We start from the raw sequence: 72089 nt of genomic DNA on the forward strand, positions 1-72089 counted from the left end.
TTTGAATATTCAAGCGAAGATATTATAAACATCACATTCACTATCACGTTCTCATACCCTACCATTCATATCTCACTTGTCAGCAACAGCTTCACACATGAACACTTTGAATTCCAAGAACATACGCCCTAATAATAGTCAACAACCGTATTTAAAAACAATAGATTTCATTACCTCACAACATTATTGCTTAAAATAACCCGAAATTTTCAAAATACCTTCACCCGATTTTCGTCGACCTTTCTACAACTCGTAACCTCTGAAATATGAAAAATTCTGTTACCAAAATTTTACATACACTATTTTACTGTGCGATCCTCTCGAAATTCTATAAAATAAATTTATTTACTACCATTCGTGCAAATTCTATAAATTGTAAAATAAAGTAAGCAAAATTTACCTTTATTTATTTATACTAGTGCATATAAAATTATACTTTCACTCTTTCAAATCAATTCTTTTATCCAAAAGATATTTTACCATGTTGCATAATTCTAGTTTTACTAAGAACTTCGCTCCTTTCTACATTGTCACCTTAAACGACTCGAACATCTATAAAATTTTCATTACTCATTTATATAAAATTTTTCGTATTATTTACAATCATAATTCCTCTCGCCCTCCGAAACTTATCATTAAGTTCATCAATCAAAACTCTCTATTCTCATCAACTTTTCCCTTTTGAGGTTGACCGTTGAGAGGATTATACTTCTAATATCTCACGGTTAAACCACAACACCCTCGTGAACATCAAATCTATAATTCTATATTTTGTGGTACGAGAAATTATTTTGGAGATTTTCTCACCTAGTGAAAACTATTCTTATACCCAATGATTCCCATTTCTTCTCATCCACACTTAAACTCATAAGTGAGTGATAGATCGACTCGCCATAGGTGCGAGAACGTCTTTCTCACTAAGAGATCACACTTTTCGTGTGGTTTCCTATCAGAAATATAATTTAAAATCCTCGATATCCTCTATAAAAGATATACCTTAAACGTTTATGACATTTCTTCGTGGGTTGCAACTGGACATTATCCTAGTCAAGTTTCGATCCCCGATTTGACATGTAACTGAAATCATGATCATAAAGTTACATTCCACAACGTACTGTCAAAAACTATTTCCAAGGATAAGTTCGCATGTATTATAATATGTTGAACGATATCTTTCATTAATCACTCGTACCATTCTGTGGGCATTTTAGTAATTATGGCTTGCTTTGCATATAAACCTAATTAGTGACTCCTCAGCTGGAATCTCGTTTCCTCTATTCACAATAGATATTTCTTGAAAACCAAAGGTATCATGTCTATGGTTACCTTCCGGAATTTGAAGTTGATACCATATCTAACAAACACAAGCCATGCATCAAATTACATGGTTGTGATCCCCAAGTACTTCTCTCTGATTTTCTGCCCTAATGGCGACATAAACGCTCAAGGTTTTAAATAAACTTAGTAATGTTCGTTACACATTTCAGGTATCCAACTTACCGAAATGCTTGTACGACTAAAATATCACAATCCCTTTTAAGGAAACCTAGTCCGATGACACTCATGTTATTCCCTTGAATGACCTTCACATTAATTTCACTTCATCGAAAAACCTATAGAAGTCATGGATCGTGAGGTTAAACGTTTGAAACAAAGCTCTATTCCTGTTGTTAAGAATCGTTGGAATTCACGAAAAGGCCCCGAGCATACCTGGGAACGTGAAGACCAGATGAAGCGGAAATAACCTCACATTTTCTTAAACATTGGTGCATCCGAGAAGTCTTCCTGAAACTTCGGGATGAAGTTTAAATTAACGGGGAGGTACTATAACAACCCTCACTTTTTCCTTCTGAATTTACCAAGTTGTCCTTAGGGTTTCAATGTCATATTCTGTGCATCATCATTAGGGTTGTTATCCATTTCGATAAACGAACATTTATGCTTTCATTAAATGATCGCGTGTATTGTTAAAACCCTAATATTATATTAAACCCTAAACCTAACCCTATACATTAAGTTCTAAACCCTAATACCATTTCATATTAAATATTAAACCCTAACCCTAATACTAAAATTAATAATATAAACTAGATGTAATAAATTAATTGTGACAATTTATATACATCTAAACCTAATGAGAACTAAATAAAAACTTAATAAAAGATATGGGAAAATAATGTAAATAAATAAATAACGCTTATATTAGATAAAAGTAACATTTTTATAAAAAAAAATATTAATAAACATATAAAAAAACGGCCAAGGTGTTTAAAAAAAACGGCTAGGACTAATAAAAATAGGATTAAAGGAATAAAAATTATAAACTTGATCATTAAGCAATTTATCCTAGTTTAATTCCTAAGTCAAGAATCATAATTAATCTCAAACTCTCTTATCCTAATCTTGATCCAATACTTGTTCATCCCTATATAAAGCTCATGATAATTCCTTAAGTGCATCATAAAATAACCCACGAATTTCCATTCATTAGTCTGCTTAGTTGACAGGTTTTGGCAGTCTTTTCCTTCACCTGCAACGACTAAAAACAGTCCCTCAAACAGCCCTTTTAGTCGACTAAATACCCTCCAAAAACCTGCTGCAAATTCGATATCCATCATCACCAAAATAGCCTGCAACTTGCCTGCTATTCAGCTCCTGCAACAGCCTGTTTACAGCATCTATTCAGCCCTTTTTATTGCTGAATTCATGACCCACAAATAGTCCAAAAACCTGCTGCTACAGTCTCCTGTTTCTGCTGAAAAGTCGCTATCAAACAAACTCATTGTTGCTGTAGTGACCCGAACTTTTCCATGTATATATATATTAATTGAGATTGATATTTACATGATTAAATGTTTCCAACATGTTAAGCAATCAAACTTGTTAAGACTTGATTAATTGAAATATGTTTCATATAGACAATTGACCACCCAAGTTGACCGGTGATTCACGAACGTTAAAACTTGTAAAAACTATATGATGACATATATATGGATATATATATAGTTAAAATGATACTATGATAAGTAAACATATCATTAAGTATATTAACAATGAACTACATATGTAAAAACAAGACTACTAACTTAATGATTTTTAAACGAGACATATATGTAACGATTATCGTTGTAAAGACATTTAATGTATATATATCATATTAAGAGATATTCATACATGATAATATCATGATAATATAATAATTTAAAATCTCATTTGATATTATAAACATTGGGTTAACAACATTTAACAAGATCGTTAACCTAAAGGTTTCAAAACAACACTTACATGTAACGACTAACGATGACTTAACGACTCAGTTAAAATGTATATACATGTAGTGTTTTAATATGTATTTATACACTTTTGAAAGACTTCAATACACTTATCAAAATACTTCTACTTAACAAAAATGCTTACAATTACATCCTCGTTCAGTTTCATCAACAATTCTACTCGTATGCACCCGTATTCGTACTCGTACAATACACAGTTTTTAGATGTATGTACTATTGGTATATACACTCCAATGATCAGCTCTTAGCAGCCCATGTGAGTCACCTAACACATGTGGGAACCATCATTTGGCAACTAGCATGAAATATCTCATAAAATTACAAAAATATGAGTAATCATTCATGACTTATTTACATGAAAAAAAAATTTACATATCCTTTATATCTAATCCATACACCAATGACCAAAAACACCTACAAACACTTTCATTCTTCAATTTTCTTCATCTAATTTATCTCTCTCAAGTTCTATCTTCAAGTTCTAAGTGTTCTTCATATATTCTACAAGTTCTAGTTACATAAAATCAAGAATACTTTCAAGTTTGCTAGCTCACTTCCAATCTTGTAAGGTGATCCTCCAACCTCAAGAAATCTTTGTTTCTTACAGTAGGTTATCATTTTAATACAAGGTAATAATCATATTCAAACTTTGGTTTAATTTCTATAACTATAACAATCTTATTTCAAGTGATGATCTTACTTGAACTTGTTTTCGTGTCATGATTCTGCTTCAAGAACTTCGAGCCATCCAAGGATCCGTTGAAGCTAGATCCATTTTTCACTTTTCCAGTAGGTTTATCCAAATAACTTAAGGTAGTAATGATGTTCATAACATCATTCGATTCATACATATAAAGCTATCTTATTCGAAGGTTTAAACTTGTAATCACTAGAACATAGTTTAGTTAATTCTAAACTTGTTCGCAAACAAAAGTTAATCCTTCTAACTTGACTTTTAAAATCAACTAAACACATGTTCTATATCTATAAGATATGCTAACTTAATGATTTAAAACCTGGAAACACGAAAAACACCGTAAAACCGGATTTACGCCGTCGTAGTAACACTGCGGGCTGTTTTGGGTTAGTTAATTAAAAACTATGATAAACTTTGATTTAAAAGTTGTTATTCTGAGAAAATGATTTTTATTATGAACATGAAACTATATCCAAAAATTATGGTTAAACTCAAAGTGGAAGTATGTTTTCTAAAATGGTCATCTAGACGTCGTTCTTTCGACTGAAATGACTACCTTTACAAAAATAACTTGTAACTTATTTTTCCGACTATAAACCTATACTTTTTCTGTTTAGATTCATAAAATAGAGTTCAATATGAAACCATAGCAATTTGATTCACTCAAAACGGATTTAAAATGAAGAAGTTATGGGTAAAACAAGATTGGATAATTTTTCTCATTTTAGCTACGTGAAAATTGGTAACAAATCTATTCCAACCATAACTTAATCAACTTGTATTGTATATTATGTAATCTTGAGATACCATAGACACGTATACAATGTTTCGACCTATCATGTCGACACATCTATATATATTTCAGAACAACCATAGACACTCTATATGTGAATGTTGGAGTTAGCTATACAGGGTTGAGGTTGATTCCAAAATATATATAGTTTGAGTTGTGATCAATACTGAGATATGTATACACTGGGTCGTGAATTGATTCAAGATAATATTTATCGATTTATTTCTGTACATCTAACTGTGGACAACTAGTTGTAGGTTACTAATGAGGACAGCTGACTTAATAAACTTAAAACATCAAAATATATTAAAAGTGTTGTAAATATATTTTGAACATACTTTGATATATATGTATATATTGTTATAGGTTCGTGAATCAACCAGTGGCCAAGTCTTACTTCCCGACGAAGTAAAAATCTGTGAAAGTGAGTTATAGTCCCACTTTTAAAATCTAATATTTTTGGGATGAGAATACATGCAGGTTTTATAAATGATTTACAAAATAGACACAAGTACGTGAAACTACATTCTATGGTTGAATTATCGAAATCGAATATGCCCCTTTTTTATTAAGTCTGGTAATCTAAGAATTAGGGAACAGACACCCTAATTGATGCGAATCCTAAAGATAGATCTATTGGGCCTAACAAACCCCATCCAAAGTACCGGATGCTTTAGTACTTCGAAATTTATATCATATCCGAAAGGTGTCCCGGAATGATGGGGATATTCTTATATATGCATTTTGTTAATGTCGGTTACCAGGTGTTCACCATATGAATGATTTTTATCTCTATGTATGGGATGTGTATTGAAATATGAAATCTTGTGGTCTATTATTATGATTTGATATATATAGGTTAAACCTATAACTCACCAACATTTTTGTTGACGTTTTAAGCATGTTTATTCTCAGGTGATTATTAAGAGCTTCCGCAGTCGCATACTTAAATAAGGACAAGATATGGAGTCCATGCTTGTATGATATTGTGTAAAAACTGCATTCAAGAAACTTATTTTGTTGTAACATATTTGTATTGTAAACCATTATGTAATGGTCGTGTGTAAACAGGATATTTTAGATTATCATTATTTGATAATCTACGTAAAGTTTTTTTAAAACCTTTATCTATGAAATAAAGGTTATGGTTTGTTTTAAAAATGAATGCAGTCTTTGAAAAACGTCTCATATAGAGGTCAAAACCTCGCAACGAAATCAATTAATATGGAACGTTTTTAATCAATAAGAACGGGACATTTCAGTTGGTATCCGAGCGTTGGTCTTAGAGAATAAGAATTCTGCATTAGTGTGTCTTATCGAGTTTGTTAGGATGCATTAGTGAGTCTGGACTTCAACCGTGTTTACTTGAAAAATGATTGCTTAACAAATTTTGTTGGAAACTATATATTTTTAACATGTGAATATTAGGTGATATATTAATCTCTTAACGCGTTTGATATTATGTGATAGATGTCTACCTCTAGAACAAGTCCCATTGACTCACCTAATAATAATGAAGAGTCAAATGTAAATTGGAATGATTCGTGGACTGATTCACAAGTTCCCGAAGAGGAACCGGAAGAAGAGTCGGAACCGGAAGAAGAATCGGAACCAGAAGAAGAATCGGAACCGGATGAAGAAATAGAACCGGTGGGGGAAATAATAAAACGGTTAAGTAAAAGAAAATCCTCAACCAACCGACCAAGGTTAATTATGGTCAATGGTGTTTCCGCCAAGGAAGCAAAATATTGGGAGGATTACCAATTCTCTGATGAATCGGATTCCGACGAGAATTCCGATGATGTTATAGAAATTACCCCAACTGAATTTAATAAGGCAAAATAAAATAATAAGGGAAAGGGCATAAAAATAGAGAAATCTAATTCCAACCCCGATGAACTTTATATGTATCGTCAACCCCCGAAGTCCTTAAGTTGTAACAATGACCCGGGAACCTCTAAACCACCAGGTTTTTCTAAACCAATGTGGAAAACGACGGCTCGTATTTGGGGAACATCATACATCCCTAGAAACTTGGCAAAACGAACCAAAACCGAAGAAGAAGAAACAAGCGAGTCAGAATAAGATAGTTGTATTTGTGTGGTGTAATATATGTAATATAGTGTGCTTATGCTTTATGATATATGTAAAAATTGCTTGTATTAATAAGTATTTTTTTTATGAATCTAACTCTTGTCTATTTTACAGTATAAAAACACAAAATGGATAGACAACCCAATATTTTAAGAGACCTACCCGGAGACATGATTGATGAAATCTTGTCTAGAGTCGGTCAGAATTCTTCGGCACAACTATTTAAGGCGAGATCAGTTTGTAAGACATTCGAAGAACGTTCCAAGAATGCCTTGGTTTATAAAAGGCTTTCGTTCGAAAGATGGGGGATATCACATTGGGAAATCCATAAGTTACGATGTGTTTACTTTGACGCATATATTGCGGGGAACCCAAATGCTATTTTACGCAATGGGTTAAGAAATTATTTTGACTCAATATATCCGAATATTGGACTTCGTGATTTAGAAAAAGCGGCTAACATGCAACATAAAGAAGCATGTTATGCTTACGGATTAGTAATGTTCGCTTCTCACCAAAGTGAGAACAAGAACATCGGGCTACAACTATTAAACAAAACGTTTCCACAAGTGACGGAGTCGGTAATTAGGGTAAGAAAAGAGGTTTTTAGATTGTTACGGGACTGTTGGACATTACGTAACCCTCGTCCCTTTGACGACGTTACAACACGCTGTCTTATCAACGGCCATAACGGTTATGTTCCACAAGACCAAGGATGGGAAGTAATCCTAGTAAAACCAGAATGCATGACTTGTTTCTGGACGTATGAATTACGTGTCTTTATTGCCTTTGCTGAACGACTTGTGTACTAGCTAGAATTAACTTCACAACCATCTTGTATCAAATTTATTGTGTGCTATATTTCATGCTATATGTAAAATAAGCGGTATTGTAAGTTTGTAAAATATTGTGTAAAAGTTTGAACGCGAAATATTATTATAATCAGTTTTTCATATAGAATTGTAGTAGTTCAATTGTATATTAGCTACTAAGTATGAACTTAACGGGTAGGTACTACCCGAATTTAAACTTATAAAACACTAATATGAAGAAAAAGCTTTTATAAATGAGTTCATATTATGCTACAAAATACTATTAACTACTCTTAATATTCTGTATGATTAACTTGTTCCATTTGACTATTTTGAAGGAAATGGCACCGACTACTCGACACACCGTGAATATGAATGAAGAGGAATTCCGTACTTTTCTAGCTTCAAACATAGCCGCAGTACAGGCTGCGCTACATACCAACAATAACCTTGGATCTAGCAGTACAGGAAATCGTGTAGGATGCACCTACAAAGAATTCACTGCCTGCAAACCTTTGGAATTTGATGGAACCGAAGGACAGATCGGATTGAAACGGTGGACCGAGAAGGTCGAATCGGTGTTTGCCATAAGTAAGTGTACTGAAGAGGACAAAGTGAAGTACGCTACGCATACCTTCACAGGTTCTGCGTTAACATGGTGGAATACCTATCTAGAGCAAGTGGGACAAGACGATGCGTACGCACTACCGTGGTCAGCATTCAAGCACTTGATGAACGAGAAGTACCGTCCCAGAACCGAGGTCAATAAGCTCAAGACAGAACTTAGAGGGTTACGAACCCAAGGATTTGATATTACCACGTACGAAAGACGATTCACAGAATTGTGCCTATTGTGTCCGGGAGCATTCGAAGATGAGGAAGAGAAGATCGACGCGTCTGTGAAAGATTACCGGAAAGAATCCAAGAAGATATAAGTTCACACGAGCCCGCCTCCATACAACAGGCATGTAGAATGGCTCACAAACTAGTGGACCAGATTGAAGAAAGAATTAAAGAACAGACTGCCGAAGAGGCCAATGTGAAGCAAGTCAAAAGAAAGTGGGAGGAAAACGGTGATAAGAATCACCAATACAACAACAACAGCAATTACAACAATAATCGCAACAATTATCCCAACAATCGCAACATCAATCGCAACTACAACAAACGGCCCAACAACAACAACAACAACTACAATAATCATCCCAACAACAATAATAACCGCAACAACAACAACAATCAGAAGCAGCTATGCCAAAGGTGTGAAAAGTATCACTCGGGGTTCTGCACCAAATTTTGCAACAAGTGTAAAAGAACTGGTCATAGCACGGCGAAGTGTGAGGTCTACGGACCCGGGGTTAATAGAACAAAAGGAACAAATAGTGTCGGAACGAGTAATGGCGGAGCAAGTAGTGTCGGAGCAAGTTATGCCAATGTAGTTTGTTATAAATGTGGAAAACCGGGCCACATTATTAGAAATTGCCCGAACCAGGAGAACACGAATGGACAAGGCCGCGGAAGAGTTTTCAATATTAATGCGGCAGAGGCACAGGAAGACCCGGAGCTTGTTACGGGTACGTTTCTTATTGACAATAAATCTGCTTACGTTTTATTTGATTCGGGTGCGGATAGAAGCTATATGAGTAGAGATTTTTGTGCTAAATTAAGTTGTCCATTGACGCCTTTGGATAGTAAATTTTTACTCGAATTAGAAAATGGTAAATTAATTTCAGCAGATAATATATGTCGGAATCGAGAAATTAAACTGGTTAGCGAAACATTTAAGATTGATTTGATACCAGTAGAATTAGGGAGTTTTGATGTGATAATCGGTATGGACTGGTTGAAAGAAGTGAAAGCAGAGATCGTTTGTTACAAAAATGCAATTCGCATTATACGAGAAAAAGGAAAACCCTTAATGGTGTACGGAGAAAAGGGCAACACGAAGCTACATCTTATTAGTAATTTGAAGGCACAAAAACTAATAAGAAAAGGTTGCTATGCTGTTCTAGCACACGTCGAGAAAGTACAAAATGAAGAAAAGAGCATCAATGATGTTCCCATTGCAAAAGAATTTCCCGATGTATTTCCGAAAGAATTACCGGGATTACCCCCACATCGATCCGTTGAATTTCAAATAGATCTTGTACCAGGAGCTGCACCAATAGCTCGTGCTCCTTACAGACTCGCACCCAGCGAGATGAAAGAACTGCAAAGCCAATTACAAGAACTTTTAGAGCGTGGTTTCATTCGACCAAGCACATCACCGTGGGGAGCTCCTGTTTTGTTTGTCAAGAAGAAAGATGGTACATTCAGGTTGTGTATCGACTACCGAGAGTTGAACAAACTTACCATCAAGAACCGCTACCCACTACCGAGAATCGACGACTTATTTGATCAACTACAAGGCTCGTCTGTTTATTCAAAGATTGACTTACGTTCCGGGTATCATCAAATGCGGGTGAAAGAAGGTGATATTCCAAAGACTGCTTTCAGAACACGTTACGGTCATTACGAGTTTATGGTCATGCCGTTTGGTTTAACTAATGCACCAGCTGTGTTCATGGACCTTATGAACCGAGTGTGTGGACCATACCTTGACAAGTTTGTCATTGTTTTCATTGATGACATACTTATTTACTCAAAGAATGAACCAAGAACACGGTGAACATTTGAGAAAGGTGTTAGAAGTATTGAGAAAGGAAGAATTGTACGCTAAGTTTTCAAACTGTGCATTTTGGTTGGAAGAAGTTCAATTCCTCGGTCACATAGTGAACAAAGAAGGTATTAAGGTGGATCCGGCAAAGATAGAAACTGTTGAAAAGTGGGAAACCCCGAAAACTCCGAAACACATACGCCAGTTTTTAGGACTAGCTGGTTACTACAGAAGGTTCATCCAAGACTTTTCCAGAATAGCAAAACCCTTGACTGCATTAACGCATAAAGGGAAGAAATTTGAATGGAATGATGAACAAGAGAAAGCGTTTCAGTTATTGAAGAAAAAGCTAACTACGGCACCTATATTGTCATTGCCTGAAGGGAATGATGATTTTGTGATTTATTGTGACGCATCAAAGCAAGGTCTCGGTTGTGTATTAATGCAACGAACGAAGGTGATTGCTTATGCGTCTAGACAATTGAAGATTCACAAACAAAATTATACGACGCATGATTTGGAATTAGGCGCGGTTGTTTTTGCATTAAAGACTTGGAGGCACTACTTATATGGGGTCAAAAGTATTATATATACTGACCACAAAAGTCTTCAACACATATTTAATCAGAAACAACAGAATATGAGGCAGCGTAGGTGGATTGAATTATTGAATGATTACGACTTTGAGATTCGTTACCACCCGGGGAAGGCAAATGTGGTAGCCGATGCCTTGAGCAGGAAGGACAGAGAACCCATTCGAGTAAAATCTATGAATATAATGATTCATAATAACCTTACTACTCAAATAAAGGAGGCGCAACAAGGAGTTTTAAAAAAGGGAAATTTAAAGGATGAAATACCCAAAGGATCGGAGAAGCATCTTAATATTCAGGAAGACGGAACCCGGTATAGGGCTGAAAGGATTTGGGTACCAAAATTTGGAGATATGAGAGAAATGGTACTTAGAGAAGCTCATAAAACCAGATACTCAATACATCCTGGAACGGGGAAGATGTACAAGGATCTCAAGAAACATTTTTGGTGGCCGGGTATGAAAGCCGATGTTGCTAAATACGTAGGAGAATGTTTGACGTGTTCTAAGGTCAAAGCTGAGCATCAGAAACCATCAGGTCTACTTCAACAACCCGAAATCCCGGAATGGAAATGGGAAAACATTACCATAGATTTCATCACTAAATTGCCAAGGACTGCAAGTGGTTTTGATACTATTTGGGTAATAGTTGATCGTCTCACCAAATCAGCACACTTCCTGCCAATAAGAGAAGATGACAAGATGGAGAAGTTAGCACGACTGTATTTAAAGGAAGTCGTCTCCAGACATGGAATACCAATCTCTATTATCTCTGATAGGGATGGAAGATTTATTTCAAGATTCTGGCAGACATTACAGCAAGCATTAGGAACTCGTCTAGACATGAGTACTGCCTATCATCCACAAACTGATGGGCAGAGCGAAAGGACGATACAAACGCTTGAAGACATGCTACGAGCATGTGTTATTGATTTCGGAAACAGTTGGGATCGACATCTACCGTTAGCAGAATTTTCCTACAACAACAGCTATCATTCAAGCATTGAGATGGCGCCGTTTGAAGCACTTTATGGTAAAAAGTGCAGGTCTCCGATTTGTTGGAGTGAAGTGGGGGATAGACAGATTACGGGTCCGGAGATTATACAAGAAACTACCGAGAAGATCATCCAAATTCAACAACGGTTGAAAACCGCCCAAAGTCGACAAAAGAGCTACGCTGACATTAAGAAAAGATATAGAATTTGAAATTGGAGAGATGGTCATGCTTAAAGTTGCACCTTGGAAAGGCGTTGTTCGATTTGGTAAACGAGGGAAATTAAATCCAAGGTATATTGGACCATTCAAGATTATTGATCGTGTCGGACCAGTAGCTTACCGACTTGAGTTACCTCAACAACTCGCGGCTGTACATAACACTTTCCACGTCTCGAATTTGAAGAAATGTTTTGCTAAAGAAGATCTCACTATTCCGTTAGATGAAATCCAAATCAACGAAAAACTTCAATTCATCGAAGAACCCGTCGAAATAATGGATCGTGAGGTTAAAAGACTTAAGCAAAACAAGATACCAATTGTTAAGGTTCGATGGAATGCTCGTAGAGGACCCGAGTTCACCTGGGAGCGTGAAGATCAGATGAAGAAGAAATACCCGCATCTATTTCCAGAAGATTCGTCAACACCTTCAACAGCTTAAAATTTCGGGACGAAATTTATTTAACGGGTAGGTACTGTAGTGACCCGAACTTTTCCATGTATATATATATTAATTGAGATTGATATTTACATGATTAAATGTTTCCAACATGTTAAGCAATCAAACTTGTTAAGACTTGATTAATTGAAATATGTTTCATATAGACAATTGACCACCCAAGTTGACCGGTGATTCACGAACGTTAAAACTTGTAAAAACTATATGATGAAATATATATATGGATATATATATAGTTAAAATGATACTATGATAAGTAAACATATCATTAAGTATATTAACAATGAACTACATATGTAAAAACAAGACTACTAACTTAATGATTTTTAAACGAGACATATATGTAACGATTATCGTTGTAAAGACATTTAATGTATATATCATATTAAGAGATATTCATACATGATAATATCATGATAATATAATAATTTAAAATATCATTTGATATTATAAACATTGGGTTAACAACATTTACCAAGATCGTTAACCTAATGGTTTCAAAACAACACTTACATGTAACGACTAACGATGACTTAACGACTCAGTTAAAATGTATATACATGTAGTGTTTTAATATGTATTTATACACTTTTGAAAGACTTCAATATACTTATCAAAATACTTCTACTTAACAAAAATGCTTACAATTACATCCTCGTTCAGTTTCATCAACAATTCTACTCGTATGCACCCGTATTCGTACTCGTACAATACACAGTTTTTAGATGTATGTACTATTGGTATATACACTCCAATTATCAGCTCTTAGCAGCCCATGTGAGTCACCTAACACATGTGGGAACCATCATTTGGCAACTAGCATGAAATATCTCATAAAATTACAAAAATATGAGTAATCATTCATGACTTATTTACATGAAAAAAAAATTTACATATCCTTTATATCTAATCCATACACCAATGACCAAAAAAACCTACAAACACTTTCATTCTTCAATTTTCTTCATCTAATTTATCTCTCTCAAGTTCTATCTTCAAGTTCTAAGTGTTCTTCATATATTCTACAAGTTCTAGTTACATAAAATCAAGAATACTTTCAAGTTTGCTAGCTCACTTCCAATCTTGTAAGGTGATCCTCCAACCTCAAGAAATCTTTGTTTCTTACAGTAGGTTATCATTTTAATACAAGGTAATAATCATATTCAAACTTTGGTTTAATTTCTATAACTATAACAATCTTATTTCAAGTGATGATCTTACTTGAACTTGTTTTCGTGTCATGATTCTGCTTCAAGAACTTCGAGCCATCCAAGGATCCGTTGAAGCTAGATCCATTTTTTTCTTTTCCAGTAGGTTTATCCAAGGAACTTAAGGTAGTAATGATGTTCATAACATCATTCGATTCATACATATAAAGCTATCTTATTCGAAGGTTTAAACTTGTAATCACTAGAACATAGTTTAGTTAATTCTAAACTTGTTCGCAAACAAAAGTTAATCCTTCTAACTTGACTTTTAAAATCAACTAAACACATGTTCTATATCTATATGATATGCTAACTTAATGATTTAAAACCTGGAAACACGAAAAACACCGTAAAACCGGATTTACGCCGTCGTAGTAACACCGCGGGCTGTTTTGGGTTAGTTAATTAAAAAATATGATAAACTTTGATTTAAAAGTTGTTATTCTGAGAAAATGATTTTTATTATGAACATGAAACTATATCCAAAAATTATAGTTAAACTCAAAGTGGAAGTATGTTTTCTAAAATGGTCATCTAGACGTCGTTCTTTCGACTGAAATGACTACCTTTACAAAAACGACTTGTAACTTATTTTTCCGACTATAAACCTATACTTTTTATGTTTAGATTCATAAAATAGAGTTCAATATGAAACCATAGCAATTTGATTCACTCAAAACGGATTTAAAATGAAGAAGTTATGGGTAAAACAAGATTGGATAATTTTTCTCATTTTAGCTACGTGAAAATTGGTAACAAATCTATTCCAACCATAACTTAATCAACTTGTATTGTATATTATGTAATCTTGAGATACCATAGACACGTATACAATGTTTCGACCTATCATGTCGACACATCTATATATATTTCGGAACAACCATAAACACTCTATATGTGAATGTTGGAGTTAGCTATACAGGTTTGAGGTTGATTCCAAAATATATATAGTTTGAGTTGTGATCAATACTGAGATATGTATACACTGGGTCGTGGATTGATTCAAAATAATATTTATCGATTTATTTCTGTACATCTAACTGTGGACAACTAGTTGTAGGTTACTAACGAGGACAGCTGACTTAATAAACTTAAAACATCAAAATATATTAAAAGTGTTGTAAATATATTTTGAACATACTTTGATATATATGTATATATTGTTATAGGTTCATGAATCAACCAGTGGCCAAGTCTTACTTCCCGATGAAGTAAAAATCTGTGAAAGTGAGTTATAGTCCCACTTTTAAAATCTAATATTTTTGGGATGAGAATACATGCAAGTTTTATAAATGATTTACAAAATAGACACAAGTACGTGAAACAACATTCTATGGTTGAATTATCGAAATCGAATATGCCCCTTTTTATTAAGTCTGGTAATCTAAGAATTAGGAAACAGACACCCTAATTGACGCAAATACTAAAGATAGATCTATTGGGCCTAACAAACCCCATCCAAAGTACCGGATGCTTTAGTACTTCGAAATTTATATCATATCCGAAGGGTGTCCCGGAATGATGGGGATATTCTTATATATGCATCTTGTTAATGTCGGTTACCAGGTGTTCACCATATGAATGATTTTTATCTCTATGTATGGGATGTGTATTGAAATATGAAATCTTGTGGTCTATTGTTACGATTTGATATATATAGGTTAAACCTATAACTCACCAACATTTTTGTTGACGTTTAAAGCATGTTTATTCTGAGGTGAATACTAAGAGCTTCCGCTGTTGCATACTAAAATAAGGACAAGATTTGGAGTTCATGTTTGTATGATATTGTGTAAAAACTGCATTCAAGAAACTGATTTCGATGTAACATATTTGTATTGTAAACCATTATGTAATGGTCGTGTGTAAACATGATATTTTAGAATATCATTATTTGATAATCTACGTAAAGCTTTTTAAACCTTTATTTATGAAATAAAGGTTATGGTTTGTTTTAAAAATGAATGCAGTCTTTGAAAAACGTCTCATATAGAGGTCAAAACCTCGCAACGAAATCAATTAATATGGAACATTTTTAATCAATAAGAACGGGACATTTCAGAAATATATGTAACGGTTATGGTTTGTTTTAATGATTTCGAAACGAGACATATATGTAACGATTATCGTTGTAACGACATTTAACTGTATATATATCATACTAAGATATATTATATATCATAATATCATGATAATATAACAATTTAACATCTCATTTGTTATAATAAATAATGGGTTAACAACATTCAACAAGATCGTTAATCTAAAGGTTTCAAAACAACATTTACATGTAACGACTAACGATGACTTAACGACTCAGTTAAAATGTATATACATGTAGTGTTTTAATATGTATTCATACACTTTTGAAAGACTTCAAGACACTTATCAAAATACTTCTACTTAACAAAAATGCTTACAAATACATCCTCGTTCAGTTTCATCAACAATTCTACTCGTATGCACCCGTATTCGTACTCGTACAATACATAGCTTTTAGATGTATGTACTATTGGTATATACACTCCAATTATCAGCTCTTAGTAGCCCATGTGAGTCACCTAACACATGTGGGAACCATCATTTGGCAACTAGCATGAAATATCTCATAAAATTACAAAAATATGAGTAATCATTCATGACTTATTTACATGAAAACAAAATTACATATCCTTTATATCTAATCCATACACCAACGATCAAAAACACTTACAAACACTTTCATTCTTCAATTTTCTTCATCTAATTGATCTCTCTCAAGTTCTATCTTCAAGTTCTAAGTGTTCTTCATAAATTCCAAAAGTTCTAGTTTCATAAAATCAAGAATACTTCCAAGATTGCAAGTTTACTTCCAAGTTTTCTAAATCCATTCCAAGTAATCATCCAAGATTAAGAAATCTTTGTTACTTACAGTAGGTTATCTTTCTAATACAAGGTAATAATCATATTCAAACTTTAATTCAATTTCTATAACTATAACAATCTTATTTCGTGTGGAAATCTTACTTGAAATTGTTTTCGTGTCATGATTCTGCTTCAAGAACTTTCAAGCCATCCAAGGATCCTTTGAAGCTAGATCTATTTTTCTCATTTTCAGTAGGTTTATCCAAGGAACTTGAGGTAGTAATGATGTTCATAACATCATTCTATTCATACATATAAAGCTATCTTATTCGAAGGTTTAAACTTGTAATCACTAGAACATAGTTTAGTTAATTCTAAACTTGTTCGCAAATAAAAGTTAATCCTTCTAACTTGACTTTTAAAATTAACTAAACACATGTTCTATATCTATATGATATGCTAACTTAATGATTTAAAACCTGGAAACACGAAAAACACCGTAAAACCGGATTTACGCCGTCGTAGTAACACCGCGGGCTGTTTTGGGTTAGTTAATTAAAAATTATGATAAAATTTGATTTAAAAGTTGTTATTCTGGGAAAATGATTTTTATTATGAACATGAAACTATATCCAAAAATTATGGTTAAACTCAAAGTGGAAGTATGTTTTCTAAAATAGTCATCTAGACGTCGTTCATTCGACTGAAATGACTACCTTTACAAAAACGACTTGTAACTTATTTTTACGACTATAAACCTATACTTTTTCTGTTTAGATTCATAAAATAGAGTTCAATATGAAATCATAGCAATTTGATTAACTCAAAACGGATTTAAAATGAAGAAGTTATGGGTAAAACAAGATTGGATAATTTTTCTCATTTTAGCTACGTGAAAATTGGTAACAAATCTATTCCAACCATAACTTAATCAACTTGTATTGTATATTATGTAATCTTGAGATACCATAGACACGTATACAATGTTTCGACCTATCATGTCGACACATCTATATATATTTCGGAACAACCATAGACACTCTATATGTGAATGTTGGAGTTAGCTATACAGGGTTGAGGTTGCTTCCAAAATATATATAGTTTGAGTTGTGATCAATACTGAGATACGTATACACTGGGTCGTGGATTGATTCAAGATAATATTTATCGATTTATTTCTGTACATCTAACTGTGGACAACTAGTTGTAGGTTACTAACGAGGACAGCTGACTTAATAATCTTACAACATCAAAATATATTAAGAGTGTTGTAAATATATTTTGAACATACTTTGATATATATGTATATATTGTTATAGGTTCGTGAATCAACCAGTGGCCAAGTCTTACTTCCCGACGAAGTAAAAATCTGTGAAAGTGAGTTATAGTCCCACTTTTAAAATCTAATATTTTTGGGATGAGAATACATGCAGGTTTTATAAATGATTTACAAAATAGACACAAGTACGTGAAAGTACATTCTACGGCTGAATTATCGAAATCGAATATGCCCCTTTTTTATTAAGTCTGGTAATCTAAGAATTAGGGAACAGACACCCTAATTGACGCGAATCCTAAAGATAGATCTATTGGGCCTAACAAACCCCATCCAAAGTACCGGATGCTTTAGTACTTCGAAATCTATATCATATCCGAAGGGTGTCCCGGAATGATGGGGATATTCTTATATATGCATTTTGTTAATGTCGGTTACCAGGTGTTCACCATATGAATGATTTTTATCTCTATGTATGGGATGTGTATTGAAATATGAAATCTTGTGGTCTATTATTATGATTTGATATATATAGGTTAAACCTATGACTCACCAACATTTTTGTTGACGTTTTAAGCATGTTTATTCTCAGGTGATTATTAAGAGCTTCCGCTGTCGCATACTTAAATAAGGACAAGATTTGGAGTCCATGCTTGTATGATATTGTGTAAAAACTGCATTCAAGAAACTTATTTTGTTGTAACATATTTGTATTGTAAACCATTATGTAATGGTCGTGTGTAAACATGATATTTTAGATTATCATTATTTGATAATCTACGTAAAGCTTTTTTAAAACCTTTATCTATGAAATAAAGGTTATGGTTTGTTTTAAAAATGAATGCAGTCTTTGAAAAACATCTCATATAGAGGTTAAAACCTCGCAACGAAATCAATTAATATGGAACGTTTTTAATCAATAAGAACGGGACATTTCAGTTGCTGCATCTGTTGCTGCTATTCCTGCTGTGTATTTGCTGATTTCTGGCGAGTCAATCAGACCCAAATAGACCCTCAATTGGGTCGTTGCTGCAGCTGCTAGGTTTCTGTTTCTGCGTTGCTTCATCATTACCAAATCCTTGATCTTTAAACCCTAAGGTAGTCTAAACCCTAGTTAATCTTATTCTTAATTTAATTACTTATAAGTACTATGTTTATGTATTGTTAATGAACATGAAATAAGTATAATTATGGTGATTAGAAGAGATTAAAGGATTATGAATAAAAATAAGGTATTGACTATGTTTATGATTAAAAAGGTTAATTATTATGAGTAATGGTAAAGATTATGATCAAGTATTATAAATAATTGTTAATAAGAAGATTATGAATTTATGTGTTAAAAGATGATTATGAATAAGGATTTCAAGTTCATTAATAAGTTTGTAATTAAAAGAAATTAAGTTATGTATATGAAAAAGATTAAAAGTGTTATGATTGTGAAGTATTAGTAAATTGGTAATTAATAAGTATAAGGTTATGATCATGAACTAGTTATGAATATGATTATGGCATAAGATATGAGTATGAATCGAATAGATTAAGAAGTTACTAGGTTATGAATATGATTAATTATTATGTTGTGATTAGGTTAAGATTATGATCAAAGTTATGATTATGGATTAGTAACGTAGTTATGAACATGGTATACGTGCATGCATGCATGCATACGTACGTGTGAGCATGTATACATTGTAGGTATATGTGTGTGTGTATATGTAAATATATACATACGTGTATATGTATATGTATATATGTATGTATATGTACGTGTGTATGAATGAATGAATGTGCATTATGTAAGTTATATGCGATTAGTAAACATAATAATAAAAGTAATAAGTATATATATACGTATCATCTTACACTTATGTATATGTAACACCTACACCTAATATATATATATATATATATATATATATATATATATATATATATATATATATATATATATATGAACACATACATGTATAATAATAAATAAAGAATATATATGTATGTATCACATAGATATAATTATACACGTAACAGATTATGATAAGATACATAATAGTTTATTAAAGTAAATAATAATATTATTATTAGTATAACCTAGACACCTAATTATGTAGTAACACTTAATAACACTAAGTATAATATCACTTATATAAATATAATTTTTCTCGAGAACGGTCACTGTTAATATAGTTTGCTATATTAATAAACAAACATTACGTCTATTAGACATTAACTAATCGAACATAATATCTCTAGGTTGAGATCTCCGTGTTCAACACTCCGATCATATAACTTGCATGGAATATCTATCTGCTATTAAGGTGAACTTCATAGCCCCACTTTTTAACTTTCTTTATATACTTATTTTAAATTTTGGGGTGAGACACATGCTTGCTTTTAAACTGTTTTACGCTTAGACACAAGTACTCAAACTTTATTTTGATCAGTTCAAATTGTTTGCTAACATGCTTTGATTCATGCTTAATCCCTACCATGATATCGTTAATTACTGGAATTTGGTGAGCTTAGTTATTGTGATAGAGCTATTGAGGGTGACGTCTCTATCGGGATGACCGCTGGTCAATGGATACATAATAACGATGAACGACACGAACGTGATGTGTTTAGGGTAACTTATGGTTAGTATCTATATCATATACACCAGCACTACTACCGAACTGATTAAACCGCTTATTTAAATCTTGTGGTCTAAAACTTGTTATAATTATTAAACCTATGTTGTTCACTCAACCATTTTGGTTGACACTTTAAGCATGTTTTGTCTCAGGTACTTAGATATATTGCTTCCGCTGTAGAACTCTGCTGTTACTTAGAAGTCAAGCCGAGCACTGGGACCAGAGTTAACATCCGCGTCAATGGCGATTTTGGCGGGGTGTTACAGGGCGTAGGTGTCGAACTCCGATTTGTTGGGGTGAAGTGGGTCAAAGAGAAATCGGGAGTACCGATTTGGTTTTAGAGATGAATAGTAAGATTGAGATGATTCGGACTCCAAGAAGGTGACATGGTGATGCTTAAGGTTTCGCCATGGAAGGGCATTATTCGGTTTCGAAAACGGGGAAAGTTAGCTCCTCGGTTTATTGGGCCATTTAAGATTTTAGCTCGTGTTGGTGAAGTTGCGTATCGCTTGGAATTACCCGAAGAGCATGCGGGGATCCATAATACATTTCATGTTTCTCATCTCCGTAAGTGTCTTGCGGATGATTCTTCATGGGTGCCTTTAGACGAGATTGAGCTAAACAATAAGTTAGAGTATATTGAGGAGCCGATTGCTATTCTCGATGAGAAGGTCAAAAGGTTGAGAAATAAAGAGGTGAGAACTTTTAAAGTTCAATGGCTTCGTAGTAAAGGTTCCGAGTTTACTTGGGAGCCCGAAGAGTTTGTGTTAGTTTATCTTCCCGCTTGTCATGCGGCTTGGATCGCGAGGACGCGCTCCGATTCAAGTGAGGGAGAGTTGTAAGACCCGAATAATTATTGTACAGAGTGTAAATAGGGTGCTTAAAGTGTGGATAACAGTGGGTAAATAAACAGAGACCCGAACCTGTTCAGACCATAGGTGCGCACCGCGCACTGTTAAGTGTGCGCGTGGCGCACTTCTCCAGCTGGCAGATTCTGTTTCTTTTAATTAGATATTTTAGAAGGGCTTTTTGGTAAATTCACTTGGGGACGAGTTAAAGGCCACAAGATCAGTTAGTAGAGTGTCATAACTCCATTATCACCTACCTTTATCCATTCCACTTGAATTCTAGAGAGATATGAGAGTTCTTGAGTGAGAAAGCTCAAATCAAAGAGGGAGAAGTTGATTTCGGGCCAAAGCGCGTGTGTAAATTTGTTCATCTAGTCACTAGCTACGTTGTGATTGTGGTGGTAAGCCCTAACTTTGATTTCCTTATTTTAATTTGTTTAAGGGTTAGGGTTAGGGTTTGGGTTAGTGATGAACATAAAACCCATATTTAGTGATTTTGGGTGTTCTTGGGTAAGATTGAGTCATGAGGACTCAAAGATGACTAACCTAGGGTTTTGAAATGATAAATGGGCTTATGAGTCATAATTGGTTAGTTAATTACTAGCACACCTAGTTGTTAAGTAAATGGGTGTTATGTGGGTTAGTGGATGACTCGAAATGGGTGTGTTGACTTTGAAATGGTCAAATGGGTAACAATTGACCTAGTTGGGAAAGATGGGTATGAAATACCCTAATTGTGTATTAGTTAGTGTGGTTGGACATTAATCACTAGCTTTTAGTGATTTGTGATGGTCTTGACATTAAATGAACGGTTTTGGTGTAAATGGGGCATTTAATGCATTTAAGTTATTAAATGCACATGAGTAAATTGTTGGTGTTTAGTCCAACTAGTTTGGGTGTTGATTGAGTACTTATTATATTAGGTACTTTGCTTTGAAGCTTTCGAAAGTATAAAACTGTCACCGAATCGTTAAGGTGAGTGGAATAATTATATATGTATGTATATGATTTATTTTCTTGTGGGGTATGGGTTAAAGTTCGATGTTGACGATACCATATCCTAGAGTATATTGTTTGTTCATTTTAATGAGGGTTTAAGTTCGATGTTGACGATACCTCATGTATGGATTTTAAGTTCGATGTTGACGAAGCCATACCACTATTGTAGTGTTGTTTGTTTGATAAGGGTTTAAGTTCGATGTTGACGATACCTCATATGTGGGTTTAAGTTCGATGTTGACGATACCACATTTATTAGGACGAATGGGGATTAAGTTCGATGTTGACGATACCATTCGTAGGGCTAGCCTTGGGATTTGAATACTAATGGATGTTGTGAACATCAATGATGTGTATTGTGTTGTAGCATGTTGTATTGTTTACGTTATATGCTATTGTTATACTAGCTTGTGTTATCGAGGATTTAGCGTTATACATTATGAAGGTATGCTAATTATATTGCTAGTATGTATGCGGATTTGGTATAAGTGTTTGCAAGTAAGTAAGTAAGTTATATATGTATATGTATATGTATAATTATTGCATTCACTAAGCGTTTTGCTTACCCTCTCGTTGTTTACCTTTTTATAGGCTCCGGCGTGGACAAGGGTAAGGGCGTTCGTTTGGATTAGTGATCCCGCTTTGTTTTGATAGGGAACGCTTTTTGGATGTGTTAGCTTTTGAAGTTTGACCGAGATTTGGGTAGTTTAACCCCCAAACATCATGCTCTAGTGTCGTTTGGAATTTAAAGTAGTGTGGTCGAAACTTACATTTTGTATGAAACTCGTATTTCGGCCATATGTGGGCCCGGTTTGTAAAACTTGTTTTATTATTGAAAAGTGTTAGTTTTACATATTAGAACATGTTGTGAAAAGCGTTTCGTCTAAATATGTCGGAAAGTGGGAGATCTTTAAACGAAAAATGCAAATTTCGGACAGAAGCTGAATTGGCTTGTGCGCGCCGCGCACATAGAGGGGGTGCGCGCCGCGCACTCCTCTGTTAAATTTTTTTTTATTGCACGTATTCAGTTGGTTAACGGGTTGGGTTGTTACATCTCGTACATCCCATGGGGTATGGATCCTGGGTATTGATTATGATTCAACATGACGAGGACGTCAAGAATTTAAGTGGGGGAGTTTGTAATACCTCATCGCACATTGGATAGAGAAAAGAAATATTGGTCATTTATAAGCATAAATTGGTGGCTAACTAATATCTCCCACAATGGTTTTTCGTTGAAACCTGAATATACCCGATTAATCCACTGTTTTAACTTATGAGGGGCGATTTTCTCTCGGGTTGTGACGGGCACTCGGTTCGTGCATCTCTTAGGGTCGATTAGAGGGTCGTTTCATCATATGCTCTCACCACTTCAGTGATCGATCATGAATTCAACAATTAAAGCTTCTAGATTGGTACCACGAATGGCGCCAAATGATCGAGACTATTTTTCTCTTAGCAGATTGAATTGAATTAAATTCGAGTGCAAAAGAGTGGAGATTGGAGGTGTTTTGATGTTTTAAGGACCTTATGATCAATATTTGAAGATTATTCATCTTCAAGTAAGTAACCACCACGACCCAAACATGAAGATCCACATGATCATAATCATGCTCCTTAAAAGCGTTTTACCTTTGATGTAAAGATGGAGCGTATCACAAATGACAATGGCTAATCTCCAAATGAGGTGATGACATCCCTATTTATAGTACTATGGAAGTCAAGTCCCGCATGTTTATTGGCATATGCGTTTAAATTGACAATCATGCACATCTTTATTGTGCGCAGAGATGTTGCGAATATGGATATGCGCAGGCGCATATAGAATCACTTATTAAATACAATGTCTAATAGTTTCAGAACTTATAACATTGTTTGTCATTCAGTGACATTCTTTTACCAACGATGTACATCTATTTCTATTGATACCCAAATTTCTCGTTTCAACTTAAAAACCCTTATGATGCAGCCACTAATTAGGCTCAAGAAAACTATGGGGTGGTGGTGATAAGGTAAGATTCTGACCTTCCAATGTGGAGTTCAAGAGTTTGATTCCATGGAACTACAAAGTTATTCTCTTTCATGATTACGAAGGTTCGCCTGCAATGACTCCGGGTTGCTCACAAAGCGGATAGTCGCCATAGGATTGGTCAGCTCAAAAAAAAGTTAAATACCCCTGTTAATAAAAAAATTAGGCTCACGAAAAAATAGGGCTCATTAATTATTTGAGCTTAGTATTCATTCAAATTTTGTGATATCCAAATGCGTTGAAAATACTCACGGTTTGCATTCAAAACTTCGTATACACTAACTAGAACTTCGGTTTGGTGCGGTTACAGACGATGTACCCATAACCAAAACTTCGATAAATCTACAACCGTTCGATTTGGTTAATAACGAATCGACTAAACCGGTTAGATTGATTAAGTAAGGATGTATAACGGTTAACTCAGGTAAAGCGTTTGCGGTAGAATAAAGATTTTCAATTGTTTCGTGCACACTATACATTAATAACTAAACATAAGAGTATATAGATTACTCTAGATTTTACACTATAAATTTGTATAGCAAATCATCAATAAACTAAAAGGTAAGCAATCATATGACATCACCAACTTAACACGTTTCATTTTTAGATATTTACATCATGCACTAATTATATTTTATATGTATATTAAAGTGAATAAAAATAATATATATACAACATGCACATATAATACGTCATTACGACATGAACATCAAAGATCAAACGATAATAAATTTGTAAATCTACTTTAATGAACATGCAATCGTGATGAACACGGAATCGTGAACCGACAGTGAATTCTATATGAAGAAAAGGATATGTTAGATTTTAATCAAAGAATATTTATTATTTATGATGAATAATGTGAAATAAAAGAGTAATGAACATGCAATCGTGATGAACACGGAATCGTGAACCGACAGTGAATTCTATATGAAGAGAAGATTATGTTAGATTTAATCAAAGAATATTTATTATTTTTGATGAATAATGTGAAAATTATTTGATATAATATTAGCATATATAAGTCGGGCTATATCAATAATATTAGTAATACTCTTTTATTTCATAACAAAATATGTGATTCTAAATATAATTTTATTATTTACAAAAAAATATATTATGGTGAAGTGCAGTTAAATTGGTGTAGTTATTCTTTATTTTCATAACAAAACCACATATTTTGATAATTCAAAAATGTTAGTCACATCCACTGATCTACTAATATACGTTCGGTCTAGTTATAATGATACCGCAACCCGCATGCGCACCTCATATGCATGCGGGCGCTTAATAGTGTGCGTATGCGTGTGCTTGTGTGCGCTATGCGGTATGCGGATTGTATCTGATTCCTTTGTTCCCGGTACGGCGGTTGCTTAGCTGTCAAGTAAATATCTTTTCCATAATTATATCCGTGATTCGGGGGAGTCAGTTATGGATGAGATTAACGTGATCTGGGACGGTTCTAGAATTAGGGTTTGCCTATAAATACAACCCTAATCATCATTTACCAGACACGGCATATTACGTAACTATCACACACGGGATATATTACGCAAAACAGCATCATTCAGCATCTCTTCAAGGTTAACAGGTTAGTCTTTCGTAAGCTAGTACCTACGATCTTATTTGGGGCCTCTTGATCGACGAACGTTATCAGAGGTGGACTTAATCACTTGGCCACCCCGCCGACATCATCATGTCGGCCAGGGTTATTCACGGTAGCCGGACCGGAGAGCCACGTTCTAAGATCATTAAACCCCTCCTTATGTATTGAGCAGGCATATTAAACCCCACGGTTAAAATATGCATGATCAAGTGGTGCTTTCAGTTCGATTTTAATAATTAATTCGATTATGATTTGATTAATTAGGTTTTTCTTCTGTCCCAACTAAAATAAGATAAGAAGAATAAAGAACTTTGGCCAAAAGAGGAACAAATAAAAGTAGGAGGATCATTTTAATATTATCCAAATAAACAAAGGTCTCAAACGTCACAACAAAAAACAAACACCAATACACATCTCCGACTATCTCCCGCCGGAAATTTAATTTTTCACAATCGGACCACCATTCAATGACGGAATCCGACCACCCGCGTCTCATCCTTAACAACTTTCTATCTCCTGATCTCTGTAAGGTTCGTTAACATTCACCAAACACTAATTCATAATCATCTTCATCATTTCATGTTTATATAATTAACCTAGGGTTTCGTATACAAACTACAGGAACTTGAATTTATACATAAAAGTAGCAGCACAATTGGATACAGACAAAATGTGTTTTCCACTACACTTTCTCATCTCATTGCAACTAACTCTCCTCATTTAATCCTCCCATTCATTCCTATACGTGGTAAATCAGTTCAATTAGGGATTATATATACATACATTATTGTATCTATGTTATGATTTTTCGGTAGCTTTGTAATATTAATCATAGTTAGCTAAATATTGTGTTTGGTGAATGATAGAGAAGCTTAAAGAGAAAGTCGAAGAATTTTTCGGTTGTGAATTCGAGCTTGTAATTGAGTTCACCGGTTTAATCAGGTTCGACGATACCTAATTTATTACTGTGGTTACAGACTTGGTGTCCCCTGTTTTAGGATGAACTTGCTAAAGTGATTACAAATATGTTGAATTTCAGCTGGACTAAAGGTGCAAGTATCGGCTGGCATAGTGATGATAACAGACCGTATCTCAAGCAACGTGATTATGCAGTGCGTACTTCACCATTCTAGATATGCAGTTCACTCAAAAGATCAAAACTTTCATTTTTCGGATTGTCTATCCAATAATTATGTGAAAACTGTTTATTTTTGATTGTTTTAATTTTTATTTTTTTTTTTTTTTTCTCTCAAACGAATCTTTTAACTTGTTTGTTTTCTTTATGTTTAAGGCAGTGTGTTATTTGAATAGTTACGGTGTGGATTTTGGTGGTGGTCTCTTTCACTTCCAAGATGGCGAACCTTCAACGTTTGTCCCCATGGCTGGTGTAAGTTTTCGTGCTGTACTATTTTCCAGTTCATACCCTGCATATTATATCGAACATAACTGTTTTCTGATAGGTATTTGTACAACTTTTGTCCCTATTTCATCACTAATATTTTTCTATATATCATTTTATACTAAATAAGGATGTTCTGATCTACACTGCTGACAGTCGAAATGTTCATTCTGTTGAGGAGGTATATATCTCCTGTATCTTATTAATCGTGAACAGATGAACAGGAAAAAACTCATTTTTGAACTATGGAACTTTTTTTTTTTTTTTGTTGATTACAGATTACAGATGGACAAAGAATCACTCTTACATTGTGGTTTAGTCGGGATAAATCTCATGATGAAGATATAAAACTCATTTCATTTCTAACTAACCGTTCATACGATATTAATGACACCAGTTTAAGTCGATACCTTCCATTGCCAGCCTCACAGAACATGTATTGGTTTCCACCTGAACAATCTTCGACTTACCATTCAGGGTTTGATATACGTTGTGCTAGACTACACGTTTTAGGATATGAACTTTATCCTTCAAATTCAAGCTCCCTTGTCGATGTACGTTCGTCGCGGGATTTCTCAGACATTCTTCTTGAACCATTACGTTTGGCAAGAGAAAATGAGTTAGTTGACAGAGAATTCGCCAACATATTACATCTGCTTCAGGTACCTAGTCATTTTAAAGTTTATAATCCTTTTGTCTCTTTTGTGTTGTAGTTGCGAGATGGAGACGAGTCAGTCAGGACCTTGAAAGGTCGATTCGGTCGAGACGGGGGTTGACCAACGTTGACTATTAAATATAAGTATATGAAATAGAGATATAATAAAGATAAATGATTTATAAATAAGATGACGTGGTGTTAGTTTAAACACAATGGTATAGTTTTTTTTTTTTTTTTGTTTTTTTTGTTTTTTTTAAGATTTTTACTAATAGTGTATTTATTAATTTATCTATAAGGGATACTATGTATGTCGGTGTTTTTCCCAAGTCTCACTAATTTTTAAATGAGCTTAGGATTTTCGTTTACACTTTTTTTTTTATAGCAGTTTAGGATCACCCAGGGGGACTAAATCACCCACGCGATCATGCAGTTGCATAACCTGCCCCTAACTACTGCCCCGGAGGAAACCTGGACCAATCCGAGGGAAACCCGGATCAACCCTAGGGCATGACCAGCCAAAAAGTTGACTTTTGACCGACTTTGACCTGACTTTTTAGCATTAGCCGACTAATTAGACGTTTTTGGGCGAAATGAGACAGGCTTGTCACCAAACCACCGCAATGGCCACCACAACCACCGTTTGCAACCATGGTTACCATCGGCATCCATTTGGGGACCAAAAACGCTGAAAACTGTAGGTACATTGAAACATAGTGGATTTATATTAAAGTTTTAAAAGCTGGTTTCGGTTTTCTGACTGAAAAATGGTTACCCAAGACAAAAAGCAAACAGATGTTCATTTTTTAAGAAATAAATATAATCAAGATATAAATTTATCATTTTCTGCAGACTTGGTTTAACAGACAGTTGTGATATATGTATCTGAATACTTCTACATAATAGTATAATAGTACGCTGTTTTTGAATGTGAAACAGGTGGTTCAGTTTTACCAATGGAAGGCAACCACGTCGCAAATGGCAGAATCTAAAAAGGTTTCTTTCAAAGTGGTGCCGATATCTGCATCACAACAGGACAACATTCGCTGTTTGAAGCTTGAACTTATAAAGGATCAAAATCTAGCAGAAATTTTATTCGGGTATGGAACTTGTGGTGAGAGTTTGGAGCATGACTGGGCGTATTTTTCTAGCATCGTTGATTTATGGGAAGCGTATACGAGTAAGTTATGGCATAATATGGTTTTGAATTTACCAATTTGGATTGCAAATCAATCTCTTTTTTATGAACCCAGTTGTGGATCTTGTACCTCGCTTACCTAGATTTGTTCTTATTTATTTAGTTAAATCAACGGTGAAATGGCTAAGAAACATGTATTTGATTGCAAGTTTAACGTACTAGTGCCTAGTATACTTGTATTCAAATGGATTAGATGTATGAAACATATAAGTTTGATCTAAAAAAGGGCAATGATTAATATCTCTGTTATTATTATTATTATTATTTTTTTTACTTTATAATTAAGGATGCACGCTGAGACCACCAAATACCGTAAGGTTCAAAATTTGTCAATATTTATCAGTTCATGTCGTTCGAAAAGGACTTATTTTCTATTTTTGTGGGATTATTTGCCAAAATCTTTTTTTTTTTCCTCGAAAAACATACTTTTATAAAAAATCTAGGATCTTTAATTAAAAATGAGAGGAACCCTTCAGAAAACACATCCAAGGCCGACACGGACAAACGCCTAGAACCTAGAAAGCATACAAACTTCCACAAAATAAAACAAATCCAAACTAACTGCTAAGTATCTAGGATCGAGCCAAAACAATGGCCAAAATACAACAAACCAAATACCGACGAGAAACTAAGGCCAAAAGGCCAAAATCTTATCTGATAGTTGGAGTTAAATCCCACAACTTTAATTATAGGATCATGATTCATGAATGCCTCTGATTTAAATAATAATTTTACTGTGCATCAGTGCATATAATATGCATATGCACCCCACGACTTATAGGAAGTAGAAAGATAACGTGTCACCTTTTAATATGAGTTGGTTGTTAGACGTTGGATCACAAAAAGAATGGCTTGAATCTAATAGCAACCTTTTTGTATATATGCTAAGATTGATACCAGGTTCATTATGTATCAAAGTTGTGGGTATTTCTCACTTTAATATTATAACCCGGAAGTGGTTGTTCTGATATCCATATGTTTTTTTTTTTTTTTTTTTTTCTTTCTCAAAAGTGTTTATAAATATATTATGCATATCATCAAAAACCAATCTTAATTATGTGATATTAACCTCAACTCAATTATGTTAACTGGTCCATGTCGTTGGTATGTAGAAATGACAATGAGTCGAATATGAATCGAATCATGTCGTATCCATTATCACCAAAATGCCCAAATATTTTACACCCCTCGCATCAGAACCCCAAAATTTTTTTTTTGACAAAATGCCCTCGCAAGGCGCAAGGAAGCTTGCGTACCCCCCAGCGCAAGCTATCTTGCGTCCTTGCGTCCCTATCTTATCAGAATAGGATTTTCAGGATAAGATTTCATTAGATTTTCTAGATTTTTATGGATAAAATTTTAATCCTATATAAAGAATGACCCTGGAACTTGTAATTCATCATTTCATAACAACTTATTCCAAAAGAATTTCAGTGATTATTGGCAGCTTAATGTACATTTTAAGCATTTTTACAATAACTTAAGTATTTATGAATTGTGTTAATGAAGATAAATTTGATGTTCATATATGTTGTGGGGGTTCTTTTGAGTATGTTAACAACATTCCCACGTATTTACCCCTAGATTGTTTTAGAATTCGGTTAAAACTACATGTTGCACCTATAAAACCAATGAATCGGAGAATATTATTAAAAAATGTTCTTAAAAAAATATAAATGCCACCAAATGCACCTGTTTCAATGAGATACATTTATAATAACCATGTTTTTGATATTACGGATAATTATGAAAACTTTCAAGAGTTTTTACAATATGCAATTGTAAATGCTCCGATTGATATTTATGTTGTTGAGAAAGTACGAATGAATCTACCACAACGAAACCCAGAAACATACCTACCACAACGAAATCCAGAAACACACCAACCACAACGAAACCCAGAAACACTCCAACCACAACCAAACCCAGAAACACACCCAACACAAGTCACTGAACCAAACCTTCATAATAACAATTTAGAAGTGCAAGAGCCTGAAATGCCACCTCCAAACACTGAAGAGTTTGATATGTTTAACTATGGTGTTGAAAACGTATGTAAAATTAAAGAAGGAGACCATCCGTTTGAGATATCTGTTGTCGCATCTAGTGATTCAGATGGAGAAAAAGACGGAGATGAAGACGAAGAAGATCAATATGAAGAAGAAAAGCAAGATTTATTCTGGAATATGCCACCTCTATTGAGTCAGCAAGAGCAAGAGCCTGAATTTACGACACAAACACCAACCACGTATAGGGTATCAGATTTAATTAAAGTTCGTCAAACTTTTTTGAACAAGGCCGAGTTCATAAACACTCTATTTACAAAATGCCTTAAAGAAAACTTCCAAATTAAGCTGTAAATATAACACCCCAACTTTTTCGATTATTTATTTTTTTTATATACGAACGAACTTGAAACTTAGGTAGTCCAACTCAAACATGTTCGGTTAGAAAACCCAAAACTAATGAAAGTAATGAAATGGGTAACAAGGTTACCTAAACTAACGATCATGGCTCGTCATCATCAATAAAAAATTTAACGAAGGACTAACGCGAATAAAATGTGCGGGGACTAAAGTGCACATTAATTAAAATGATAAAAATTAAAATATATATATATATATATATATATATATATATATATATATATATATATATATATATATATATTATATATATATATATATTTATACATTTACGTAAACTTAACCCCTATTTATTCTCGGTGATCAATATATCAAAAAAAAAAAAAAAAATGAGATAAAAACAAACAAAACATGGACTCCGTAATGATACATGAACTAAGCTAATATTAAAAGGATAGGAACACTAAACATTTGTATCATGAACAAGTTTGACGTAAGTTGCAATATGATAATAACCTTATCGGCTAATTTTGTTTATATGGAAACTTACAATTCAAATCACATTCAAATTTAAAGAGTTAGAGGATAATTATAATCTACGTAGTAATTAGTTAAAATAAAGGAGTTTGAGTTGAATCCTAATTGCATTGCTCAACCGACCATCTCAACTATAAATATAACACCTTAAGTTCCATCTCCACATAAACCACAAGAAGCTAAATACTCATACCCAATTCATCCCGTACACCACCCACATAAAGCAACAAAGTTATCGGCGATCATCGTTCGGTAAAAGCTCGGTTTTTTTAAAGGTAAGTCTTAACCCTATTTGAATATTAATATGCAATAATCTAATATCGATCACCAAATACATATAACTTTAGCTAAGATGGACCGAAACCGATCGGTTTCGGTTACGATATCGGGCGGTTCGGGACTTAATATAAACCAACTACGAAGAAACGTGAATCAAAACATCATTGTAATATTTTGTTTGGAAATTAGTATACATAAGTTTAAAAATATGAATATATATACTAAGAACCTGTATGTATGTGTAGTAGAAAAACTTGCATCAATCTTCTTGATTATTTAATTTAGTAGTTGAAATCTTAGTAAAAACATCGTTACAAGATATATCACATTTTTGGATCTAATTAATTAGATACAAATAAGCTAAGTAGAAATTAGATGAAAAAAAAAGATGACGAGTACTCTATTTCGATATCCTGTACGTCAAAATCAAGTAGTACAAAGAAGATGATAATGATAATATTAATTCAATATTACGTATTTAGTCACTAGGCTTTTAACTGTTTTACAAATTTAATTTAGATAATATGATACTTGCTTTGTGTTGGTGTACGTAAAATTGAAAAGAATTAATATTTTTGAAACGTACGTATCCAGTCCCTTAATCAGTCATTAATTTACAATATTTGATATAAAGATTCGAATACTAAATTTTTGGTTGCTACGAATTCAAATAAGTTGATAAAGTTTAGGGTAATTACGACTTTAGTCCCTAAACTATATATAAGTTACAAAATTTATAACAAATTCACTTTCAAATTAAATGTTCTATTTGAAACAATTTTTACGTTTCTGATTCGCAATTACTCAAAATTTACATAAGTAATCACTAGAGAATGTGATGTTTGATCTTAAAACTCTAAAAAGATTTTGATATTTAAATGGTGTATTATAATTAGAAAATATTGGATTTGTAAAACCCTAATATGGATATGATATTGTGTATATATGAAACATATAGATATATATAGAAGATTATGTTTATGCGTATATGTAGATATACATGTATACATGAGTGCACGCATGTATAAATGTAGATACATATATACGCACCTCATAATTAGAAGTATATGTGTATGAGTGTAAGTATATATGCATGAAAAGAAATAATGTAAAGAAATTATAATGTGACTTAAATATTATTAAAGGGTAATATAATATATGATATATATCGAAAACGAAAATAAACAAGTGATGTATCCCTATACTCACTAGAACATACGTGGAATTATAATTACAAACAAATAACGTATGACTATCACGAGACTCACCGCTATTCACGGTCATGGATGGTGTCTAGGTTGCCAGTTTGGGATATGGTTGTGGATCTCAAATGTCACGACTTAAAGTCAGATCAAGAGTCCTGGCCCCCGGTTACATCTGGCTGTCCATTGACTTACTTGATAGCAACGAGGATCATTTGAGTTATGCAACTTCTAAACTATGGGAATGATTAACATTGTAAACTCTAGAAAGGACACCGGTAATATATATGAACATATATATCAAACACATAACTATAATGATGATGATGACCATGATGATCCGACTAACCTAAACCTAATGATGATAAGTTGAAAACTTTGGACTACCACTACTATTTACTATCATACTGTTTACTGCGCTCATAAGGTGAGTCATAGCCCCAACTTTTTAACTGTTTTATAAACTGTTTTCGAGGTGAGAATACATGTCTTTTTTTTTTTGTTTTACAAGTAGACACAAGTGTTAAACTTACATTCTATGCTGAGTTATAACCGAAAATCCCTTAGATTTGGTAACTAGTAACTACCGGTTATAAGAACTGGTGGACGCGAATAGTTGTATATGGATCCATAGGGCTTGACATCCCCGTCCGTCCGGGTTAGAAACTAACCTAAACTTAACGGGCGTATACTATTTGAGGTGGTACATTTTGGTTAGGTATACGTAACAACAGGGGTACTAAACAAATGTTAAGGCTTAGTTACTGGGTGCTCAAACTTATAGAATATCTTTTTATATTTTTAAAGATGCCGGCAAAGCATGCAAACAAACAAATCTTGTGGTCTATACTCTATACTTTATACTGCTTAAACCTATGATTCACTCAACCTTTGTGTTGACGTTTTTACATGTTTATTCTCAGGTAATTAGGGAATGCTTCCGCTCTAGCTAGTAAGGCAGTAGAGGTCATGCATTTGGAAATGAAGATTTGTTTAAATTTTGATAGTAGCATTATGTATTTACATTTTAAATACATTTGGTTTTGATTAGTACTTTGTTGGTTTTCTTTAAGTATTATAAAACGTTTAGTTTTTGAATAAAATGCCACTGTTTTTTTTTAAACGTTGCATATAGCTTGAATCGATCAGACTTTGACCTCTGGTAATACAGCACGTCAATGCCACATTTTTACGGGGTATTACAGTTGGTATCAGAGCTCTGGTTATAGGGAATTATGATGCGTTAGTGTGTCTGCCTATAGGATATGTTAATAAGCTTAATCTATAACTAGACGATTATAAGTTGCCTTACTTACTTGTTACTCTAGATTTACTCGTTTTCTTTTAGATAACATGTCAAAAGCTAACCCATTCATTCTCTCCGACTACGAGGACGAAAGTCCTAGCCATTCACCGAACTACCACCCTATGACCTCCTCCGAATGGAGAGATTACCCCGACTATTTGATAATATGCATACATATCTAATGATGCTAACTCTATATTTATTGTTTGAAGAATAATGTCTGGAAGAAGAACTTACAGTCCTGAAGAACTCTGAGCACTTATCAATGAAGGTGTCTCCGCTGCATAGGCTAATATGTCTGGAGGCTCGAACACGAGACAAAACTGCACTTACAAGGAGTTTATGGCTTGTAAGCCACTACCATTCAAAGGAACTGAAGGACCGGTGGGTTTAACCCATTGGATTGAGAAGATGGAGTCAGTGTTTAGTATTAGTAACTGTGCTCAAGCTAACTGGGTAAAGTTTGCTACTTCCACACTGAAAGGTAAAGCTTTAACCTGGTGGAATTCTATTGCTCGACCTTTGGGTCTCGAGGCTGATCATGCCATCCCTTGTGAAGACATCAAAACTCGTATGACTGCTGAGTGTTGTCCCGATAATGAAGTTAAGAAGATGGAGGCTGAGTTATGGGATCTAAAGGTTATTGGGACTGATCTTGCTACTTACACTAACCGCTATTTGGAATTGATTCTGCTGTGTCCGGGAATGGTCCCAACTGAAAGGAAGAAAATCGACCGTTATGTTAAGGGTCTCTCTGAAAATATTCAAGCTAGTGTTCATGCTTCTAAACCCCAAACTTTGCAAGAGACCATTAATATGGCAAATGATCTCATGGATCAAATTACTCAACGGACTGCTGCTGAGGTGAAGTCTGGGGATAATAAGAGGAAGTGGACTGGAAATTCTAATTCCCAGTCATCCAAAAAGCAGGAAGTTTCTGGAAAGGGGTATCAAGGAAAAGCTCCTTATTGTTCAAGGTGTGAGAGGCATCATGTGGGAAGATGCACTGTGACGTGTGGGAAGTGCAAGAAAATAGGGCACCTGACCAAGAACTGCTGGTCAAAGACTACTGGTACTGCAAATCCTCCTGCTGCTAATACTGGTATGGTGAAGACGTGTTATGAGTGCGGTCAAAAGGGGCATTTTAGAAATGAATGTCCAAACAAGAAAGAACCAGAGAAAGGAAGAGGAAGAGCATTCAATATCAATGCTCATGAGGCTCGTGAGGACCCCGACTTGGTTACTGGTACGTTTCTTCTAAACAATCACATTGTTTCAGTACTATTTGATTATGGTACCAATAGAAGTTTCGTATCCATAGAATCTAGTTGCATGCTTGACAAAACCCATGTACCCATAGGCACTAAGTACTGTATTGAACTGGTGAACGGTAAACTTATGAAGGGTAATAAAATCTACAAAGACTGTACCTTAGTTTTAGAAGGGAAACCATTTTTGGTGGACCTGATGCCTATTGAAATAGGAAGCTTTGACGTAGTAATAGGAATGGACTGGTTGTCTAAGAATAGAGCCGAAGTAGTGTGTTTCAAGAAGGCGATTCGTATACCCCTTGATAATGGGGAGAATTTGATGGTTTATGGGGATAAAACCAGTGTAAAACTTAACCTGATTTCGTGCATGAAGGCACAAAAGTATCCGAGGAAAGGTTATCAAGCTATCCTAGCACATGTGAAGGAGATTGAAACCGAAGAAAAGCGAATTGAAGATGTACCAATTGTTAGAGAATTCTCAAACGTCTTTCCAGAAGAACTACCTGGTCTTCCACCTCATAGATCGGTAGAATTTCAAATAGATCTCGTACCCGGAGCTGCACCAGTTGCACGATCACCATATAGATTGGCACCATCGGAACTAAAAGAGTTGTCCAACCAATTGCAAGAATTTTTGGATAGAGGTTTCATTCGACCGAGCCATCTCCGTGGGGAGCCCCCATTCTCTTTGTCAAGAAGAAGGATGGATCCCTGTGAATGTGTATCGACTATCGTGAGCTGAATAAGTTAACTATCAAGAACAGGTATCCACTACCGAGAATCGATGATCTATTCGACCAACTACAAGGGTCATCTGTATACTCCAAGATCGATTTGAGATCTGGTTATCACCAATTGAGGGTGAAGAGTGAAGATATCTCCAAGACAGCGTTTAGAACTCGTTATGGCCATTACGAATTCCTAATGATGCCATTCGGGTTAACAAATGCTCCTGCGGTGTTCATGGACCTTATGAATCGTGTATGCAAGCCCTATCTGGACAAGTTTGTAATCGTGTTCATCGATGACATTTTGATATACTCGAAGAGTAAAGAGGAACATGAGCAACACCTGAGATTACTATTGGAACTACTCGAGAAGGAACAATTGTACGCAAAGTTTTCAAAGTGCGAGTTTTGGCTATCGAAGGTACAATTCCTTGGTCATGTGGTTAGTAGCCAAGGGATACAAGTGGATCCATCAAAGATTGAATCTATTAGAAACTGGGAAGCACCTAAGACGCCAACACAGGTGCGAAAATTCTTAGGTCTTGCTGCCTATTATAGGAGATTCATTGAAGGGTTCTCAAAAATTGCACGACCATTGACTGCCTTGACTCATAAGGGCAAGAAATATGAGTGGTCCGATGTGCATGAAGCTGCTTTCCAACTTCTAAAATAGAAGTTAACATCTGCTCCTATCCTGTCCATACCCGAAGGAAACGATGACTTTGTTGTTTACTGTGACGCATCTCGCCAAGGTTTTGGGTGTGTCTTGATGCAACGGCAAAAGGTCATTGCTTACTCCTCCCGTCAACTAAAGATCCACGAACAAAACTATACCACACATGATTTAGAACTTGGTGCAGTAGTCTTCGCACTCAAAATGTGGAGACACTATCTTTATAGAACCAAGTGTACCATCTTTACTGATCATAAGAGTTTGCAGCATATTCTGAACCAGAAATAACTCAACATGAGGCAACGACGCTGGGTTGAGTTATTAAATGATTACGATTGCGACATCCAATATCACCCTGGTAAAGCAAATGTAGTGGCTGACGCCCTAAGTCGAAAAGAAAGGGTTAAACCTTTACGAGTTAGAGCCTTAAATCTGATTGTCCATACCAATCTGACTACATAAATTCGAGATGCCCAACTTGAGGCGCTTAAAGAAGAAAATAAGAAGGAAGAATCTCTTAGAGGTTTAGACAAGCAGTTCCGAATTAAAGGAGATGGAACTCGTTATTTTGCCGGAAGAATTTGGGTTCCAAGAATTGGAGAAGTAAGAAAGAAAGTGCTTGATGAGGCACATAAGACAAGGTATTCGATTCACCCAGGCACCGAAAAGATGTACCACGATCTAAAAATGTTATATTGGTGGCCTGGAATGAAAGCGGATATTGCTACCTATGTGAGCATGTGCTTGACTTGCTCAAAAGTTAAAGCTGAACACCAGAAACCTTCTGGGCTACTTCAACAGCCTGAGATTCCCGAGTGGAAGTGGGAACGAATTACCATGGATTTCATTACGAAGTTGCCAAAAACTGTGAATGGCTATGATACGATTTGGGTGATTGTTGACCGTCTCACCAAATCAGCTCACCTTTTACCGATGAAGGAAACTGACAAGATGGAAAAGCTTGCCCAGTTGTATTTGAAGGAAGTTATTTCAAGGCATGGTGTGCCTGTTTCTATTATTTCGGATCGAGATAGCCGTTTTACTTCTAGATTCTGGAAGTCGTTACAAGAAGCTTTGGGAATGCAGTTAGACATGAGTACTGCTTACCATCCTCAAACAGATGGACAAAGCGAGAGAACGATTCAAACGCTCGAAGATATGTTACGAGCCTGTGTTATTGATTTTGGAAAAGGATGGGATCGATTCCTACCATTAGCTGAGTTTTCTTATAATAACAGCTACCATTCAAGTATCCAAGCCGCACCATTCGAGGCTCTCTATGGGCGAAAGTGTAGATCGCCAATCTGTTGGAATGAAGTGGGTGACCGATAGTTGACTGGTCCCGAGGTCATCCACGAGACGACCGAACACATTATAAAGATTAAGCAAAGGCTAGAGACAGCCCAAAGTCGTCAAAAGAGTTATGCTGACGTCAGAAGAAAACTGTTAGAATTCCAAGAAAACGACATGGTCCTGCTAAAGGTGTCACCGTGGAAAGGTGTGATACGCTTTGGCAAACGAGGAAAGCTGAGCCCAAGATATGTGGGGCCTTTCAAGATCATCGAACGTATTGGGCCAGTGGCCTATCGACTAGAATTATCTCAACAACTCGCTGAAATACACGATACGTTTCATGTGTCGAATCTGAAAAAGTGCTTAGCAAAGGAGGACCTTATCATCGCACTTGATGAAATTCAAGTTGACGACAAACTGAACTTTATTGAAAAACCCGCGGAAATCACTGACCGAAACGTCATAGGTCTTCGTCAAAGTAGAATACCGTTCATCAAAGTTCGATGGAACGCGCTTCAAGGACCCGAGACCACGTGGGAACGTGAAGATCACATGAGATAAAAATATCCTCACTTATTTGCAAACGAAACTCCAGCTGACGACAATGACCAAATTTCGGGACGAAATTTCAAATAACGGGTAGGTACTATAACACCCCAACTTTTTCGATTATTTTTTTTTATATACAAACGAACTTGAAACTTAGGTAGTCCAACTCAAACATGTTCGGTTAGAAAACCCAAAACTAATGAAAGTAATGAAATGGGTAACGAGGTTACCTAAACTAACGATCATGGCTCCCTCATCATCAATAAAAAATTTAACGAAGGACTAACGCGAATAAAATGTGCGGGGACTAAAGTGCACATTAATTAAAATGATAAAAATTAAAATATATATATATATATATATATATATATATATATATATATATATATATATATATATATATATATATATATATATATATATATACATTTACGTAAACTTAACCCCTATTTATTCTCGGTGATCAATATATCAAAAAAAAAAAAAATGAGAGATAAAAACAAACAAAACATGGACTCCGTAATGATACATGAACTTAACTAATATTAAAAGGATAGGAATACTAAACATTTGTATCATGAACAAGTTTGACGTAAGTTGCAATATGATAATAACCTTATCGGCTAACTTTGTTTATATGGAAACTCACAATCCAAATCACATTCAAATTTAAAGAGTTAGAGGATAATTATAATCTACGTAGTAATTAGTTACAAGAAAGGAGTTTGAGTTGAATCCTAATTGCATTGCTCAACTGACCATCCCAACTATAAATATAACACCTTAAGTTCCATCTCCACATAAACCACAAGAAGCTAAATACTCATACCCAATTCATCCCGTACACCACCCACATAAAGCAACAAAGTTATTGGCGATCATCGTTCGGTACAAGCTCGGTTTCTTTAAAGGTAAATCTTAACCCTATTTGAATATTAATATGCAATAATCTAATATCGATCACCAAATACATATAACTTTAGCCAAGATGGACCGAAACCGATCGGTTTTGGTTACGATATCGGGCAGTTCGGGACTTAATATAAACCAACTACGAAGAAACGTGAATCAAAACATCATTGTAATATTTTGTTTGGAAATTAGTATACATAAGTTTAAAAATATGAATATATATACTAAGAACCTGTATGTATGTGTAGTAGAAAAACTTGCATCAATCTTCTTGATTATGTAATTTAGTAGTTGAAATCTTAGTAAAAACATCGTTACAAGATATATCACACTTTTGGATTTAATTAATTAGATACAAATAAGCTAAGTAGAAATTAGAAGAAAAAAAAAAGATGAGAGTACTCTATTTCGATATCCTGTACGTCAAAATCAAGTAGTACAAAGAAGATGATAATGATAATATTAATTCAATATTACGTATTTAGTCACTAGGCTTTTAGCTGTTTTACAAATTTAATTTAGATAATATGATACTTTTTTTTTTTTTTTACGAGGAACCCCACTATGGACCAGAGCACATTGGCCCCCCACCGCAGGTAAACCCCGAGTAAACGGCAAGCCAGCCCTCCACCGCTACCAGGTAAGGCATTCTCCAGTTTGGTCATTAAATGCGGGCACCCCTTAGGATTGAACCCGAGACCACCCCTTCACTGAAAGTGCTGGTGGCCACCCAGGCTAGGCCTGGATGGTTTAGATAATATGATACTTGCTTTGTGTTGGTGTAAGTAAAATTGAAAAGAATTAATATTTTTGAAACGTACTTATCCAGTCCCTTAATCAGTCATTAATTTACAATATTTGATATAAAGATTCGAATACTAAATTTTTGGTTGCTACGAATTCAAATAAGTTGATAAAGTTTAGGGTAATTACGACTTTAGTCCCTGTACTATATACATGTTACAAAATTTATAACAAATTCACTTTCAAATTAAATGTTCTATTTGAAACAATTTTTACGTTTCTGATTCGCAATTACTCAAAATTTACATAAGTAATCACTAGAGAATGTGATGTTTGATCTTAAAACTCTAAAAAGATTTTGATATTTAAATGGTGTATTATAATTAGAAAATATATGATTTGTAAAACCCTAATATGAATATGATATTGTGTATATATGAAACATATAGATATATATAGAAGATTATGTTTATGCGTATATGTAGATATACATGTATACATGAGTGCACGCATGTATAAATGTAGATACATATATACGCACCTCATAATTAGAAGTATATGTGTATGAGTGTAAGTATATATGCATGAAAAGATATAATGTAAAGAAATTATAATGTGACTTAAATATTATTAAAGGGTAATATAATATATGATATATATCGAAAACGAAAATAAACAAGTGATGTATCCCTATACTCACTAGAACATACGTGGAATTATAATTACAGACAAATAGCGTATGACTATCACGAGACTCACCGCTACTTACGGTCATGGATGGTGTCTAGGTTGCTAGTTTGGGATATGGTTGTGGATCTCGAATGTCACGACTTAAAGTCGGATCAAGAGTCCTGGCCCCCGGTTACATCTGGCTGTCCATTGACTTACTTGATAGCAACGAGGATCGTTTGAGTTATGCAACATCTAAACTATGGGAATGATTAACATTGTAAACTCTAGAAAGGACACCGGTAATATATATGAACATATATATCAAACACATAACTATAATGATGATGATGATGACCATGATGATCCGACTAACCTAAACCTAATGATGATAGGTTGACAACTTTGGACTACCGCTGCTATTTACTATCATACTGTTTACTGCGCTCATAAGGTGAGTCATAGCCCCAACTTTTTAACTGTTTTATAAACTGTTTTAGGGGTGAGAATACATGTCTTTTTTTGTTTTACAAGTAGACACAAGTGCTAAACTTACATTCTATGCTGAGTTATAACCGAAAATCCTTTAGATTTGGTAACTAGTAACTACCGATTATAAGAACTGGTGGGCGCGAATAGTTGTATATGGATCCATAGGGCTTGACATCCCTGTCCGTCTAGGTTAGAAACTAACCTAAACTTAACGGGCGTATACTATTTGAGGTGGTACATTTTGGTTAGGTGTACGTAACAACAGGGGTACTAAACAAACGTTAAGGCTTAGTTACTGGGTGCTCAAACTTATAGAATATCTTTTTATATTTTTAAAGATGCCGGCAAAGCATGCAAACAAACAAATCTTGTGGTCTATACTCTATACTTTATACTACTTAAACTTATAATTCACTCAACCTTTGTGTTGACGTTTTTACATGTTTATTCTCAGGTAATTAGGGAATGCTTCCGCTCTAGCTAGTAAGGCAGTAGAGGTCATGCATTTGGAAATAAAGATTTGTTTAAATTTTGATAGTGGCATTATGTCTTTACATTTTAAATACATTTAGTTTTGATTAGTACTTTGTTGGTTTTCTTTAAGTATTGTAAAACGTTTGGTTTTTGAATAAAATGCCACTATTGTTTTTAAAACGTTGCATATAGCTTGCATCAATCAGACTTTGACCTCTGGTAATACAGCACGTTAATGCCACATTTTGACAGGGTATTACAGTAAAGTCAGACAAATCTCGATACACCGCTAATTGTGTGTTGCCAAACTGTGAATGGAAAATTAGTGCTTACAAAATACGAAACACTGAAAACTTTATGGTAAAGAAATTGCATGACGTACACACATGCTCACGCACACTAATTATGGGAAACAATAAACATGCAACCAAAAAGGTATTGGGTAGTATGCTTGTGGATTCGTTCAAGTCTGCAAACCGGGAATATAAAGCAAATGATATATGTGCGGATATAGGCAACCGGTTCGGTGTCAGCATATCTTACAATCAAGCATGGAGGGCCAAATGTCATACATTACAGATGCTTCGTGGCAGTGTTGAAGACTCGTTTCGAATGCTTCCCCATTACCTATATAACATTAGGATCCACAACTCGGGAAGCGTAAGTAATTTGGTCACCGACAAAGAAGATAGATTTTTGATGTGTTACTATTCCCTTGGCGTAGTTGTAAGTATCGATAATCAATTTAACTTTTTAACTTATAATTGACCTTATTATAATTGAACACTTTTGACCTTTTTTAACATGCAGGTTCGATCATTTGTTCAACATTGTCGCCCGGTAATCATCGTCGATGGTGCGCATTTGAAGGCAGGGTACTCGGGGATAAATTTAGTTGCCGTTGCGATGGATGACAATAATGGAATTTTGCCATTGGCTTATGGAATTGGTGAAGGCGAGACAATCGAGGTTTGGTCATGGTTTTTAGGCAACCTAAGAGATCATTTAATGAGTTGTGGTATGAGTGATCCTATTTCAGAGCTTACTTTTATTTCTGATCGTGCTGCTTCAATAGCACATGGTGTTTCAACTGTGTTTCCTGAAGCGTTTCACTGCGCACGTCATTTATTTGGAAGCATCAAAACTAAATCTAACAAATTCAAATATTTTGAATGACATTATTGGAAAATGGTGAAAGCTTACCGTGCGTCAGATTTTGAGGATCATCTTAGTGTATTTCGAAGAAGATTGAAAGCGTCTTACAATTATTTATAACAAGTTGGTTTCCACAAATGGTCCAGAAGTAGAGCTGAACATGTTAGGTATTCATACCTTACTAGCAACAGTGTAGAGTCTGTTAACGCACTATCCAAACATGCTCGAAAACTACCTGTTTGCATGTTGTTTGAGTTTTTTCGCACTTCAGTACAAGATTGGTATTTCAAACATCACAACCAGTCGGTTAGTCTTACTTTGACGGTTACCCCATATGCTGAACGTAAACTAGGCAAGAGGACGAGAAAATCTAGAAGATGGCAAGCAATTCCATCGACAAACAATCTAATAGAAGTGCGCGATGGTAGAAAAATGGAATGGTTAATCTAGACGATAAAGTTTGTTCATGTGGGCAGTGGCAGTTATTGGGGATACCTTGCAGACATGTTATTGTAGCAGCACAACTTTTTAGAGTGGAGGATGTTACTCAATTTGTATCACATTGGTTCACAACTCAAACTTATATAAATACTTATTTGGAACACATCCTTCCTTTCCCTATCGGTCTGAATGGTCGTATCCGTCGCCCGTCGTTTTACAAATTGTAAACCCTCCCGTTAAGGAGAAAAGAGCCCCTGGACGCTCTAAAAGTACAAAACGTATTCTGTTGAAGGGTGAAGATACTGAAAAAACTGTAAGAACTTGCACTCGTTGCAAAGAACCAGGTCATGGTAGGGATACGTACATAGCTTCTTATGACCGAACAGGTGAATCAACTTCTAAAAGGGTAGTAAAAACATCGGCCTCAAAATAGAAGAAGGGTAAGGAGAAGGCCACAGGTGCTGAAGCTTTTAAGGCTCATCAGTCTCAGTTTTATGCAACGTGCAATTTAGGGAGCGATAATTACTAACCCACTATCGCAAGTTTATGTTTATTTTATATTATGTGTATTGTTGGATTTCGTTTGTTGTAACAAATTGTTGTATTCTAGGTACCTACCGTGTTATTTTATTTAACTTGCATTTACACGACACGCAAAGACGCAAGGAGGTTTTTGTGTACGCAAGCACCTCTACAAAATGTGGTTTGCGTATGTCAATAGCCAAATTTACTAACACACGCAAGGACGCAAAGCTTTGCTTGCGTACGCAAGGCTTTTCTTGCGTACGCAAGCTAGAAAAAAATATTAACACGCAAGGACGCAAGACTTTGCTTGCGTACGCAAGCTAGCCAAAATACTAACACGCAAGGATGCAAAGCTATGCTTGCGTACGCAAGAAATCACTTACGTCCTTGCGTGTAATATCAAATAAAACTGTTGCAAAACTATTTCCCTATTTACACTATACAATTGCATTTACATAAAGATTACACCTATTAGCTACAATGTATCAATCAACCTGAATCTTTGATTTTGATGGTGGAGTTGGTGGCGGCGGTTCTTGTGTATCAAAATGTGCACGGAAGAACGTCCTTGCCATTCTTTTTCTATACTGCTCTGCAGCCTTTTGAGCATCTCCAAGGTTGTCATTCTCCTCCCATCCATAAATAATCCTCTCCATGTGCATGCACACCCAAACCCCACAATCACCATGACCACCACTCTGCATTGGCACAATGGGACCATTTTCAATCATCAACTCCACACTCTCTTTATTTTCATAGTATCCAACAATTTGGGAGTCTTGCATCTTGTTAAAATAGTCAATCGCCTTCAAGTACACTGGCAAGTTGTCACCCAAAATCTTGAAAACTGCGTCAAGTTGTTGTGTACTGACACATTCGGGTAAACTGTCGTACACAAAAACCTTCATTTCTTCTAACTTCAACTGAAGCAGCAGGAAATGTTCATTTTCATAAAAATGTACTGGATCAAGACCTGAAACAGACAGACAGTTAACAAAGGAGACAAAAAAACAACATACGCAAGGACGCAAGATTAACCTTGCTAACACACAAAAATAGACGTAAAGACGCAAGACCGACCTTGCGACCCATAGACAATGAGACGCAAGGCCGCAAGATAAACCTTGCGACCGGTAATAAAGACGCAAGGTCGCAAAACTGGCCTTGCATATGCTCCAGAATACTAAATGGTGTATAAATTAGTTGTGTTTACCTGATCACAGTCAGCCCAAGATGGAAATAGGTCATCACTGCCGTCTCCAAGTCCAATTAAGTACATGTAATCTGGAAGATTATGGCCAATGATACCCTCTCCGAACGTATTAGATTCTGTAACACCTCGTTTTTATGTTACACATTGTTGTTTGAGTTACAAGGTGTGCAACATAATTTTTCAACCCCGAATAAAGTTTGAGTTGATGTTTCAAAGCCTTACCATTGGAAATAATATCTTATTACATTTCCAACGATATTTGATTCATCGAAAACGGAGTTACGGTCAAAAAGTTATGGCCAAAACAAGTTGCTGAAACCTATTTTGCTCGACTACCAGCATCTGTATGTTGGAGCGGCGCTCCACCCTATTGAGCGGCGCTCCGATTGTGTCTGATGCATTTTTCAGCCTTTTTAAAGGGTTTAAATGAGGGGTATTATGGTCCTTTCGCATATGGACAGTTTGGGGACCTCAAAACTGATCTAAACCTTATCCAAACCTCATTTCATTTCCACCAAACACTCTCATCTTCAACCCTAGAGAGAGAGGAGAGAGTTTAGAGAGAGAGAGAGCTCCATTTGGAGAAGAAGAAGGGTGTTTCGGGTCAAATCTCAAGTGTTAAAGTTGTTCATCTCATGAATGGCTACGGTTGATAGTGTTGGTAAGTTCTAACTCCGAATTAAATTGTTAAGATTCTTGTTCATGTTTAAGGTTTGTGCTAGTTAGAGTTCAAAACCCCATTCCTTGTGGAATTTGGGGGTTTTGGGTATTGTTAGTATATGTGAACCCGATTATTGGTGGGTTAGGGTTTGATGATGATTTTGGTCATGGTTTTAGGTGTAAATCACTAGATTATAAATATATTAGTGTTTTGATGTTCTTAAGAACAAGTTTGCTAGTAAAAAAGGGTGTTGACTTTGATTTAGTGTCAAACTAAGATTGAGTCAAGTTTTGGTGAATCAAGTATGCAAATACTTGATTTATTCGTTAATTGGTGTTTTGGAAATATAATCACTAGCCGTTAATGATTATGGAGCGTTTTTATGACTTTGGTCAAAATGGGTAATTTGAATTGGGTCAAAATTGAGGATGACACTAATTTGGATTAAATGGATGTTAAAAGCTTTTGTTAAGTGTTAAATGATGTTTTTTGGATGTAATTACTCGCGAGAAGTAATTTTGGGTTAAAATGATATTTAACATAAGTCAAACGTGGTCAAAAGCAATATGGGTCAATATTGCACGTGTTGGGATTTTGGTGTAATTGGCCATTTGAAATTATTACTACCTAAGTAATAATTTAGTGTCAAGACCTAGGTTTGGTCTATTTGGTGTAAAGTATGATTTGGGTTAAATTGTACTTTGTTGTGTTGGTTTGAATTATCACCCGAAGTGGTAATTGGTTTGTGTCCATTAGGTGTTAAATGGGCAGGTTTTGGCGAGCAAGGTGTGATCCCTCGGCTAAGGGATATTTGTGTCAGGTTCTCTTTTAGAGAATGGCTATTTATATGTATATTGTACCTATGTGTGATATAGGTGGTTACTTGCTCGAATTTGAGGACGGAGATCATGTTGTACATGACTTGTGCGGGCATTCCAAGGTGAGTGGAATAATTATACGTGTATGTATATAATGTATTTATTTGTGTGAAATGCGATGTGGGGTTTAAGTTCGGGCGTACGATACCACATCGTGTCGGTATGAGATGAGGGTTTAAAGTTCGAGCGTTCGATACCTCATCATCATGAGTAGAATGTGGGTTTAAAGTTCGGGCGATCGATACCACATTGTACTTTTCATGTAATAAGGGTTTAAAGTTCGAGCGTCGATACCTTATTAACATGAGTAATGTGTGGGATACGGGTTTTAAGTTCGGGTGTTCAATACCCTATCATCATGTATGTGTGGCGTGAAATGTGGGTTTTAAGTTCGGGCGATCGATACCACATTGAGCTTAACGGGTGGTCATAAGTTGCGTTCGATACCACTCAAGGGGCTAGTGATGCATACTAGCGGCGTCTGCGTGGCTAACGGTTCATTCGCGAGAATCGTTCCCTTTGGATTTCGGTTAACCATGGTTATGTGTTGTAGTGTAGCATAGTATATTGTTCGGATTATATGCTATTGTTTGTGCTAGCTTGCGTATTGGAGATTTTAGCGTTATACTTTGCGATGGTATGCTAATTAAATTGCTAGCGTGTATGCGGTAATTGTGTAAGTGATTGCAAGTAAGTAGATTATATATGTGTATGTATAATTATTGCATTCACTAAGCTTTATGCTTACCCTCTCGTTGTTTACATTTTTATAGATTTGCGTAGAGGTGATGGCTCGGGTAAGTGTGAGGACTAGTGGACTTGCGTAGTTTGCTTTAGAAGACGTGTCATTGGATTTGATTAGGATTGGGTAGCGTACCCCCAATCGCCATGCTCGGTCTATGTTTGTATTAAACTAAAATGGGTCGAAATGGTCACTTTGGCGTAATTTGGGTCGATGTGGGCCCTGTGTTGTAAAACTTATTTTATTATGAAAACGTGTTAGTTTTACTTACTTTAATGCGTGGTGAAAACCGTTTCGTCTAAAAGTGCCGGGAAGCGGGAGATCTTTTCCCGTGAAAATGACATTTTGGACAGCTGGCTTTGGAGCGGCGCACCCCATATTAGAGCGGCGCTCCATTTGGCTAAAACCAGATTTAAAAAAATAAATAAAAATAAGCGTGTTTTGGTTGGATAACGGGTTGGGTCGTTACAAGTGGTATCAGAGCATGGTTTAAGGGAATTAGGTGACCCTGGTATAGGTGCCTAGTCTTAGACTTATTAGCGGTCATGCATTATTTGCGGGACTTGTAGGGATACGAGTCAGATTGAGAATTGTTAGTGCCTTAGAGTAGGTGACTAACTAGGAATTGTGTTTGTCCAATGTGGGATTAAGTGGGGCCTTATTTCGAATGTAAATTAGTGCCTTAGATAGCTGATGTTATGCGAGGTGTAGTACGAAATACTATTATTTTTAATACGAAATACGGTACAATTTACACAAGTTTTATTTAATTTATTTACGGATGGGATATACCTAAACCTTGCTACAACACTATAGGCAGTGTACCTAATCGTAGAGTAGTGTAGTTTTTAGTAAGTCCGGTTCGTTCCACAGGGAGCTAGCTAAGTTAACGCTATAAATATTTTAAACTATATTTGTATATATATATATATATATATATATATATATATATATATATATATATATATATATATATATATATATAGTATTATTATTATTATAAAAGGGGGTTTTTACCGTTTAGTGACTGGTTTGTCGATTTTATGTCTTAAGTCACAATTAAAACCTAATGTAAAATATTAAATATAAATACAACTTAATTTAAAGCGTAAAGTAAATGACGATAAATAAAAGTGCGATAATTAAAAGTGCGATAATTAAAATGACGATAAATAAAAGTGCGATGAGATATAAAATAAAGGAATTATGCTTATTTAAACTTCCGTAATCATGATGTTTAACGTGTTGATTTTAATTTATTACCATGGGTTAATTGTCCTTTGTCCTGGATTATTCGATATGTCCATCTGGTTTTTGTCCATAACAGTCCATCGGTCATAAATATAAAGTGCGAGTGTCCTCGTCAAATTACCCTTATACCCGAAGTCAAATATTCCAACTAATTAAAGATTTAAACTGTGACGCAGTTATCACTTCTGTCAACAATTACACCAGTTATCATTGTATGTAATCCACCCCTGTTTTGATTAGATATGAATATTAATTTACCCACTTGATCAGTTTGAATAATCAATTACCCAACCCGAATAATTAATTAAATGATTATAATAGATTCCGTATGAATGTCACTAAATAGGACAACCATAATCATTATTAATTATTAAGTTAATTAATTTGAAGATAGGTTCGACAGACTCTAATGAGTTGTCACTCAATTAGACAATACCTCCCATCTATTAATAGTCCATAGTCAAATGCCCACAAGTGTCGATCTTTTGTTCAAACATTAATTATGGTACAAAATTCAATAACCCCATCTTAATATTTTAGCCCAACATTACAATTACTTTGGCTCAAATAAGCATAATAATAACTTAGTTACGAGACATTAATTTAAAAAGGAAGAACATAGTTAACAGTGGTGATTAATCGCGTAGTGCTACACGGACAGAATTTCGACTTACACACTTACAACATTCGCTAACATAACCTTTATTATTATTAAACTTTAATATTAAAAGTATAATTAAAATATAAATAAAAATATATATATGAGAGTGAGAGAGATTGAATTATATTGTACATAACTCGTCCGAAAAACTGACTTTTTATAGAACTTGGCCTGCTACAGTAACTTATGCGAGTGCATGAGTTTTGTGCCTTCTGGCCATGCGATCGCATGGCCGCCTGGGACAGCTCACATACTTTTGTTTTCTTATTTGCCGACGTTTTATTTAATAATATATAATATAATATATATAATTTTATATAATTATATATATATTATATTATATTCTTGTGCATAGTCGACTCGTAATTTTAGGTCCGTTGCGTCGCTCGTTGATAGTTGGTTCATGTCTCGGTTCTGGATTTTCGAACGTCCTTGCGTACTATTTAATATCTTGTACTTTGAGTTTTGCGACTTGTACTTTTGTAATTTTGAGACGTTTCTCATCAATAAATTGAACCACTTGGATTGTACTTTGTACTTTTTAGCTTTTTGGTCGTTTGCGTCTTTAAATCGTCGAATCTGTCTTTTGTCTTCACCTTTTATTATTTAAATGAATATCACTTGTAAATAGAACAATTGCAACCAAAAGCTTGTCTTTCTTGGAGGATAATGCTATGAAATATATGTTCATTTTTAGCATTATCAAATATTCCCACACTTGAGCGTTGCTTGTCCTCAAGCAATATAGAACTTGAATAAAACTTTACTAGAATCACTTCTTTATTCTTCACACTTTGTACATCAGTGATTTCTATACGGCGGTATAAGCAATGATAGTAACGATGTGGTTTACAGTCCCACATGAAAATTAAAAATTTAGATCCTTTAAGGAAATTGGATCTTTATGAAAACATTTGATCTTTTGAAAATTCATTCTAGCTTTTACCCTAGATAAGTTTTCCGGAATAACCCTTCACCGGTGTTTGCAAAATGTTTGTGGGTTTTGTGGGTTTTAGATTTGAAAATTTTAGCTCAAAACTTATGGTTTTGTGTCACCCACTTGCTAACCTTGTATTGGGAAAGCAACACATCCAGTATACTTGCTTCGTATATTACCTTTCGGTAAACTACCGTCCGGTTGTAAAGGAAAGCGTTGAACAAGCAACTGTTAAGGCAATGTCCCGTGACATGCTTTTAATTATGGTCTATATCGTGTCGGATGCAATTACTATCCTTTGTAGGAGTAATAGTAAAGATCACCCTATAGTTTTTCGGTCTGACACAAGGTCCTGTCTTCGACCATGCTATGCAACCACCGTTCTTACAGTTGACACCCGATTTGGTTCAGGTGACCTAATGAATTTTGGCGAATTCTTAGGATTTTACGTTCAATGGTAATGAACGCATTGAAAATAGGTTTTCAGAAAACAAATCGGTTTTATTTTTGATCAAAATATTTGCTCGTTCAAGCTAGAGTTTAGATATCATTGAATTCCATGAGTTTGTAATTCTCAATCTTTAAGGTCAATCTCAAAGATTGGGTAATATCAGGCTTAAAAGCTGATTTTTAATCTTTAAGGAGATTATCCTTTCTGGGGGTCTGATTCATTAGTCTTATCAAGCTAATTTGCATGGCACCCTCCCCATTTTATGAGACAGATCCTCTCATGGTTAGGATATGTCTGACCACTTGGCGACCCTGTTTGATGCTGAGGTCCGTGGATTTTCTGCTGATTTTAGAGATGACTTTTCTAGATTTTTCGTCAACCTACAGATGGTCTGGACGACAACTTTCTGACCTAAATCAAGAAGCGCGTGTCTATTTTTTAGATAACTTTACTTCCTTTTAATGATGAAATTGATTCATCGTGTAGATCCATCTATTCTTTCAAAGGTATTATAATAAATCGGGTAAAACTGATTAAAATCGTCCAAAACAAAAGTACCTGTAATAATCTTGTACAAACATATGTGATATGTGTTTTAAATAACTTGGTAAATTCTTCCCACACTTAGCTTTTATTTATTTTGTTCTTTGCCTTTTTATTCTCCTCTATTCCATTTTAAATAAATTCTAACGTTTTGGGTTGTTTCTCCATTTATGTTCTTTTCAAGGTAACAATAATTTCGGTATTAACACCTAGTTTTATCGTTCATAAATATGTATAAACATGATTTTGAATTCATTTAGTTGAAAATTTTTCGAAATTTCACAAAATTTGGCAATTAAACTAAGTGTAAACCCGAGAGAATTTATAACCCTTCCCCACACTTGAGATCATGCAATGCCCTCATTTGCATGAAATCAGACTATAATTATAAATTCATGAGGGTGATTGGTGTAGAAAAGTGATTAAAAATACCGAGTTTGCAATTACTAAGGTCGTCGAATGATAGATGGCGCGCCTCATCGTTCATTCCTTTTGTTGTAATTTCACATATGTTTTGCGTCTTATCGTCAAAATTAGTAGCTTTTGCTGAACTTTAATGTCATTCTTTAAAAATGCGCTGTTTTACCCTGTTTTGTACATAAGATAAACTACAAACACACACACACACACACACACACACACACACACACACACATATATATATATATATATATATATATATATATATAAACCTTTATTTATTAAAATAATTTAAATGAATAATTTTTTAAAATTTTGTTTTCTTTTACTTTAGGTAGTTTCGGTATGTTTACCTAGTCCGTCCCTCGACAAAATTTAAAATTTGTCGTTTTTAAAGCGATCGTTTTAAAAGCAAAGATTTTTGGGTTTTTTTTTTAATATTTTTTATTGGTATACTTTAGATCAATAAAATTAAAAATAATGATAACAAAATTTTTCGCCCCGCCCTCGGGTAAAGCAATTTCGATTCTATGATCTAGTCTTCAACTTACGATGAATTTTAGAAATCATTTTTTAAACTTAATGAAATAAAGTAATTTTTATTTTTAAATTCACAAAAAAAACTTAAATTTAAAAATGCATATTAATTTCATACAAAACCTACAAAACAAAAATTCAGAATGGGGGGAGAAAACTAGTTTTTTAGTGTCTACTAGCGGAAAAGACCAATCTGATTCCATTCTCGGAACTACACGAGAACAAAACAACTAACCCTAGACATCATTATTTCTTAGAACATTTGAATCTCCCCACACTTAGGTAGCTGTGGTGTCGAATTTGTGATTAACCTCATCGTCAATTTCTCTTGGACCATAATCAACTTGCATATCTGTGACTTTTGCTTTAAGCCATTGGTCGGATTCCTGTGTAATATCCACAAATTCAACTAGTTTCGCCTTTTCTTTAGGCGATAGATTGGATACTAACCGGTTACATAACTTAAAGTTCCCCTTGGTTCTGGCATCGCGAATCCATTTAATAAGTTTCTTCATTGAACTATTAATAACGGGGTCGTTTAATTTCGTATCAACAACGGGGTTCTTTGTTATCAGGTCATCATTAGGTGTTGCTTCATCTCCACACTTAGGTGTTTTATTATTGTTAAGCACTACCGTTGGAGTTGGTAAAACAATATGGTTCTTATCAATCGTTTTTGTTGGTTCAACGGTTTTGGTTGGTGGAGATTTAGCCTTTCGATTCACAGAGGTGACCGATTTTTCACCATCACTAAGTATCATTCTACCCTTTCTTACATCAAATAATGCCCCGGTGGATGCTAAGAATGGTGACCTAAAATTAGAGGAATGTTTGGGTCCTCTTCTATGTCAATGATAATAAATTCGACTAAAAAGGTTAAATTACCCACTTGAACGGGTAGGTTGTCAGCAATTCCAACTGGGTGTTTAATAGTTTGATCAAAGAGTCGAACACTCATCTCTATTGGACTTAACTCACCTACTCCTAATCTCTTATATAATGAAAGAGGCATACCACTCACACTCTCACCTAAATCTGCTAGTGCATCATACATGACACAATCACTAAGTAGACAAGGAACAATAAATTCACCCGAATCACCCACCCTGGGTGGAGGTTTTGGTAGAACTGTCTTCACCGGGTTTACTTCTATGGTTTTTGTTTCTTGCACTTTCTTATTCTTCTTCTTCTTTCCAGAGGTATCACAAACTTTATTACCTATTACTTGCTCATACTCAACTCCTTTTCTTGGAAATGGGATGGGTGGTCTGTATGGTGCCACCACTGGCTTTACATACTCGGGTGGTGGTGGTGTTGTAACTTCTTCTTTGTTACTCACATCTAAAACCTTCCCATCTTCTGATGCTGGTTTTTCAGAATTCGTTGAAACCATATTATCATTCTCATTCCGAGGATTTACTTCAGTATTACTCGGTAGCTTTCCTTGTTCCCTCTCACTCATCATGCTAGCAAGAGTACCTACGTGTTTTTCTAGATTCAAAATGGAAGCTTATTGAGTTCTTAATGACTGATCAAACCTCTCATTTGTTTGGGTTTGAGATGTAATAAATTGTGTTTGAGATTCCATTAGCTTTGCCATCATTTCTTCCAGATTTGGCTTTTTCTCTTCGGTTTGTTGTGGTGGTTTATACAAGTTAGGTTTTTGTTGATTGAAAGTGTTGTTTTGAGTTGGTTGGTTATTCGGACCTTATTAGTTGTACGAGTTATTGTTAGGTCCATTTGGATTGTAAATAATGTTTTGATTTCGATTGAAGTTTGGCCTTGGCGATTGATAATTATTTTGATGATTATTTCCTGGCCTTTGGTTCATGTAGGAAACATTCTCTCGTTGTTCCATGGTTTGTTCAATGTGACAATCTTTCATTAAGTGTGGTCCACTGCATTGCTCACAACTGATTCGTATTGCGTGAATATCTTTAGTCATCTTTTCCATTCGTCTCTCGAAAACATCTATTTTTGCGGAAACGGAATCAAAGTCATGGCTAGAATCGGCTCTAGCCGCTTTAGATGAACGAAAAATATCTTTTTCCTGATGCCACTCATGTGAGTGTGAGGCTATGTTATCAATAATTTTGTCAGCTTCGATTACGGTTTTCTTCATAATGGAACCACCAGCTGCTATATCGATGTCTTTTTGTGTAGTGATGTCGCATCCTTGGTAGAATATTTGTACTATTTGATAAGTGTCTAAACCATGTTGAGGACATCCTCTTAATAACTTTTCAAATATTGTCCACGCCTCATATAGAGTTTCATTTGGCTTTTGTGTGAATGTAACAATTTCTCCTTGAAGTCTCACGGCTTTAGATGCCGGAAAAAATTGTTTAAGAAAATTTTCAACTAAAACATCCCATGTATCAATCGCCCCTTCAGGTAACGATTCTAACCAATCTTTGGCTTCTCCCTTTAAAGTCCAGGGAAATAACATGAGATAGATCTGTTAACTTCTCTGATTTTGAATAGAGTACAAATCCTATTAAAGGTTCGAAGATGTTCATTTGGATCTTCTTTTGGTGTACCACTATATTGGCATTGATTAGGTACCATGTGTAGGATTTGTCCCTTGATTTTATAATCTGACGCATTAATGTCTGGTTAAATAATGGCGTAACCTTGGCCCGTGTGTGTGGCTCTCATTCGGTCTTCCATACTTAGAGGTTCTGTTACTTCCATAATTGAATTTGTTGAATCCGAATCACTAGAAGATTCTGATTTAATGGTTTGTGGTTCAGGAGGAATGATTAGTGGTTCTGGATCTTGGAATTGTCCTTGAATATCCTCCGGGTTCTCGGTAGTGAAGTCGGGTTCAAAAAATGGATTATCGAAAATTTGAATTGGAGTACTTATTCGACTAGATGATGTTTCTAAAGAAAAATCAACGGCGACAATGTTGGCTAGATGTCTTGATCGAGTTACAGGTGGTGAACGTATGAAAGGTGGTGAACGTTTTGCTCGGTGCATTCACTGAATATCCTATTAGTTTTAAATGATAAAAAATTATATAAGTTATCAAATTAATAGACTTTTCTGATTTTGCCCACGTTTCGAATAGCCAATAGATGCATCAGGTAGCCAGGACCCTTTAAATCAAAAGCCCACAACTCGCCATTAACAAATCCAACTATTACTACGAACCAGAAAATTTGAATGTCTATCAATTTAACCGCTTAAAATAATTTTTCGTTTTGAATTTTTAGAGAAGAAATAAAAAATTCTATGTCCTAAAAACTAGAGCGTCGAGAAATAAGAAAGAAAAAGAGCGCGTCGAAAAATGTCGATAAATAAAAGGTCGAAAAATAAGTGTCGAAAAACAAACAGTCAAAAAATAAAAATAAGAAAATAAGCGTCGAAACTTAGTATTCTAAAAACTAAATATTAAAAGTTGCGTCTAAAGGTATTAAAGCTTAAAGGAATTCTATATCCAAAACGGCAATTACTTAAAAAGGCACTAAAATTTTAAAACGGTGTCGGAAAATTCTAAAGCACCTAAATCTTAGTCTAAAGAAAAAGCACTTAAGGGATTTTACGGCAAAGTCTAAAAATCTAGAGCTACTATGGCAAAATGCTAAGTTTAAAACTAATTACGAACGATAAAAATACAAATATTACGAATAAACGATTAAAATATACAATTTATAAAAAGAAATAAAAGGTAATAAAATTACAATTTTATAAAAAAAATTATTTTTATATTATTATTTTATAAAAGTATTAATTTTATAAATTATAAAACTAATTGAAACTTAAAAATACAAAATAAAATAAACTAAAACTTAATTATTAAATAACTACACCCTAATTAGGGTTTAATAATAATAATAATTAATAATACTCCGTAATTAATGTTGTACTATGATCAGACCTGGTGTGTCAGGTTACCTCATGCAATCGCATGAGGATTCTTTGTTAATTCCATGCGGTCGCATGACCCTCGGATCCAGTTCAGATGTTGGGCTGCTACAGTGTAGTGGCCCGATTACTTTTTTTCTTTTCTTTTCTGTTTTTAATTTATTTATATAAAATAAATAAAAACTTAATTTTTAAAAACTAAAATAGAAATAGAAAAACTTTATAATTTTATATATTTTAAACAAACTCTTAAAAATTTTTTTTTTTTTTTTTTTTTTTTTTTTTTTTTTTTTTTTTTTTTTTTTTTTTTTTTTTCTTAAAAATATATATTTCATTTTTTATATATTTTTGTATTTTTAATATTTAGAACGTATTTTTACAAAAAGAAATTAAAACTTAATAAAATTTTTTATTTTTTTTGTAGCGTTTCGCTTTCAGCGTTGTTGAAGCTTCCCCGGCAGCGGCACCAAAAACTTGATGTTATGCGAGGTGTAGTACGAAATACTATTATTTTTAATACGAAATACGGTACAATTTACACAAGTTTTATTTAATTTATTTACGGATGGGATATACCTAAACCTTGCTACAACACTATAGGTAGTGTACCTAATCGTAGAGTAGTGTAGTTTTTAGTAAGTCCGGTTCGTTCTACATGGAGCTAGCTAAGTTAACGCTATAAATATTTTAAACTATATTTGTATATATATATATATATATATATATATATATATATATATATATATATATATATATATATATATAGGGACACGATCCATGGATAAGCTTAAAAGGAGTACAAACGGGATAAGCAAAATAAAATTTTTTTTTTTGAATTTTTTTTACATTCATAAATCTGCATTAAAATGCACCTCTAATCAATTTTTTTCATAAAAAAAGTTCAAAATCTTTCAAAAATCGATGATGAATGGTAAAATTAACCATTCATCGGGTTAATTTATCATTCATCTTGTTTACGATGAATGATAAAATTAATCAATGCTAAAAAAAACCAGATGAATGGTTAAATTAACCATTCATCTGTTTTTTTATCATTCATCATAAACAGATGAATGGTTAAATTAACCATTCATCTGCTTTTTTTTTAGCATTGATTAATTTTATCATTCATCGCGAACAAAAAGAATGATAAATTAACTAGATGAATGGTTAATTTTACCATTCATCATTAATTTTTACCATTCATCATCGATGTTTACCATTCATCATCGATTTTTGAACAATTTTGTTAAAAACTTTTTAAATTTTTTTCGTTTTCTTCTATTTGCATATTAAAGGATCGTTTTTTTTATAAAAAAAAAAAATTTGAAATTTTACTTATCCAGTTTGTACCCCATTTAGTGCTTATCCATGGATTGGTCCACTATATATATATATATATATATATATATATATATATATATATATATATATATATATATATATATATATATATATATATATATATATATAAGTAGTATTATTATTATTATTATTATAAAAGGGGGTTTTTACCGTTTAGTGACCGGTTTGTCGATTTTATGTCTTAAGTCACAATTAAAACCTAATGTAAAATATTAAATGTAAATACAACTTAATTTAAAGAGTAAAGTAAATGATGATAAATAAAAGTGCGATAATTAAAAGTGCGATAATTAAAATGACGATAAATAAAAGTGCGATGAGATATAAAATAAAAGAATTATGCTTATTTAAACTTTCGTAATCATGATGTTTGACGTGTTGATTTTAATTTATTACCATGGGTTAACTGTCCTTTGTCCTGGATTATTCGATATGTCCATCTGATTTTTGTCCATAACAGTCCATCGATCATAAATATAAAGTGCGAGTGTCCTCGTCAAATTACCCTTATACCCGAAGTCAAATATTCTAACTAATTAAAGATTTAAACTGTGACGCAGTTATCACTTCTGTCAACAATTACACCAGTTATCACTGTATGTAATCCACCTCTGTTTTGATTAGATATGAATATTAATTTACCCACTTGATCAGTTTGAATAATCAATTACCCAACCCGAATAATAAATTAATTGATTATAATAGATTCCGTATGAATGTCACTAAATAGGACAACCATAATCATTATTAATTATTAAGTTAATTAATTTGAAGATAGGTTCGACAGACTCCAATGAGTTGTCACTCAATTAGAAAATACCTCCCATCTATTAATAGTCCATAGTCAAATGCCCACAAGTGTCGGTCTTTTGTTCAAACATTAATTATGGTACAAAATCCAATAACCCCATCTTAATATTTTAGCCCAACACTACAATTACTTTGGCTTAAATAAGCATAATAATAACTTAGTTACGAGACATTAATTTAAAAAGGAAGAACATAGCTTACAGTGGTTGATGTTAAAGCTAAGGGGTACGTGATACTACTATATTTTACTACGAAATACGTTACAAATTACACAAGTTTTAATTATTTATTTACAAATGGAATATACCTAAACCTTGCTACAACACTATAGGCAGTGTACCTAATCGTAGAGTAGTATAGTTTTTAGTAAGTCCGGTTCGTTCCACAGGGAGCGGGCTTATTGCACACTATATTTTTAAACAACTATATTTGTACAAAATATATATAATTATATATAATAATATATAAAAAGGGAGTTTACCGTTTAATGACCGGTTTGTCGATTTTATATTTTAAGCGAAGCGTATAGTAAATGACGATATTTAACTAACAATATAAAATAAATAACAATAATTAAAATGACAATAAATAAAAGTACGAGGAAATATGAAATAAAATATATTATGCTTATTTAAACTTCCGTAACCATGATGTTTGACGTTTTGATTTTAATTTATTGTCCTGGGTTAATTGTCCTTTGTCCTGGATGTATTTGAAACCTATCTGGTTTTTGTCCATAATAGTTCATCGGTCATAATTATAAACTGCTCGGCAAATTTAACCTTATACCCGAAGTCAAATATTCCAACTAACTGGGGATTCGAACTGTAACAAGGTCTTAATACTTTGCTTAATGAATACACCAGGTTATCGACTGTGTGTAAACCAAGGTTTTAATACTTTGGTAACAATTACACCAATTACCCTTGAATGTAATCCACCCCTGTTTTAATGAGTCCATTGACTATTAATCCATCCCCGTGTCCGGTCAAATGAACAATAATTCGTACTTATAAATATCCCGCCCATCGTGTCCGATTAAGCGTATGTGGTTATAAATAGATACGTCAAATCATAACCTTTATATTAAATTAATGAGGTATCGTTAATTTAATATAAAGCCCATTAATAGCCCATAGTCTAATTTCCACAAGTGTCGTTCTTTTGTCCAAACCCCAATTATGGTACAAAACCCAATTACCCCGTCTTTAATATTTAGCTCAACATCATGATTACTTCGGCTCAAATAAGCATAATAATAACTTAAGTACGAGACATGAATTTAAAAAGGAGAACATAGCTTACATTGATTATTTATCGCGTAGTAGTACACGGACAGAGCTCCGACTTAAAAAACCCGTAAAATAACCTTTACATAACCCGAACTAATCTAATATAAAACTACCCTATACTATATATATATATATTATATATAGTTATTTATTTATTACAGAGTATTATTATTATTATGTTATTTAAACTTGCAGAATTCGTGGCCTTTTATAGGCATTTTGATTTCTGACAGCTCCGCGAGTCGTGGAGTTTTAAGCCTTCAAACTCCGCGAGTCGTGGAGTTTGAAAATCCAGCTCACAAACTTTTGGATCCTAGCTTGTCGACATAATAAATATATAAATATAAAATATAAATAATTAATATAATTATTTATATATTATATTATATTCTTGTGCATAGTAGACTTGTAATTTTTGCACCGTTGCGTCGCGCGTTGAGAGTTGACTCATGTCCCGGTTCCGGATTTTCGAATGTCCTTGCGTACAATTTAATATCTTGTACTTTGCGTTTTGTAACTTGTACTCTTGTCATTTTTAGACCTTTTTCATCAATAAATTGAACCACTTGGATTGTATCTTGTACATTTGAGCTTTTTGGTCATTTGCGTCTTCAAATCGTCGTTTTCGCCTTTTGTCTTCGCACTTATTTATTTAAACAATTACAATGAAAATATAATACAATTACATATGAAAACCTATTATTTAGGAGGGATATTGCTATGAAATATATGTTCCTTTTTAGCCTTATCAGTGGTGATTAATCGCGTAGCGTTACACGGACAGAATTTCGACTTACACACTTACAACATTCGCTAACATAACCTTTATTATTATTAAACTTTAATATTAAAATTATAATTAAAATATAAATATAAATATATATATGTGAGTGAGAGAGATTGAATTATATTGTACATAACTCGTCCGAAAAACTGACTTTTTATAGAATTTGGCCTGCTACAGTAACTCATGCGAGTGCATGAGTTTTGTGCCTTCTGGCCATGTGATCGCATGGCCGCCTGGGACAGCTCACATACTTTTGTTTTCTTATTTGTCGACGTTTTATTTAATAATATATAATATAATATATATAATTTTATATAATTATATATAAATATATATTATATTATATTCTTGTGCATAGTTGACTCGTAATTTTAGGTCCATTGCGTCGCGCGTTGATAGTTGGTTCATGTCTCGGTTCCGGATTTTCGAACGTCCTTGCGTACTATTTAATATCTTGTACTTTGCATTTTGCGACTTATACTTTTGTAATTTTGAGACGTTTCTCATCAATAAATTGAACCACTTGGATTGTACTTTGTACTTTTTAGCTTTTTGGTCGTTTGCGTCTTCAAATCGTCGAATCTGTCTTTTGTCTTCACCTTTTATTATTTAAACGAATATCACTTGTAAATAGAACAATTGCAACCAAAAGCTTGTCTTTCTTGAAGGATAATGCTATGAAATATATGTTCGTTTTTAGCATTATCAATAGCTAGTGCCTAATGTAAGTAGGCGAACTTGGACGTTGTTATAGTGAGAGTCACCTAGTTTGTAGGTTGACTTGTTGTTGTGGTGTACTTGTGTACGTTTATTATTATATTGTATATTGGTGTATATATACATGTATCTTTTGGTGCGGTGTCCTAGAGATGAATCTATTGGGGAGATTCGCATGTTTGGCGGTTTGAGTGATCAAGTTCACGGTAAGGACTTTGGTCATTCAGGTACTAGGAGTTATTGCGTGTGAATGTCGCGTCAGTCCGGGTAAAGTACTTTGCCTGACCATGCGAAAATGGTAAGGTACACAATTGTAATATTGACTGATCACCATTATTACAACCATGTATCTTGACACCAAGCATGACATGACGAGTACCGAGCGGAGGAAACGTGGCATGGTTGTGGTAGATTCGGGATGAATGAGGAATCTTTTAATGGATCCTAGGTTATAGTTGTCTCGGATGATGTGCTTGTTGTCACATCGAGTTCATTGCGAGTCGAGAAGTGTTACGGTGGATTCGATTAGTTAAGTGAGTGAGTTAACTCACGAGTTCGGCGCGTACTTAGTCACCCTACGTAGTGGGTGCATTATTGGGATTGTCATTGGTTGTAGTTACTCATCGTAACTAGGAGGACCGATTAGTAAGTGTGTGTATGACGAAGACTTGAATTCTGTGATGGGATGTAGCAAGTCTAATGATTATAGAATTGGGTTATACTCGGTAGAGTGGGTGGTTAGAGAACCGTGTAAGGATTCTAGTTGTGAGTCGCCTTGGAATTGGCGAATCGAGGAGTCTTCGAGTCGTTAAACTCATGGGAGTGGGACCCGTATGCCAGTGATTGCGTAGTGTGTTAGCGTGTTGTAGATTATAGGGTAACATTCATAACGGAATACCCCTTGATGATGTGGTTGTGTCGATGTGCGGAAGAGTGTAAGACTTGGTGTTTCCAAGCATCTCTTTAGTGTTAGATGAAGGGTTTCGTGAGGCTATATCGTTTGGCTTTATGGAAACTGCGGGTAGCGTATGATCGCTAGGAACTTTCGATAAGACGATAAACCGTAAGGCTTGCAGGGTAGGTATGACTGCGTGTCATTATTATTAGAGAGATGGGTGATATCGGGTGTATGGAACTTAAAGATCAAGTTTCTAAAATTCGGTTGATTGTGGTAGGAGTCTGCATAACACGGCGTCAGGTGCCTTCTTATACCTGCTAGTGTAATGTACAACTCCGGTGATGGTGTGATCACTTTGTGCTTAGGGTGCCCGTGAGATACCCTTGGAAGCATCGAAGATTTTAAATAGTGATCGACGGGTGATAGTAATTCGATGGATGCGATCAGTAAATACTTCTTATGAAGTGGCAGATGAGCGAATATTGTTGCTCTTAAGTGTTAGACGGGTAAAGATGACCGGTGAGCGGGTGATGGACTTAATGGTCGGTTAAGCCAAAGGTTATGATGAAGTGTTGATATTGTGGTAGACACAATTATGGTGTCGGATTTGGTCACTCTTCTCCATGAGAGTGAGCAATGGTTGATAAAGATTCATTGTGTAGAAGGTCGGGTGTTCTCGAATGAGAAGCACGACTGATTAAGCAGAGTGGCATATGCCTAGGCTTAGAGTGGAGTTCGCTTTGCGAACGATGATGGGCTATTAATTCTAATTTGTGGTGTGAAGGTACGATGTCGTTGCGTGTACGGCATCTATTATATATGTCGGCTCTGAGAGCCTAAAGTGAATTTGCGGTGATTTGGTGTTTATGACCAATGATGAAATTGCTCATGTGTGTTGTGGAAGGATAATTCCGCGGGATGTTATCATCTTGGCGGTGAGAATGTGGAGGTGAATCCTAAGTGGGGGAGTTTTTGCTGCCGCCCGAGGAATCTCCGGTGGTGTTAGATTAAGTGAAGCGTAAGTCTTCTTGTGTAAGGTGGTCGTGTAGTACCAAGTGCGGTATGAGACCAAGTGTGAAGTTTGAGATCACGGACGTGAGAGAATGTAACTGTCGTTGCGGGTGCTCTGGTGATATAAACTTGGTTGGTGCGAAACTTGGATAATACTATTGAGTAGGTACGAGTTCGACATTGTGGTGGATACTGTATTTTCCCAGTCGGGAAACATGATAGTGGAAATTGTCAGTGGATTATTCCATTTTATGGATGATTGTGAGGCGGGGAGTGCCGGTTCTGATTGTCTCACATAGAGGCACGCAATTGTTGTTTGTTTGCGAGAGTGCGTTCCCTAGTGATGCGACCCGTTGGTTGCATTGAAATGTCAAGGCCATCCTTAACGGACGGTTGAGGCAAGAGGACTCACCAGGCGTTGGTGGATATTTTGTGGGTCGCGTGACGAATTAAAAATTGTTGTGATGATGATTCGTTGTTGACAGGATTGTAGTGCACGAATAGTTTCCATGCTAGTGCTAGGAAGCCGTATTGTATGGATGTGTTGCAGGGTTTAGGGGAGAAACCCTGTGTCGAGTGTTGATGTTTCGTCTAACTCGTGGTGTATTAACGTCGTCCTGGATTAATCCAGTGGCGGATGGTTGTGTGCAGATTGATTGATGGGAAATTTGTGTCCCTAGTGTGATTATTTGGTGATACCGAAATTTCTTCGTTGAAGGAATGACCAGGTTATGGAGACGGGGGAAGTTGGTTCTTGAATCGGAGAACATTCATGATTGAATGGTTGAGTGTGCGTTTATGAACCGGTGAAGCACGAAGTTTTAACGCGGCACGAATCCTTCTCGATTTGGAGTAATGCAAGACTTGGTTCACAGTGTAGTGGACCTAGTAGATCGCGTTGGTGCTATATAGTTATGGACATAGCTTGTTGCAGGTTGTAGCACGAGAGAACTGGTAGGGATACATGGTGTTTTCTATATTTCCTAAGTGGGCATTGTGGACGTTGAATGTATGAGATACCGCTGGTTGCGATGATGCACGTTAGTGATTATTAGCGTGTGGTGGGATCTTCGGATTAGCAGAGGATATTATGGATGTTGGGTTTGGTTGCATTTCGTAGGATCGTAGGACGTGGTTCCTATTATATGTAAGGGTGGAGGCATTGAAGCACTTACCTCTTGGTAAATAATGCGGATCACGAGGACGTGATCGAGTTCAAGTGGGGGAGAATTGTAACACCCCGTTTTTCTGTTACACATTGTTGTTTGAGTTACAAGGTGTGCAACGTAATTTTTCAACCCTGAATAAAGTTTGAGTTGATGTTTCAAAGCCTTACCATTGAAAAGAATATCTTATTACGTTTCCAACGATATTTGATTCATCGAATACGGAGTTACGGTCAAAAAGTTATGGCCAAAACAAGTTGCTGAAACATGTTTTGCTTGACTGCCAGCATCTATATGTTGGAGCGGCGCTCCACCCTATTGAGCGACGCTCTGATTGCGTCTGATGCGTTTTTCAGCCTTTTTAAAGGGTTTAAATGAGGGGTATTATGGTCCTTTCGTATATGGACGGTTTGGGGACCTCAAAACTTATCTAAACCTTATCCAAACCTCATTTCACTTCCACCAAACACTCTCATCTTCAACCCTAGAGAGAGAGGAGAGAGTTTAGAGAGAGAGAGAGAGCTCTATTTGGAGAAGAAGAAGGGTGTTTCGGGTCAAACCTTAAGTGTTAAAGTTGATCATCTCGTGAACGGCTACGTTTTGATAGTGTTGGTAAGTTCTAACTCCGAATTAAATTGTTAATATTCTTGTTCATGTTTAAGGTTTGTGCTAGTTAGGGTTCAAAACCCCATTCCTTGTGGAATTTGGGGGTTTTGGGTATTGTTAGTATATGTGAACCCGATTATCGGTGGGTTAGGGTTTGATGACAATTTTGGTCATGGTTTTGGGTGTAAATCACTGGATTATAAATATATTAGTGTTTTGATGTTCTTAAGAACAAGTTTGCTAGTCAAAATAGGTGTTGACTTTGATTTAGTGTCAAAGTATGTAAATACTTGATTTAGTCGTTAATTGGTGTTTTGGAAATATAATCACTAGCCGTTAGTGATTATGGGGCGTTTTTATGACTTTGGTCAAAATGGGTAATTTGAATTGGGTCAAAATTGAGGATGACACTAATTTGGATTAAATGGATGTTAAACGCTTTTGTTAAGTGTTAAATGATGTTTTTTGGATGTAATTACTCGCGAGAAGTAATTTTTGGTTAAAATGATATTTAACATAAGTCAAATGTGGTCAAAAGCAATATGGGTCAATATTGCACGTGTTGGGGTTTTGGTGTAATTGGCGTTTGAAATGATTACTACCTAAGTAGTAATTTAGTGTCAAGACCTAGGTTTGGTCTAATTGGTGTAAAGTATGATTTGGGTTAAATTGTACTTTGTTGTGTTGGTTTGAATTACCACCCATTAGGTGTTAAATGGGCGGGTTTTGGCGAGAAAGGTGTGATCCCTCGGCTAAGGGATGTTTGTGTCGGGTTCTCTTTTAGAGAATGGCTATTTATGTGTATATTGTACCTATGTGTGATTCAGGTGGTTACTTGCTCAAATTTGAGGACGGAGATCATGTTGTAAATGACTTGTGCGGGCATTCCAAGGTGAGTGGAGTAATTATACGTGTATGTATATAATGTATTTATTTGTGTGAAATGCGATGTGGGGTTTAAGTTCGAGCGTACGATACCACATCGTGTCGGTACGGGATGAGGGTTTAAAGTTCGAGCGTTCGATACCTCACCATCATAAGTAGAATGTGGGTTTAAAGTTCGGGCGATCGATACCACATTGTACTTTTCATGTAATAAGGGTTTAAAGTTCGAGCGTCGATACCTTATTAACAAGTGTAATGCGTGGGATACGGGTTTTAAGTTCGAGCATTCAATACCCTATCCTCATGTATGTGTGGTGTGAAATGTGGGTTTTAAGTTCGGGCGATCGATACCACATTGAGCTTAACGGGTGGTCATAAGTTCGGGCGTTCGATACCACTCAAGGGGCTAGTGATGCATACTAGCGGCGTCTGCGTGGCTAACGGTTCATTCGCGAGAATCGTTCCCTTTGGATTTCGGTTAACCATGGTTATGTGTTGTAGTGTAGCATAGTATATTGTTCGGATTATATGCTATTGTTTGTGCTAGCTTGCGTATTGGAGATTTTAGCGTTATACTTTGCGATGGTATGCTAATTAAATTGCTAGCGTGTATGCGGTAATTGTGTAAGTGATTGCAAGTAAGTAGATTATATATGTGTATGTATAATTATTGCATTCACTAAGCTTTATACTTACCCTCTCGTTGTTTACATTTTTATAGATTTGCGTGGAGGTGATGGCTCGGGTAAGTGTGGGGACTAGTGGACTTGCGTAGTTTGCTTTAGAAGACGTGCCATTGGATTTGATTAGGATTGGGTAGCGTACCCCCAATCACCATGCTCGGTCTATGTTTGTATTAAACTAAAATGGGTCGAAATGGTCACTTTGGCGTAATTTGGGTTAATGTGGGCCCGGTGTTGTAAAACTTATTTTATTATGAAAACGTGTTAGTTTTACTTACTTTAATGCGTGGTGAAAACCGTTTCGTCTAAAAGTGCCGGGAAGCGGGAGATCTTTTCCCGTGAAAATGACATTTTGGACAGCAGGCTTTGGAGCGGCGCACCCCATATTGGAGCGGCGCTCCATTTGGCTAAAACCAGATTAAAAAAAAAATAAGCGTGTTTCGGTTGGATAACGGGTTGGGTCGTTACAGATTCCTCCTGTTTGCCCTCCTCCTTCTGAGTATTGTAAAAATAAGTGTTGAATCTCTCTAGCATGTTCAGGAATCCCAGTGGCATAATAGTCCATCGAGAACTTGCTTTAAGCACCTTAGCTGGAAACTCAGGAGTGGAATAAACTTGACTGGCTCGGGGGAGAAATCTCTGACGATATCTCAAAAGAAATGTAGCCCATCCATCAATGTGCTATAAATATAACAAGTTAATATACAGGGTAACCCTAATATAAAATAAATTGTATAAAGTTATTAGTTAACAAAAGAATAACAAACTTACCAAGTTATCCAAATAACCAGAATGTCCTAATCCCAGTAATCGAAGTCAAAAGTCTTCATTTATGTAAATGAATTAGTCATTTTGAAAGATGAACATGCAGCGCGTCTCTTGCTTGCTCTCAATCATTGTCTTTGGATCTTTTGCTGGGCCTGCATACTTTCTACCATCTCTCCAGGCATTAGGTGGCAGTGGTTGGAGAGTTCCTTGATCATTTATAAACCTGTCAATAATCCCCCATATTTCTTCCTCACTAGCCCAGTCTTGTTCTTTTAAATTTCTCTTAGTAACTTTAACAGGCTGCTTATCAACTCTCACCTACAATAATTCAACAGATAAGCTTAATAAAAAGTTAACCCAAATAGACGCAAGGACGCAAACATGTTCTTGCGTTTGTTGAAACAACGAGACGCAAGGACGCAAAACTATCCTTGCTCCTAAAAGAAAGGGGACGCAAGGACGCAAATTCCTGTTTGCGCTAGCTAAAATCTATGTACCCACCTCTGCTGCTGCATCTGTGTCCATAGGTACCACATCATCATTAATTTGTAGTTGACCTTGATCTTCTTCAGTCCCTAGGTGTACAACATTCATGCTTTCCACTTTCTCAACCACATCTTTTGACAACTGAGTAAAAAACAAAGAGTTACTTAGTAAACAGCCATACACAAGGACGCAAACTAAACCTTGCGACACGCAGACGCAAGGAAGAAAATATGACCTTGCGTGTCCAAGACGCAAGGACGCAAGAACACCCTTGCGATACGCAAGGACGCAAGGTATGTCTTGCGTCCACAACAGTCACAGAAACACAATATTATTTGCTAAAATGTACCTTCTCATGGGTTTTCTGTACCCAGATGTTGTGAATGGGGACCTTAATACACCAGTTGGCCTTCTTTCTCTGATTCCACGTCGAATGTGCATTGTAGAAGGCCTTTCGATTTCATTATCAGACAAAGATTGATTGAAACACGTATCATCATCCTAAACACAATAAATAACATAAATAACATAAATATTCAATTCAATTAATACCAAAAATACCAAAAATACAATTAAATATACCTGATATTGATATTGTTGTTGTTGAGAAAAAAAGTGTTTCGTGTTGCATAATAAGTTTTTTACAATCAATTAACTCTTTCTCTTGTTTGTCCATCCGCTTTGTCAACAACACTAACATACGATGTAAATTGTGTACATCGGGAGGGCCCTCTGTATCTAGATCTTCTGTTGAATGCTTGTGGGGTGTCTGCTCAGACCCATCAACAACTGGATCATCTGTATCAACTAGATCATCCTGGACCTCATCCTCGATCTCATCTTCTGGTACCTTTCCTCCTCTAAAGTACACGTCACTCTGAATCCACCATTGACAACTCTTTGCTGCATCAGTTGGCTGCAGACCAGGTAAAGGCCTCTTTTTCTTGGGACATTCATCCTACATAATTATTAATTAATTATCAAATAATAAAAATATTAGCAGAATAGAATACGCAAAGACGCAAACTAAAGCTTGCATCAGCATACACAAGGTAGCAAAAAACTCTTGCGTCCAGGAACAAAAGCAAACGCAAGGTCGCAAATACAACCTTGCGTCTACAAAAAAACCAAACGCAAAGACGCAAGGCCTACCTTGCGCCCATACCAGAACCTGTCTGTAAACAAATAAACTATGCAACAATTTAAGATAACCTAACATTTTTAAAATGTAACTAACCTGAATATCTAGGAGTTTAAGGTATTCAGAGATTCCATATGACTCGACAGATGAACGCTTCCTAAAAAGAGCCCTCGGTACTCCATTCTTGTCAGTATTTTTAGCAAACGGTTTAATGGTACGACGGTAAGACTCAAGAATCCAAATCTACAAATAAAAAAATAATAATTTATGTTACATCTTAAATATTAACATTAAATACTAAATATTCAACCATTTACCTTGAATGCCCACATAAATCCTGCCAAAGTGTACTCCTTTCCACTCTCTAATTGGCTTTCACGAATAACAAACCCTTCACTAACTGCTTCGTAAGTTGGCTCCCAAATACGAGACCCCCATGGGTACTCATTAACACGCGATAACTCTTCGACTAACCATAAAAACTTTTTATTCACAACATGGATCCCTTGTTTACCCATTAAACCTCTCTCTACAATCAAGATAATTGCTAGTCGCACCACATCATCGTCGCTAATATGGCGGTGATCAGATTTTAAAAGCATCTTTTCAACATCACTAATCAAAACATCTTGAGAATTTTTAAAACCCTTAAATAAACGTCGTCTAATAGGTGCGGTCTGGACGTCATAATTCTTCGAGATGTAATGTGCCATGTCCCTCCGGCTACTAAACAAAAAACCCGTCACAAGACATAATTCACGGCGACCAAATCTAATTGAATAATTGTTCTGAAAACGAAACCATAGATCCTCATGCTCATCGGGGTACTTATCATTATCTAGTCTTTTCGGCCGCACAATCTTCCGTTGGAGCATGCAATGTACAAGCCCGGGATCATTACCAAAATATTCAAGATCTAACCATGGACCAAAACACGTTTCTTTAAACTTTTTAAATTGATTCTCAGTCATGACCTTCTTAACATCCCCTATAATGCTCAACTTATTCTTCATCTTTAACTTTCCTTCCACAAATCCCTGCATAAGTAACAATAAAATCAGCAGAAAGTGTAAGGACGCAAGAACGCAAGATAAACCTTGCGTCTATTTAATTGACCAACGCATGGTCGCAAAGACAAGCTTATGTGCAATTCACAAGGACGCAAAGATACCCTTGCGTCTACTAACGTACCATACGCAAGGACGCAAACTTGATCTTGAGTCTGGTCAATTTCCATAATTTTACGAGCTACTAATGTTTGTTTCACTCGAACATATAACCCACAATACAGTTGCATATCATTAATCAACGGTTGTACTTCAATAAACACAAACAGACCTCAAACAGACATTTCATCGAGCAGTTGGTGTGCACACTTATAAAATTCGCATCGAACCCAAAATAAACATATAAAACGCACATAAACAACGAAGTAATCACTAACCTGGTTGCTCGCCATCGTTGCAAGGTTGATTCCTTGATTATTTGGTTGATTACTTCGTGAAACCCTAATTCTTTTACGTGAAAACCCTAATACTTCGTGAAAACCCTTGTAGGCTTGTATAAAAGGTGACGGTGGTGGCAAGAGGGGTTTGGTGGTAGTGGAGGTGATGATGGAGGACAATCTGGTAGTAGCAATCGAAGCGATGAAGAGGGTTTGCGTTTATGCTTGCATTTTTGCGGATCGCCTGTTTATGTGTTTTTTTGCGTGTTTGCGAAGTCGGGCGAAAGTGTGGAGTGCCAGGTTTAAAGATGTCATTTAACCGTAATTTTTTAAGAAAAGGACGAAAGGTCGCAAGGACCCTTGCACCTTGCGGGGGCATTTTGTCAATTTTTTTTTTTGCTCTAGTGCAAGGGGTGAAAAAGTTTTGGGCATTTTAGTAATAAACCCTATCTATTTAATTTCCGTTCATCGATATTCATTTAGTTTTAGTTCATCTATCTATATCCATATCTAATGAATTAAACAGATTAATGAAAGTGTTCCTGTATAATATTTCCTAATATATGTTAAAAAAATGTTATATAATAAAAATACATAGAATGTGACATAATTAAAATCTATCGTGTAATCTTTGTCGAAGATATAAGTTGAATTTACTATTAAACTTAGACTATGACAAATTAAATGTGTAATTAGTATGTTTATATAATTAATATATACATGTGTTTATTGTAATATATCATGGTTAATTACATTATATGGTTGCAAAAAAAATGTATGTCTTATGATAAATACATTTATAATAGTAATAAATGTGTTTGCATATATCTATATTAATATATTTATATATGTATTTCAGGTGTTAATGAATATATATCCATGACTGGAATATTTTATCCATATCAATATCCATTGAGGTTCATCCATATCCGCATCTATTTCTATT

At 35.0% G+C, this 72089-nt stretch overlaps 2 protein-coding genes across 2 annotated transcripts; both read left to right on the forward strand.

The window, feature by feature from the left end:
- Positions 1-26459: 26459 nt before the first annotated feature.
- LOC139896998 (uncharacterized) lies at positions 26460-29525 on the forward strand. The gene is made up of 8 exons (XM_071879642.1): positions 26460-26582; positions 26674-26800; positions 26919-26994; positions 27092-27164; positions 27344-27439; positions 27582-27632; positions 27730-28113; positions 29046-29525. The coding sequence occupies exons 1-8, from the start codon at positions 26520-26522 to the stop codon at positions 29385-29387; spliced, it is 1212 nt and encodes a 403-aa protein (XP_071735743.1). The 5' UTR covers positions 26460-26519; the 3' UTR covers positions 29388-29525.
- Positions 29526-35288: 5763 nt separating this feature from the next.
- Positions 35289-37666, forward strand: LOC139900599 (uncharacterized). Its single transcript, XM_071883363.1, has 2 exons — positions 35289-36731; positions 37415-37666. Exons 1-2 carry the CDS (start codon positions 35289-35291, stop codon positions 37664-37666), a joined length of 1695 nt encoding a protein of 564 aa, XP_071739464.1.
- Positions 37667-72089: the final 34423 nt, after the last annotated feature.

Source organism: Rutidosis leptorrhynchoides, chromosome 3 (assembly GCF_046630445.1).
Source record: "Rutidosis leptorrhynchoides isolate AG116_Rl617_1_P2 chromosome 3, CSIRO_AGI_Rlap_v1, whole genome shotgun sequence".
In the NCBI taxonomy this organism is placed as follows: domain Eukaryota; kingdom Viridiplantae; phylum Streptophyta; class Magnoliopsida; order Asterales; family Asteraceae; genus Rutidosis; species Rutidosis leptorrhynchoides.

Bases quoted from the DNA above. Each gene is read 5' to 3' on its own strand.
- LOC139896998 (XM_071879642.1), top strand. From the start codon at position 26,520: ATGACGGAATCCGACCACCCGCGTCTCATCCTTAACAACTTTCTATCT. The intron at 26,583-26,673 runs GTTCGTTAACAT...TACAAACTACAG, and splicing joins TATCTCCTGATCTCTGTAAG to GAACTTGAATTTATACATAA. The intron at 28,114-29,045 runs GTACCTAGTCAT...AATGTGAAACAG, and splicing joins ACATATTACATCTGCTTCAG to GTGGTTCAGTTTTACCAATG.
- LOC139900599 (XM_071883363.1), top strand. From the start codon at position 35,289: ATGTCTGGAGGCTCGAACACGAGACAAAACTGCACTTACAAGGAGTTT. The intron at 36,732-37,414 runs GTTAGAGAATTC...TGGCTATCGAAG, and splicing joins GAATTGAAGATGTACCAATT to GTACAATTCCTTGGTCATGT.